Source organism: Vicugna pacos, chromosome 1 (genome assembly GCF_048564905.1).
Source record: "Vicugna pacos chromosome 1, VicPac4, whole genome shotgun sequence".
NCBI classification, from domain to species: Eukaryota; Metazoa; Chordata; class Mammalia; order Artiodactyla; family Camelidae; genus Vicugna; species Vicugna pacos.
Genome location: NC_132987.1, coordinates 52846256 through 52909299, shown reverse-complemented (window position 1 = coordinate 52909299; position 63044 = coordinate 52846256). Strand labels below are relative to the sequence as shown.

At 41.5% G+C, this 63044-nt stretch overlaps 3 protein-coding genes and 1 pseudogene across 6 annotated transcripts; all 4 read right to left on the bottom strand.

Moving 5' to 3' along the window:
* Positions 1-2934: 2934 nt before the first annotated feature.
* Positions 2935-9507, bottom strand: LOC102543103 (5-hydroxytryptamine receptor 3E). 4 transcript variants are annotated; one of them, XM_006201051.3, is made up of 9 exons: positions 9441-9507; positions 7502-7668; positions 6915-6959; positions 5060-5169; positions 4719-4888; positions 4240-4400; positions 3687-3891; positions 3296-3511; positions 2935-3164 (listed from the first exon to the last, which is right to left on the bottom strand). In XM_006201051.3, exons 1-9 carry the CDS (start codon positions 9505-9507, stop codon positions 2935-2937), a joined length of 1371 nt encoding a protein of 456 aa, XP_006201113.1. The 4 variants fall into 4 exon arrangements, with proteins under 4 accessions (XP_006201113.1, XP_006201114.1, XP_006201111.1 ...); XM_006201052.3 differs by lacking the exon at positions 6915-6959; XM_006201049.3 differs by lacking the exon at positions 9441-9507 and having other exon boundaries at positions 7502-7972.
* Positions 9508-26193: 16686 nt separating this feature from the next.
* Positions 26194-35526, bottom strand: LOC102531920 (5-hydroxytryptamine receptor 3C-like; annotated as a pseudogene).
* Positions 35527-42789: 7263 nt separating this feature from the next.
* Positions 42790-48348, bottom strand: HTR3C (5-hydroxytryptamine receptor 3C). The gene is made up of 9 exons (XM_006201053.3): positions 48282-48348; positions 46821-46987; positions 46261-46305; positions 45686-45795; positions 45245-45414; positions 44237-44397; positions 43556-43760; positions 43150-43365; positions 42790-43019 (listed from the first exon to the last, which is right to left on the bottom strand). Exons 1-9 carry the CDS (start codon positions 48346-48348, stop codon positions 42790-42792), a joined length of 1371 nt encoding a protein of 456 aa, XP_006201115.1.
* An 8821-nt stretch (positions 48349-57169) lies between these two features.
* Positions 57170-62436, bottom strand: HTR3D (5-hydroxytryptamine receptor 3D). The gene is given in 11 exon segments (XM_072962663.1): positions 57170-57399; positions 57530-57745; positions 57872-57918; positions 57920-58113; positions 59288-59370; positions 59373-59443; positions 59622-59774; positions 59776-59811; positions 60062-60148; positions 60626-60683; positions 62376-62436. Coding segments are annotated over 11 exon segments (1236 nt in total).
* Positions 62437-63044: the final 608 nt, after the last annotated feature.

The window sequence follows — 63044 nt, the reverse complement described above, 5'->3', positions numbered from 1 at the left end:
TAGAAAATATTACTATTGAGAACTGAATTCGTTGTCTGAAAGATTGGTTATGACACAAAGCCAAACTGTGTAAAGAAATGAAGGCATGAATGAAAAAGAGTTTGGAGGACAGATCCATGAGACTTAACTTGTGCATAGCAGAAATTCCAGAACAGAAAAAGAATAGGTGGGAGAGAATGTTACTTAAATTCTAGAAAAAAAAATCCTGCAAGCAGAAGAAAGATATGAATAATCATATTGAAAAAGGTCACTGAAACGTAGGCAGGATTAATGGAAACACACATTTAGATATATCCTTGTGAAATGTCTGAATTTCAGGGATAAATACAAATTCTTATGAGCATCCAGGTGGTCCTTTCAAGAGGGAAAGTATCAGAGTAGCCCTGGATTTCTCATCTAAGACATTGGAAGCTTGGTATAGACAACTGAGGAGGAGGAGAAGGACTGATTCTAGACGTCTGTTCCTAGCCAAGAAAGCTTATCCGCCAAAACAAAGACATTTCAGCCACACAAAGAGTCAGAGCATATACCAGATGCACTGCTTCAGGAAAATACTCGAGAAGTGTACTGATCAGGAGACAATTAAAACATAACAAAGCTTTCTAGATAGAAGAGGACAAAGAGTAGAAAAAACTGAGAGGAACTATGAATCTTACAACATATAGAGTTAAATCCATAGTATAAGTGGAAAATTAATAAAAGGCCAAGGTCCTTGAAAATAGAGTCATACCATAAGAAAAAAAATAATAGCCTGGTACTAAAAACTTGAAACTGTATTTGCAAAATCTAAAAGTTGAGATACAAGCAGAGGAAGAATAAGGATGTAAATTTAAAAATGTTTTATTTTTACTTTGCTGGAGTCAGGGGAGGAATGGGCAAATAAAACATCTTGGTGGGGGATCAGCATAATAATTTAGTTTTGATATGTTAATCAGATATATTGGTCTAAATATAACTGTTAGGAAGATGATCATGAACATAATTAAAAAGCATTACAGGATTTCAAATTTATAGGAGGAAAAAAAAAGATGAACAAAAGTTAGACCAAGCAAGCAGAAGTAAGGAAACAGAAAATAGAGAAAACAACACCAAGTAATATAAATGGTGAACATAAAATGTATGGAAGGAATAAAACTGAGTATTGTTTTTCTAAATGTAAAGAAAGCTGAATTCATTTATCAAAAGGAGCATATTGTGGGGAGGGTATAGCTCAAGTGGTATAGCTCATGCTTGGCATGCACGAGATCCTGGGTTCAATCCCCAGTACCTCTTCTAAGAATAAATAAAACAAACCTAATTACCTCCTCCACCAAAAACATTTTTTTAATTAAAAAAGAAATATAAATCAATTAACTATTAAAAAAGGACATATTGAATTAAATAAAATTCAGCTTTATGTTGTTTATGTAAAATACACCTAAAACAAAGTGGCAAGGAAAGATGGAAAATAAGTACCCTGAAAGATGCACAAGAAAATGAGGAGCTAGCTGGCTGGAAACAAAGATAGAAGGGAGACATGTTTTACTCTATACCGTATTGTACCTTTTAATATTTGTACCTTGTATGTGTGATACTTTTCCAGAATTAATCAAGAATTAATAAAATAAATACGCAAAAATATACCAAGCCAAAGCGAGTGGCAACATTATTATCATACAAATGGAAATCAAGTTCAAAACACACTGAACAGAATAGTGACATTATATAAGGATAATAACCATACACTTTTATGCATCATATAAGGTAGCAGTCAAATATATAAAAGAAAAACTGCAGCTACTCAGAGAACCTGATTAAAATACTTTCAGCTTTAACAGATCGAGTAGACAAAAATAAGCTATGGTACGGAGAATTTGAATAATCTAATCAATAAGCTCTATTTATTGATGTACATATAAATAGAGAATATATACTTTTTAATGTTCTGGAACAGTTACAGAATCAATCATGTAAACAGCCAGAGAGAAACTTTGTAAATTCAAAAAGTTTTTGATTTAAAGATACCATGCTTGGTGGAGGTGTGGGTATAGCTCAGTGGTAGAGTGCATGCTTAGCATGCACGAGGTCCTGGGTTCAATCCCCAGTATCTCCGTTAAGAACAAACAAACCAAAACAAACCAAACCAAAACAAAAAACCAAATAAAGACCATGCTCTCTGATGATAATCCAAGAAAATGGAAATCAAAAATGAAAAGATAACAAAGGGGACATAAAGACTGAAATTATGAACTGTCTAGGAAGTAATAAAGAGGAGACTACTTCATTCTAAAACCTGTAGGTTGCAGCTCAAACTGTGTCAGAGTAGAAGTTATAGGAAGCCTGAGAATATTTTGAGTATGCAACTTATAAAATAAGAAAAAGAATAAAATGAAATAAAATAAATTAGGAAAGTATTAAGATGAAATTAGTACAAGATAATGGAAAAGATAAATAAGAGGATATATTAGTAATAAATGTCTTAAAAATACTTAAGAGAATTAAAACTTCTCAGGCAGGACAGTTGTCACATTGGACTTGAAGGTGACATCAAAGCTTTATCACAAGCAGAAGGACGCACAGGTGATATTTTGAAACTATCAGTCTTGGATTGTTAAGTTTCTACCCCACAACATGACAAGAGAGCCAGAGATCTCTGCAAATGATTTATTGGGACAAGTTAGCAGACAAAGGAGGTAGGACTGCTTGCAGAAGAAAAAAGGGGGGCCTAGAACTGCACGGGAGGGCTAAGAGAAGCCAACAGAATGCAGGAACCAGAGGAAAATAACTCAAATTGGCTTGAGACTGATCAGCGGGGCTGGACTGAGATGCTTGGAATGTAGCAGGAAACTTGGTAATCTTTGAGGCCATGACAGTAGATATTCAAGGGTAAAGGCTGGCCCCTGGAGGCAAGAAGCAGCTTTGGGCTGGATGTGCAGAAGCAGACATACATCATGTTTAGGTGTTCCAGAGGACAATGACGGTGGTGATGGAGGTGGCCATGAAGAGCAGATAGAGGCGGAAGAGCAGGGTGTCCATCACGCAGCTGAATTGCACCCACAGGCTGACCAAGTGCTGCTTCTGGGCCTCGTCTTCCTGCTGGGCCCTCGTTGACCCAGGGCATCCATTTAACTCTGCCTCTTTCAGACCTGGCACCTTCCCCACCGACTCCACGGGCTCCTTCACACCTGCAGAGAGACAGAGACTCAACTGTAGGCTGTCAAGGTCAGCTGGACAGTTGTGGGGGACAGGAAATGAAGAGGGAGCAGAGAGGTGGAGATTCTGGAAGAGAGGTGTGGGCAGTGCTGAGTCCCCTCACCAGGCAGGTGGGCGGGGCTGAGGCCCAGGCTGGTGTTTCCCTTCTGGGGCGCAGCAGGGCAGCACTTCCTTGGGCTGGTGCAGCGCAGAAGCAGGGAATGGAGCCAGTGAGGCATGGGTGGGGGCTGGGTGGTGGCCAGGTGCAGCAGGTAGGTGATGAGGATGGTCTCCAGCAGGCTGACCACCATCAGCGACAGACACAGGGCAAAGTAGACACCTGGAGGGAAGGCAGGCCTGTATGAGGGCCAGAGACACCTCCCAGGACTTCTTTCCTCCCTCCAATTCCACCCTGGGAGGCACAAAGCCTCTTTTCCCGAGTATATCTTCCTTCCCTGAGCTAGTTCAGTCAGTCCTTCCCACTCTCCTCTTCTTAAAGGCTGGAGGGGCCATACTGATGAGGGGGGTGCCACTGATGGGGAGTAAGTCATTCATCATGAGCAGGAAGACGTTGTAGCCCAGCAGAAGGGTAATCTTGAATGGGGCACGGTTCTCGCTTTCTGCCGGCAGGAAGAAGCTGAGGGCATCGATGGCAACCAGAAAGCCACTGGGTACCAGAAGGTTGATGACGTAGAGTCTGGGCCTGCGCCTGATGGCCACCTGGTGGGGAGAAAAGAGAGGGAAGTGAATTCGGGATTTGGAGGCTGCCTGGGATAGTAGTTTTTGTTTCTGTCTCTGCTTTCCTCACTGGTCTGATATCACTCTGAATCTGGAGCTGTGCAGAATCAGCTTCATAATTTGGTGTAGAACCTGCCAAAGGAGAGTTAGATCAGAGCCATGAGTTATAGGAAGGAGTGTGTGGCTGGGCAGCAAGGAGAGAAGGTTCTGGCCTTTGGCAGACATGATAAGACTGAGAAACCCTGAAATTTGGGAGATACCATTTGGTGGCGATTGTAGGCAAGTCTAGAAGCAAGGAAGAAAGGTGAAAGCAAGGGCCTCTGAGCTCACATAGAAGATAATCTGATCATACAGATTGGTGCCCATGGACAGCTTTGCAGTGGCCTTGCTGATACTCAGGAGCTCCCATTCTCCATGGGTCTGAATGATGTTCCGGGACGTGTCTGCTATTTCCCACACTTCTTTCTCCATGCCCAGCAACATGCTCTCCACTGAAAGGGAAATACCAATCATTTTCCAAGGATACAGTCTCTTGTTGACTCAACTACACTCTCCTTTTCCATCCCTTCATTCAACAAATATTTTTGGGTGCCTACTATATGCTGAGAGCTTTGCTAGGAGCTGGGGGTAGAAATGCACAAGATAGACTTGGGTTCTGCCTTTATGGAAAATATTTAAGCATCCATAGAGCCTTAGTCTTTGCTGCCCTTGGCCATCATTTACTCATAGTTTCTTTACATTTTATTTTCTGTTGTTTTATTGGTTGCTCTCATTCACCCCCCCATCTCTGAGACTCCACTGCAACTCACCTGTATAGAGAAATGAGCTGAAGGTTAGGGTGCAGTTCTGCTGGTCAAAGGGGAAGTAGAAGATGTCCAGTTCACAGATGCTGGTCACCTTCATGGGTTTCTTGTACCTGATGCGACCTTCATTATTTATGTATGCCTTGAGGCCTTTTGGGGTCTTATCCACATCCATGCTGTAAGAGAGATGAAGTGGGAGGCAGGAGCAATGTTTTTTCATCTTATCTGTCTGTTCGTTTCTCAGCCACATAAGACCACTTATAAAGTGGCCCCAATGGTAGATTTTGAACTCTGCTGTTGCCAGGAGATGGCCCCCACCCCCAGCTCCCCCAGTCCTTAATACGTACAACTCAGTGATGAAAATGTCTGGGAGCCACAGGTTCTTGGTTGCCGTACTGATCTTTGTGATACCCTCACATTCCTCTGGGTTCCATCTGATAAATGGGTTGTCCCAGACCTAGAGCCCACGTGGAGGAGAGGTGAGAGTCTGATGTGAATGGAGGTTATTTTTTTCTGCCTTTTTATTTTTCTTAAAAAAGAGAAGTTATAAAATATTTCAAGTACATAGAAAAGTATATAAAATAATATAACATCTGTCTACTACCCAACTTCGTAGAGTTAGTATTCTGATAAATATACTTTGGTTTTTTTCAAGAAGTAAGAATTACACAGAGAATTGAAGCTCCTTGTGTCCATTTCTTCATAAACTTTGATCCCTCTGCTTTCCCACTTTTGTGGGAAATTACTGGTTATCAGGGAAATATTCTGCTTTCTTTGGGAGGAATCAGATTCAGAGAGGCTGAGCTAGAATTTCTTTAGTGTGAAATCAGGAGGATAGTAGTGGGTATCAAATGAAATAAGGCATGTAAAAAGATTTTGTGGACCGTAATGCTGTCCACAAAAGTAGGTTATGTGTTAGTCTCTATCATGTTTCAGCTGTCTTCCAGACCCCATTTACCACTCTCTACTGCAAGGACATCTTGAACAAGCCCTTGGTTTTTTTGAAGCCAAGAGACTTAGTGGTCTTCCTTTCCTTGGCAGGTGCCACACACTGTCCTTTCCAAGCTCTCCATTCCAAGGCTGGTAAAGTTTTCTGGAAACTACTTTCAAGGATTTTCCAAGTCTGTGGTTTCGGAGTCAGGGTGGAAGGTGGAGAGGACCTGTCCAGCCTCTGGTCACTTACAGTGTCAGCAGCTGCAGTTTGCAGAACCACAGGCAGAACAGAGGCACATTAAATAAAAATTTGTACTAGATCAGCACTTCTCAAACCTCACTTTGCATTCAAAACACCCGGGGATTGTGTTGAAATGCAGATTCTGATGTAGGGTGGCTAACCCATCCTGGTTTGCCTGAAACTTTCTTGGATTTAGCAAAGTTCCATGTCCTGAGAATTCCTCAGTCTTGGGCATGCTGGGATGGTTGGTCGTGCTAGGTGGGGTCCAAGATAGAGTGCTTTTCTAAGCTTCCAGGGGGTGCAATCAGCTGTCCATCTGGGAACCACACTTTGAGAGCAAGGTTAAATGGTCATTACTGTGCTTCCCCTCCTCTTCCTTCCTTCAGCCAGGCTTTTCAAGTTGGAAGCTTAATTCATTTGCTTTTATTCCCCTCCCCATTTTCTAATTAACGAACTTAAGATAGAAATTATCTTCCTTTGGCTACATTCCATAGATTTTTATATGCAGTGCTCTTCATTCTAATTTCAGCTTAATTGTTTTATTTTCTCTTTTGTCCAACATATTTAGAAGTTTAATTTAAAATTTCTAAGCAATGTGGATTTGGGGGCGGGTGGGGACTATCTTCTTTATTTAGTTTCTATTTTCTTGCACTGTAGTCAGAGGTTGTGGTTTAGGTACTTTTTGCTTTCTTGACTTTGTTGAGCTCTTCTTTGTGGCCAAAAGTATGGTCAGTTTGGGGGAATATTCCATTTGTTTCAGAAACGATTACACATGTTCACTGGTACAAAGTTTGATATGTTTATTAAATCAAGTTTTTAAAAAATCACTATATGTTTATTCTTCTTCTACTTGATTTTTGAAAGTGGTTTATTGATGCCTTTCACCATGATTGTGGATTTTAAAATTTTTCCCTCATGTGTTTCAAAGCTATGTAGTTAAGTACATAAAGGGTCATAATTGTTATATCTTTGTTTAAAATTCGCTCTGACTGTAAATGAAAGGAGAGAATAAATAGTGTTGGCCTTACCATTTCCAGCCACAGGAATGATGACAAGAGCTGTAACTGTTCATCCTGCCAAAAGAATTTCCTGTTTCCAGCATGTTGCTGGTAAGACGTCTGTCCATCCTGCCCACTCCCCAGTTTTGTTTGTCAGCCCTCGAGGTTTATAGAAGTAGTGCTGTGATCAAGACCAACATTATAGGTCAAGGACAAAATCTTGATCAAAACGGACGTGTTAGGCCACAGTCAGGAGAGTTTATGCAGGACTGAATTAGAGTAGTGCTTCTCAACCCTGGCTTTATCTTAGAATCACTTGAGGAACTTAAAAATACTGATGCGTGGATTCCAGTCAGTTAGAACCTCTAGAAGTGGAGCCTGGACACTGGTATACAGTGTAGAGAGTCACTGGGTGAGAAGAAAAGAAATTCTCTTCCTTACACTATTATACCTCATCCCGCTGAACTGGACAGAGCTTCTTTGAGATACCCATGGGGCAAATGCCATATAGCAATGATGGAGGAAGCTGTAGTATGGTAAGGGCTTTGGGGGTTGCCGTACTAGGGTCCAGGTAAAAATTAAGGATGCTGAGGAGGGCTATAGGGGTCAGTACTCACCACATCTAGGATGGCAGACATAGTGAAGGAGATGTTGACTAGGGTGGGGATGCTGAAGTTGGTGGCTGGACGGAAGGCCTTCCTGTCAAACACTGAATCCAGAACAGTGGTGTACACCCCTTGCTGGCCAAATCTTGAGCAGTTGATGGTGAAAGCACTGCCTCTTCCTGTAGAGGACACAGGATGTCTGAGAATTGGGAGAGAACTCCTGTGTTCCCTAAATGAGAGGGGTCCCAGGGCAGGAGCCTGGGGGTAGCCCATGATAGGAAGGATAACTAACATTTATTGAACACTGACAATGTGCCAGGTGTAGTCTAAGCCCTTTTAATGAATTATCTCATTTATGCCTCCCAAGCTCCTATCAGGTGGAAACAATTTTTATCCTCATCTAATAAATGAGTTAACTGAGGTGCAATAAGAGAAAGTAAATTCCCAAGATCGAGTAGATAATAAAAGGCAGAAACTGGACTTAGTCTGAGCCCATGTTTGTCTGATGCTGCTGTCCCACATACCACCAGTGATGAGGTGGAGAATAGGGAAGGAGGATTACTGAGATCCACATGCTGGGTGCTTCCCACCAAGACCAGTGAGGGTGGGTTGGGCCAGAAGGCAAATGATAGAAGCTAATGTGGTAAGCTGAGTTAGGGCTCCAGCTGCCTTTCCCAAGTTTCTCTCTCCATGCAAAGCATGCCCAAATCTATATGCAAACTGAGCCCTGGGGCAGTGATAGCCATCAGATAGGATTACATTCCTGAGGCCCCAAAGAGAACACAACTACTTTACTTTAGCTGCTTCAACCTTCCCTCTCCCTATTTTACCATTCAACCCCATATCAGCTTTCTAGTTTGAGCTTTTGAGGTGTTGCCTTCCCCTTTCTTCTGACTAATAAAGGTTCCAATTTTCTACTGGTGGAAATTCATTACAGGAGTAACAGCCTGGAAGGAGAGAGATGGCTGATGACCTCTGTGCCAAGGACATCAAGGCTTTTTCATGCACAAAGTCATAGTGCTCTCCAGGCAAATCCTTGAATCATTCTGTCAGCAATGAATGTTCACTTGTCAGTCACTGTCTTTGAGTGAACAGAGGAGCATTTATAGTGTTTTGTATAGCCTAGGCCAGTTGTACTGGCCTCTAAAGCCACCTCTGGTTCAGTCCTCTCTGCATTTAATCCTCCCAAGCCCCTCTGAGTTAGAAACTATATTTTAAATCCCACCCCCTCACCCCCTCTCCATATCCAGAAGTCACGTGATAGCCTAAGGCGATGAGGTGACATTTATTGACACCTGTCAAATGCCAGGTACTGTGTTGTCTCTGTCAGTGAATCCTCACAACCCTCCCAGGTAGGTCCTATTTTACAGGTGGGGAAACGAGCTCTGAGAAGTCAAGTTAAGTTGCCCAAGGTTACACAACTAGCAAAGTGAGGAACCAAGATTCAAACCCAAATCTGTCTGTCTTTAAATCCCATTCCCCCCCCACTATTCCATGTTAACTCCCTGGAAGAGAAGCACATTCCAGTTTTACTCTCACCTGCTGTTCTCTGGCATCTTATCTAACCTAGAGCCCTTGGAGCTAGTAGGTGAGTGGGAAAGTGATAGCTAAAAGTGGGCACTTTGCTGCAGTGGGGTGGGTTTCATAGCTGTAGAGATAAAGTTATACCTGTGTGTAGAAAGATGGATGGACATGGAGCCTAAATGGAAGAGAAGACAGTTGTAGATGGTTCATGAAAGAAAAAGTAAAAGTGTTCTCATGTGGCACGTCACTGGGAGGGGATATTCTATCTTTCAGAGAAGGAGAGTCGATTTGGGCATTATGGCAACATAGTTATGAAATAACTATGCCCATCTTAGATAAGCTCTAGGAGTTGGAAATTTGAAAGCAGTTCCTAGGTGTTCTGCAAGAGAGGGTCCTGGCTTCTTTCCATGTTGTTGCCCTTTCTTACCTGGAAGCAGAAGACTGAGAACAAGGAAAAAGGGGAATCTCTCCCTGTGGAGCCAGCTTCCTTCCATCGTCTTTGTCTAAATTCTCCTCTGAGCATGAACTAGGACTCAAGAATCTCCAGATTAAAAGAGCACAGGCCACACCTAGAATCTGACTTTGAATACTGACGACATTGGCTGACCACTGACATTTGTGACCTTCCTGAAAGGAGAGTTCTGGTTGTCTTGTTCTTGCCCACACTCGAGGCGCGGTTTGCTTGTAAGACTTTCTCAGATGTTTCACTGCAATGTGTTACGGTTGTGGATTAGTTGATGTTTATTATATTTGGATCTTGGTGTGATTTCTCAATCTGAAGATTCATCTCTTTAATTCTGGACCATTCTCAGTCATTACAAAATACTGTATTTCCTCTGTTCTTTCTCTTACTAGACATACGTGGGATCATTACCTTCTATGGTAACATGCCTCTTAACATCCTGTATTAGTTTCCTATTACTGTTGTAATAAATCACAGACTTACTGGCTTAAACCTCCCCAAATTTATTATTTTATGGTTCTATAGGCCAGAAGTCTGAGATGGGCTAAAGTCAATATTTTGACAGGGCTGCATTCCTTCTGGAGGCTCGAGAAGCAAATCCATTTCCTTGTCTTTTCCAGGTTTTTGAGGCTGCTGGTGTTCTCGGTGCATGGTTCCATTTCTCTGTCTTTTGAGCCAGCAGCATTGGACCATCTCATTTTAATGCTCTTCTCTCCCCTCTTTCACTTTTAAGAACCCTTGTGATTACACTGGCCTACCTAGATGATCCAGGCTAATCGCCTCATCTCAAGGTCAGCTGATAGCAACTTTAGTTCTATCTGCAGTCTTAATTCCCCCTTTTCCATTTAGACTAACGTATTCATAGGTTCTAGAGATTAGGATGTGGATCTCTTTGGGGGACCATTATTTTGCCTACCATACCTCTCCTATTTCCTACTGCTTTACCTATGTCTCTGGTGATTTCCTCAGATTTAGCTTCTAGGTAGCAAATTTTCTTGTCAATGGTGTTTAAACTACCATCTAATTTGTTTATTGAATTTTTAATTTCAGTGATGATAGCTTTCTTTCATTTGAGTCTTTCTTTCTACTGCTCTGTTCTTTCATCTTGGTTTTCAATCCTTCTTTAATCTTTCCTTATTTAGAACTGTTAAAAAAAAACCAAAACAGAGGCCAGTTTAAATATACCTGTAGACCAAACACTCATAGTCGTGTAACCAAAATTCAAAACTGTCCTAACTTCTCTGAAATATGACTTTGATCTTAAACAAAAGTTAATCTTTCTTCATGTCAGTGTGACATTACAGCTTCCTAGCTAATCAGCTATGAACACTGCAAGCTTATTCAGTGAAAAAGAATGTAAGTTTCTAGCAACCAATCACAATAGAAAATAATACCATTACTTATTCATGCCTTGTAAACTTAGTTGTAACTGCTGAGGGCTTAGCTTCCTAACCACTTTTGCTTGGAAGTCTCCTTATTCACAAAAGTTTGTTTCTTGCCCAATAAAATAGTCATGTCAAGTAAAGATCTCTAATTTTCTTTTAATGAAACACATTTATTTTACAATTTCAGGTTGTTTTATTACATCTGGTTCTTGATATGCTAACTGTTTTGCTAACTTTGTCTCATTGTGGTATGTTTCCTCATGTGATTTGTAATACTTGATTGTAAACTCATCTTCATTATGAGATTATTTCAGTGGGAGTTTCATGTGCCTTGGGTTGTAAAGTTTCCCTACAGAGAAAATTTTCATTTGCCTCTGTCATGGCCTTTGAGGTTTTGTCAGGTCTAGGCCATTTGCGTGTGTGTGTGTGTGTGTGTGTGTGTGTGAATTTTTAAGAATCCTGCATCATATGATTAATGTAAATTCAGACTCCACACCAATATGTGAAACAGGTTTGATGTTTCAATTCCTTGCATATGACTTTTTCTCCCCACCTCTGGCCCCAAGTCTTTGGCTGCATTTTAGATTCTGAGATTGGGGAAGTAGTGGATGGCATGTTGGAAAACCCAGAGCTGGTGTGTTAAGAATATGTAGATTATGACCAGCTGAATAAGGAGGCCCAAACCACTCACATTTCCTTTGCATCCAAGCTCCCACTTTAGAGAAATGAAAGCCCCTGGGGCCATTTTGATTGAAGTACTGGTTTCAATACACTCACACAAAGAAAGTAAGGTGACAAGGTTTACTACTTACAAATCCCAGAACAGGAGTGCGATGAGCTGGGGGAAGGGCAGTCCTCTTTCCCAGGTCACCAGAGCAGGAGATAAGAGCAAGGTAGCAAGCATCTATTACTTATAAGATGGTTGGAGCAGAAGTCACTAATTTTTCATAGGCTCAACTCTGAGTGATCATTTTAAGAGGTGCCTGAGTAAAAGCAAGGTGAGAATCCTAAGCTTGGGTCTTTATCTAAATGTCCAGACTGGATGTGAGGAGGGTTGTCATACTGTAAGATGCTTAGGCAGCAACTCAAAATGACCATTTTCTCATCACAGATGGCCAGCTCAGACACATATCAGTCTGTAGTCTGGTTGCTAATGATGTCTGCAGATGTATGAAAAAAAAATCTCTTTTTAGGGGAAAAAAAATGAGAATCTGTGTCTTTTGGTAACTTTGAGGTTATCAATTATAATCTTTTAGCCAATGTAGTTTTTTCCTATATATCTTTGATCAAATGGTCATCCAACCTTGTGTGGTTTAATATTAATACTTCCAGTGACACTTCTCTTTACTTCTTAGATTATCCTATTTTATCTTTGAACAAAATCTCTGATTTTTTGAAGGTTTTCTTAAATCCAAATTTGCATTCTTATAACTTATACCACTGGTATAATTTTTGCCTAGTAGAGAATAAAGAATTAGTTGATTCTATTTTCTGCATTGTGCCTTTCAACTATTTCGAGACAATTATGTGTAATGGAGAAATGTCTGAAAACATTAAACTTATGAAATTTTCAGTCCTCACTGTTCCTTCCCAATACAAATGTATGTATCTTCCTGTGGTCCCAAACGTCATTCCCTCTGTAACCCCTTCCGCTATTATAGACCTAGGGGAGGGCAAATGCTACTCCCAGAAGAACATGACTTGTGGAAAATCTCTGCTGCGGTAGAACAGGGACTAAACCCTGCTCCATCTGGCCTGATGGAATAAAGGAGAGAAGAGAAAAAGGGAGAGAAGCCCCCTCCCAATACACAGACACACGCACACTTTGGCTCTCTGTGCTGAAATCTCAGTGTGTGTGTGTGTGTGTGTGTGTGTGTGTGTATTGGGAGGGGGCTTGATAGGCTGAGAGAGAAGACAAAAGCAGAGGGGGCTGATGCCCCATGACTCATCTGGGATCCTGGAAAGGGACTGCCATTCCTTGTGGCCCCAAAATGACACATGAAAGCTGTTGGAATACAGAATGGTTAGGCAGAGAGAGCGCCTGGGTTTCTGCTTTTGCACCTCCTTCTGTCCCTAGGAGGGCACCAGAAATTTCTCTGTGCCCTGCATGGAAGGTGGGAGAAGAGCTCACAGAGGGGACATGGAGCCAGAAATGGACAAAGGCCAGATGGAGGCCCTGGGTGAGGCCCAGAGGGGTCTGCAGTGGCAGTGATTGCTATGATGGGTTCCCAGCTTCTAGGTAGGTAAGGCCATTTTCTGCCAGACCCAGGAATCTTAGCGTATCTTGTGGTCTTCAGGAAGAAAGGAATTCACCCAGTGGGTACCACAGGTGAAATCTGTGGTGAGTTCTTGGTGCAACTACCTAGCCTCAAGAGGCTTTTAAGAGTCAAGTTTGAGTTTTTTTGAAAACATACCATAAAGCAAACTTAAGAAGGCCTGAATGGCAAATTACCACTCTTTTTGCACCAATGTAAATAAATAGTGAAGCAAAATGTTATGAGACCAGTCTTATTTTGTGATCAAGAATAATTTTCCTTTGAGATTATTTTTGATCAAAAGGGAGGAGATTATAAAAAAAACTGCTTCAGTGAGAAACTATGCATTATTTGGAATAACTATTCCCAGTTATCTGATTCTAGCCCTGTTCATTGCCTTTAAATTATTCTGAAGCTCTTTTTAAATTACAGGTAACTGAGGAATATTATCAAAGACAAAAATCAAACAATTAAGAAGATTGATTTTATTCCGGCTACTGTAATAGGAAGATCATCCAGATCTGGGATCAGAGTACCTCGGCAAGGTGGTTTCGCCTTAGACTTTTTATAGGGAGAAGTAGACAAATAATAGGTGGAATGATTTATAGCCGGGATTGTTTTTTAATCAAGGGACGTCTTAGTCAGTTGAATAGGAAACGTTTACCTCCGTGTCTAGCTAGTTTCAGGGGATAAACAGTGCTAATCTCAGTTAATCATTCATGTGACAAAGAGCGGGTGGTTGGAGGCTCTGCGCCTGGCCTTGTCGACTGGGCTCAGGCAAAAGGGGAAAAGTTTGTGTTTGGCCTTGTTGCAGGTAAACAGAGGAGTTGTGAGAAAGAGTGGATAGTGAGTCTTCGCTAAGTCACGTGGGGAAGGCTGGTTCATTGCAGTCAGCCATTTCCTGGAACACAAAAAGGTGGTGGTGGAGGGTTTCCGAAAGCAAAAGATTTGCAGGGGGGGAAGCTTCTTAACCATTGTTGTTTTCTGGGAACACAGGGCCCAGGTAAAGTTCAACACTGTCACAATTCAAACTCTGTCTCATCCTATAGAGCTCTGGTGGACTTCTCTCTGTCCTGTGGAAAAATTGCCTTTATTTCCAATTCAGTATCTTTTCTACATGTAAATTTGTGCTTCTTATAATTTGAACCAGTTATAACATCTGCCTGGTTCTCATATTGTGTGAGTTCAATCAATTTTTTAAAAGATTTATTTTCTAAATTCTTATTGAGATTGATGTATTACATTGTGTAAGTTTCATGTGTACATGATATTTGTACTTCTGTATACTCTACAGTGTGCTCACCACCAAAAGTTTAGTTTCCATCCGTCACTGTAGAGTTGATCTGTTTTACCCATTTTGCCCTCTCCCTCAACTCTTTCCCTTCTGGTAACTACTACTCTACTCTCTGTGTCTACATGCTTATTTTTGTTTGGTTTGGTTTCTTCATTTATTTTGAGTTTTTGTTTATTAGTTTTTAATATTCCAGATATGAGTGAAATCATCCAGTATTTGTCTTTTTTTTTGTCTGAGTTATTTCACTAAGCATAATACCCTCAAGGTCTCTCCATATAGTCACAAATGGCAAGATTTCATCTTTTTTATGGCTGAGTAGTATTCCATTGTATATAAATACATTTTCTTTAGCCATTCATTTATTGATAGACACTTAGTTTGCTTCCATATGTTGGCTATTATAAAAAGTGCCATGATAAATATAGATGTGCATATATCTTTTCAAATTAGTATTTTCATAGTCCTTGAATAAATACCCCAAAGTGGGATAGTTGGATCATATTGTAGTTCTAGTCTTAATTTTTTGAGGAATATCCATACTTTCTTCCATAGTGACTGTACCAATTTACATTCCCACCAAGAGTGTATAAGGTTTTCCTCTTCTCTGCATCCTCTCCAACACTTTAATTTCTTGTCTTTTTTGATAATAGCCAATTTTGTAGGCATGAACTGATATCTCATTGTGGTTTTGATTTGTATTTCCCTAATAATTAGTGATGCTAAACATCTTTCCATGTGCCTATTAGCCATCTGTATGTCCTCTTCAAAAAAAACCTTTTAATTCCTCTGCCCAGTTTTTAACTGGGCTGTTTGTTTTTGTGTGTTGAGTTCTATGAGTTCTTTATATATTTTGGATATTAACCCCTTACTGGATATATGATATCCAAATATCTTCTCTCATTCAATAGGGTGTCTTTTTGTTTTATTGATGGCTTCCTTTGCTGTGCAGAATCTTTCTAGTTTGGTGTAGTTCAATTTGTTTATTTTTGCTTTTGTTTCCCTTGCCTGAGGAGACATCTAGAAAGACATTGCTAAGACATTGCTAAGAGCTTATTACCTAAGTTTTCTTCTTGGAGTTTTATGGTTTAAGGTCTTATATTCAAGTCTTTAATCTATTTTGGGTTAATTTTTGTGTGTAGTGTGAGATAGTGGTCTAGTTTCACTTTTTTGCATGTGACTGTCCAGTTTTCCCAGCACTAGTTATTAAAGAGATTAGCCTTTCTCCATTGTGTGTTTTTTGCTCCTTTGTTGCAAATTAATTGTTCACATTTGTGGGGGTTTATTTCTGGGCTCTCAATTCTGTTCCATTGATCTATGTATCTGTTCTTCTGTAAGTTCCATGCTGTTTTGATTACTATGGCTTTGCAGTATAGTTTGAAATCAGGAAATGTGAGACCTCTAGCTTTGTTCTTTTTTCTCAACGGTTGCTTTGGCTATTTGGGGTCTCTTGTGGTTCCATATAAATTTTAGAATTATTTGTCCTACTTCTGTGAAAAATGTCCTTCTGATTTTAGATTGCTTTAGGTAATATGAACATTTTGACAATGTTAATCCTTCCAATCCATGAGCATGGAATATCTCTCCATTTCTTTGTGTGTTCTTTAATTTCTTTCAGCAATGTCTTATAGTTTTCAGTGTACAGGTCTTTCACCTCTTTGGTTAAAATGATTCCTAGGTTATTTTATTCTTTTTGTTGCAGCTGTAAGTGGAATTGTTTTCTTCATTTTTCTTTCTACTAGCTCATTATTAGTGTATAGAAATACAGCAAGTTTTTGTATATTAGTTTTGTATCCTACAACTTCACTGTATTTGTTTTCAATTTCTAATAATTTTTGATGGAGTCTTCAGGGTTTTCTAATATATATATAATCATTTCATCTGCAAATAGTGACAGTTTTACTTTTTCCTTTCCAATTCTGATACCTTTAATTTCTTTTTCTTGCCTAATTGGTCTGGCTAAGACTTTCAATACTGTGTTGAGTAAGAGTGGCAAGAGTGGGCAACTCTTGTTCCTGATATTAGAAGGATAGCTTTCAATTTTTCACCATTAAGTATAATATCAGCTGTGGATTTGTCATATTTGGCTTTTATTATGTTGGGGTATATTCCTTCTATACCCACTTTATTGAGAGTTTTTATCATAAATGGGTGTTTAATCTTGTCACATGCTTTTTCTGTGTTTATTGAGATGATAATATGGTTTTTACTTTTCATTTTGTTAATGTAGTGTATCACGTTGACTAATTTGCAGATGTTGAACCATCCTTGCATCCCTGGAATAAATACCACTTGATCATGCTGTGTGATCCTTTTAATATATTGTATTTGGTTTACTAATATTTTGTTGAGGATTTTTGTGTCTACATTCATCAGCATTGGCCTATAATTTTCTTTTTTTTGTGTTTTCTTTGTCTGGTTTTGGTGTCAGTGATGTTGACCTTGTAAAAGAAGTTAGGAAGCATTCCTTCCTCTTAAAATTTTTTTTGGGGGGAAGAGTTTGGGAAGGCTAAGTATTAAATGTTTTAATGTTGGTAGAATTCACCTGTGGAGCTGTCTGGTCCGGGTCTTTTGCTTTTTGAGAGCTTTTTGATTACTGTTTCAATCTCTGTATCTGTAATCAGTCTATTCATATTTTTTATTTCTTCATGATTCACTCTTGGAAGTTTTTATGATTCTAAGAATTTGTCCATTTCTTCTAGGTTGTCCAATTTGTTGGCATATAGAAGTTCATAATATTCTTATAATCCTGTGTATTTCTGTAGTATCTGTTGTTATTTCCTTTCTTTCATTTCTGATTTTATTTATAGAGCCTTCTCTCTTTTTTTCTTAATGAGTCTAGCAAAAGGTTTGTCAATTTTGTTCGTCTTTTCAAAGAATCAGCTCTTTCACTGATATTTTCTATTGTCTTTTATATTTCTATTTCATTTATTTCTGCTCTGATCTTTATTATTTTCTTCATGCTACTAACTTTGGGATTCATTTGTTATTCTTTTTCATGTTCCTGTAAATGTAAGGTTAAATTGTATATTTGAGAGTTTTCTTGCTTCTTGAGGTAGACTTTTATTGCAATAAACATCCCTCTTAGTACTGCTTTTGCTGTATTTCATAGATTTTTGGTGTGTTGAATTTTCATTTTCATTTGTCTTCTGGTAATTTTTGATTCCTCCTTTGATTTCTTTGTTGACTCAGTAGTTATTCAGCAGCATGTTGTTCAATCTCCACAGATTCTAATGTTTCATTTAAGGCCATTATTTCCTTGTTGACTTTCTGTCTGGATGACTTATCCATTGATGTAAGAGGGGTGGTAAAAGTTCTTTACTGTTATTGTGTTGCTGTCAATTTCTTCCTTTAGGTGTTAATAATTGTTTTATGTATTTTGATGTTCCTATGTTAGGTGCATATATATTAATCGCTGTTATGCCTTCTTGATGAATTGTCCCCTTTATCATTATATATTGTCCATCATTGTCTCTTGTTACCTTTTTTGACTTGAAGTCTATTTTGTCTGATGTGAGTACAGCTACATTTATTTTCTTTTGGTTGCTATTTGCTTGGAGTATCATCTTCCATCCCTTCACTTTTAGCTTATGTTTGTCTTTAGAGCCGAGGTGAGTCTCCTGGAGGCAGTATATAGTTGGATCTTGTTTTTTAATCCATCCAGCCACTATGTGTCTTATGATTGGTGAATTCAATCCATTTTCATCTAGGGTGATTATTGATAAGTGAATACTTACTACTGCCATTTAAGCTTTTGTTTTCTGGTTGCTCTGTATCTCCATTGTTTCTTTTCCCTTGTATTTATCTCTGCCATTTTGGTTTGGTGGTTTTCTATGATATTTCTCTCAATTTCCTCTTTTTAAAAAGTGTGTCTTAACTCCATTTTTGTTTTGTGGTTACTTTGAGGTTTGTATAAAGTGTATCATAGATAAAATAGTTCTTTTCTGCTGATAGACTCTTATCTTCATTTGCCTATACAGCTTCCATCTTTTTACTCTTCCCCTTCTATTTTTTTCTCTCAAATTATCCCTTTTCATGTTATTAGTTTGTTATCAAATTGAAATAGCTGTAGTTATTTTTATGCTTTTATCCCCCTTTTAACCTTTATGCTCTAACAAAGTGTTTAAAAACCTATTCTGATAAAGAGTTACAGTTTTCTAATTCTGTCTATTTATCACCTTGCTCAAACTTTTATATTCTTTTGCTTTTTTTATTTATGGTAGAAGAGCTCCTTTCAACATCTTTTTTTTTGTAAGGAAGGTCTAGTGTTGATGAATTCCCTCAGCTTTTGTTTGTCTGGAAAAGACTTAGTTTCTTCTTCATATCTCTGACAACTTTGCTGGATAGAGTATTCTTAGGTGACAGTTTTATCTTTCAGCATTTTGAGAATGTCATTCTAAGGGGGAGGGTACAGCTCAAGTGGTAGAGTGTGTTCTTAGAATGCATGAGGTCCTGGGTTCAATCTCTAGTACCTCCATTTAAAAAATTAAATAAACCTAATTCCTCCCCCCTCCCCCTGACAAAAAGGAATGTCATTCTACTCCCTCCTGGCCTGTAGAGTTTTTTTCTGAGAAGTATGCTGATAGACTACTGGGGGTTCCTTTGTAGGTCACCATTCTTTTTTTCCCTGGCTGCCTTCCTTTGTCATTGACTTTTGACATTGATTTTAATATAATGTGTCTTGGAGAAGGTCTTTTTGCATTGAGGTAAGGAGGTGTTCTTTTAGTTTCATGAACTTGTGTATCCAGTTCCTTCCCTAAGTTTGGGAAGTTTTCAGTTATTATTTCTTTAAATAAACTCTGTTCCCTCTTCCCTGTCTTCTCTTTCTGGAATACTCATTTCCCTAATTTGCCCTTCCTAAAAGAGACAGGTAGCTCTTATAGAATGTTCTCATTTTTAAAGTATCTTATTTCTCTTTCCTCTTCCATTTGTTTCATTTCTAGATTTCTATCTTCGAGCTCAATAATTCTCTCTTCCATATGGTCTGCTCTATTGTCAAAGCTTTCTTATGCATTCTTTATCTTGTTTATTAAGTTCTTTAGCCCCATAATTTCTGTTTGGTTCTTTTTTGAGTTTCAGTCTCTTTGTTAAACTATTCCTTCTGATCATTACTTATATTTCTGAGCTTATTAAACTATCTTTCTGAGTTTACTTATACTTTGTTGAGTTTCCTCATGACAGTTATTTTGAATTCTATGTAAGTTATATAAGTATACTGTGACTGTAAGTTTGACTTCTGGAGAATTGTCATTGTCTTTTTGTGGTATGGTGTTGGCTATGATTCTTCGTAATGCTGGATAAACTTCCTCTGCCTGCACACTTGAAGTAGTGACAGGTTAGAGGCCCTTCTTTTGTTTTCCAGTAGGTGGCGCTGTAGCACACGGTTTTGGTTTCTCTTAACCTGGGCTGCCTCTGGTTTTACTTGTCACCACTTTCCACCCTCCACCATCTCTGTAAGAGATGTGGCCCTTTGCCTTTGTTTTAGCTTCATGTGCCTCTGGGGTCATTGCTGCTTTGCTTCTGCCATTCCACTGTCTTTGCCTCCTGGTGCACTGAGATGGTGGGTTCTTCCCTTGCCACTGGGATCCCCTGAGTCACCATATCCACTGCTGTAAGAGGGGAGAGGAGGGAGGGAGGTGGCTGGGTAGGGGGGCTGGTTCACGTAGGTGCCTCTGCCTTGCTGGTGCTTTAAGGTTCATGGGCTCTGCCTCTGTAAACGGAGGGGCAGGGGCAGGGGCAGGGGTCATGGGCACCTTAGTGGCTGGAGGGTTGGGGTCTCAGGCCCCACTACTGTTGTTGCCCATTTACCTGTGGTTGCTGGGGCTGCCAAAGTCCTGTGTCACTTCTCCTGCTGCTACCAGGCTCTCTGGAGCTGCGAACTCAACTGCCGCAGTGGGAGGGCCAGAACTGCAGGCACTGGCCCTGCTGTTCCCTCAGTTCTGCCTCCTCTGTGTGTTCCAGCCCACCTACCTTTAGATGTGCAGATGTTTGGAGTTCTCCGGTGTCCTGGTGTGTCAGGCAGAGGCACCTTTGTTGAATTGTGGATATTGTACTCTCTGTAGATTTAAGGGGAGAGACAAAGGGAGTTTTTGACTCCACCATGTTGCTGACGTTACCCAATCAATTCTTTAATATGTATTCCTTTTTATACTTGTATGAGAATCATGATTTTGCCTTTTTTCTGGATATTGTCTTTAAACAACCCCTAGAGCTTATTCAGATTTCACCAGTTAAACACATATCGATTTGTGTGTGTGAATAAGCCAGTTTCTGAGGGTTCCAGTGAGAGACAAGGAAATCATGAGAGCTTTGGAAAATCTTTTGGCTGTTGGTGGCCACAGTGAAGACTGACACCCTGACGTTAAGAGTTATCAAATAGAGTGAAGTAGGATAAGACTTTTGGTGGGCATCTTTCTGGCTTCAGAGTCTAATGCTTTGTTTTTCATGGTCAAGAATTACAATTTCTGCATTCCTTGGCCATGGCTTGGATATGCTAAAACAAGATTAAGAGTTAGACAAAATTATGTTCAGAGTGGTTCTACTACTTACTTGCTATGTGATCCTGGGGAAGGACCTTATTCTCTTTCTACCTGGGTATCCTTATCTGTAAACTGGGAATACTGCTAATATCTACCTCATAGAATTGTTGTGAGGATCAAATGACATAATGACTGTAATAGACTTGACATATAGAAAGTACAGTTGACCTTTGAACAACTCAGGAACTAACGGCAGCCGCCCTCTGTGCAGTTGAAAATCTGCTTGTAACTTAAGATTGGCTCTCCGTATCCATGGTTCCTCTGTGTCTGCAGTTCCAAATTGGCAGATTCAGCCAACCCCAGATTCAACTAACCTCGGTTTGTGTAGTACTGCAGAATTTACTATTGAACATAATCTGTATAACTGGACTTGCTTAGTTCAAACCCATGTTGTTCAAGGGTCAACTGTACTCAGTGAATGATGGCTATTATTACGAAAATAATTTTTCTATGTCCAGATCAAGGAAAGGCCTAAACTAACAACCTTTTATTGAAAACAGCAGAAGCCACTATGTCTGTTTTACTTTAGACCCATCAATACTCAAACATGCAGAATTTTTGTCCTCAACAAGGACCAATGGAATAATAGTTCATAAACTCATCAACTTCAACAGCAGGTCAATGATGAAAATCACAAGTACATGTTAGTTGATACTTGTTCTTTGTTTTCTTTGCAACTTTTATTTTTTTTAATGTAACTATGTCTTTTTAAAAACTAATTAATTTAATTGAAGTATAGTCAGTTTACAATGTCGTGTCAGTTTCTGATATGCAGCATAATAGTTCAGTCATACACATACATAGATATAATAGTTTTCTTATTCTTAACTATGTCTTTTAATAAAGGCAATTCACTGCATCTATGAATGTACTTTTATTTATAGATTTTATAAGGCTCTTCATATAAATAATTTTACAAATCACAAAAAAAAATCTAACAATGTGTCCAAATTCTAGTCAGGAAGTTATGGGCAATGTACGTATCTGTGCGTACTATGCTCTTTTGATGTACCCTAGGGTCACTCAGAGGGGTCTGGTAGGATTCCCACTAGTGGGTGGTGAGGGACTCGAATCCAATTCCTTTCTTCAGGTCTTCCCTTCAGGTCTTGCCTTACAAATCACTAAGGACCTGCTAATTTAGGATTGCTAAAATGAGGCATTTGTAAGCTAAAATTCACGTATTGCTCAAGTGCCCCCAGGATTCAAATTTGGCATTCTACTAAGATCCTATATTCTCTGGGAAAGATAAAAAGCTCCTGCCTGCAGACAGACATGGGGACTGTTGGAATTCTCTCAGTTCCCAGGGCTTTTCATCATCAATGTGTTAGTAGCATTGACCTGAGGTGGTTGAGTTGTTATTATTGCTTTTTAATAATGAAGCGCTAGTTTTGTTTCATCATTATCTATTCAGTGTCATGTGGATTGTTTGATTTCCCCCTTCATTGTGTTGCAATGCATATTTTCATCAAAAGTACCTTTGCTTAAAAAAAGTAGTTTTGCCTCGTGGTTCAGGAATGTATACCTTATTGTAAATCCACTTATAAAATGAATGTATACAAATTCCCCCCAAATCTGCTTGTGTAGTGATATTATATTGGTGATGAACTTTCAGAGAGTGTAAGCTAGGTAAATAACTTTAGTATAATATCAAGACAAGTGTAATAAAAATATTGCCTATTTTAGAGTTTATAGGGCATTGTTTTCTAATTTAAAAGACACATGTAATCTCATTTTCTTATATAGTATATGCTAAGCCAATCCATATGTAATTATAGCAATGTTTGCTGTAATTTTAATTTTCTTCCTTTTCAATTCTGTATTATCAGCAGTTCTTATTCGAGTGAGGCATTATGCATGGGTGAGTAAGACGAATTCTATGATCTAAACTCTTTACAAGATACTGCTCTAAATTCTTTGAGTGGATTATAAATGCTTAGCTTCACAATCCTTAAACATTACACATTAGCAACAAAATAACCAACATGGGACTCTTCTTCCAATTTCTCACTTTGCTCATCCAAAGGTCCTGGCTACCCTGATCTACCTCCATAAATGCGGAGCTGTCTCTCATGCTTCATCCTAATGTCTCCTGATGATATATTAGTGTGATATCCCAGGACACATCTCATCATTATCTCCTCATTCGTTTCTCAACTGGCACAAATGTCACTTTCTCAGAGAGGTCTTCCTGGAACATCCTGTTAATTTTTGTGTCATTCTCTGTCCTATTACCCTGGGTTTTTGGTCTTTTTTTTTTTGTTTGTTTTTTGTTTTGTTTTGTTTTAGAACAATTACTAGTATATGAAATAATTTTACTTAGTCTGTTACTTTAGAAAATCAGTCTCCTCTTGTCTTATTCATTGCCATATCCTCAGCACTTAAAAGAATGTTTAGTATATAAGTAAGCTCTTAGTAATGATTGGCTAAATAATGAATAAGTGCTTTTCTCATTCATTCATTCCATGTTGTTGTTCTGGGGACCGATGATTGGATGGTCCATTGAAGCAGAAGCCCTCATTTAAGCCTAATGGCATGTTGCACTGCCAGCTGACCAGTGGGGATTATCAGCTACCCCAGCCTTGTATTTAGTTCTTCAGTTGCAGAAAGTGAAGCAGGGCTGCTATTCTTCGTTGCATCCCCCAACCTCCTCCATCCTCTTGGGAAATAGTCCAAAGCTCTGGGAACTTGTCTTAGGTCTAATGTGTGAATCTCTGTCTCTTATCAAGGAGCCTGAGCTGGTCTGGCTGTGAGGGTTTTACATAATTAGAATTGGTGGAAGCTGTGTGTGAACTGAAGTTGTGGGTGTTGTCAACATCAAGGAAGCATGTAGAGCTGACAGGTGAGCAGGGAGCTGAGGTCCATGAGCCCCCAGTGAGTCATCCAAAGGTGGAGGAGGGCCAGGGGCAGACACACATGAAAGCTAAATATAGGGATCCAGGAGTCAGAGAGACGGAGAGATGGCAGTAGGGAGCAGCGGAATGAGAGAATAAGCAGGAAGTGGTGGGCAGAGAGAATTTTGTGGTGAGGTTATTTATTTTTTGTTGTCATTTAACACCTTTACTGAGATATAATTTATATGCCATAGAATTCACCCATTTGAAGCACACAAGTCCATGATTTTTTGTATATTTGCAGTTATGCAATCATCACCTCAGTCTAATTTTAGAACATTTTTTATTATCCCCAAAGAAATCCTGTACCCATTAGTATTTATTCCTCACTCACCTGCCCCTTTGCCCCACCAAGTCCTAGGCAACCACTAATCTATCTTCTGCCTCTGTAGATTAGCATATTCTGGACATTTCATGTAAATGGGATTATATAATATGTGGTCTTTTGTGATTGGTTTTTCTCTTAGCATTTTTTCAAGGTTCATTTATGTTGTAGCCTGTATCATGTGCTTCATTTCTTTTTATGGCCAAGTATTATGGCCAAGTAATATTCCACTGTATGGATATATAACATTTTTTATCCATTCTTCAGCTGATAGACACTTGGGTTACTTCCACTTTTTGGCTATTATAAATAGCATCACTATGAACATTTGAGTACACATTTTTGTGTGAACATATGTTTTCATTTCTCCTGGGTGTACATCTAGGAATGGAATGGCTAAGTCCTATAGTAATTCTGTATTCAATACTTTGAGGAGCTGCCAGACTGTGCCAAAGTGTCTGCACCATTTTGCATTCTACTGGGGGCTATTTCTGGCAGATGGTTTTATGAGTTTGTTCTGGACACTTGAGCTGCCTGAGTACCACGAGAATGAGCATGTTGGGATTCTGCTTGGATCCCACTATTCACTGCTGCACAAACCCCTGGATCCCATGAGGCCCATTTGCTGTGATTTTGCCTAAATGTCACCCCGGAGGTGTACTGTGACCAGTCACATCCCTCCATCTGTTCACACATTCTGCTCACTGCCTCCTCCGCATGAAGCTCTCCTAACCCCTAGCTCAGCTCTGGCTGCACATGATCACATGGGGAGCAGTCAGACATACCAAAGCCAGGGCACATGCCAAAGTTCTGATTTAATTGGTCTGGGGTGAAGCCTGGGCATTAGGATTTTTTTAAAGTCTCCTCAGATAATTCTGACATGCAGCCAGGATTGAGAACCATTGCTCCAGCTAGAAGAATCCTTTCTCCTCACCTCTATAGCAGTTTCTCTTTCATGGCACACAACAAAATTTTAAAAACATATACTACATTTAATTGAAATCATTTACCATATGTATTTTATTTCTTCGGCTGTGCCACAAGCTCTTTGAGGACAGGCCTTGTGCTCGATTCTGCAAGTCTCTAGTAGGGTTACCCAAGGACATTTGTTTATAACCTCACCTGGGCTCAATAAACGTTCATTAAAAGCATACCTGAAGCCTATCCCCCGCCAAAAAAAACAACTAAAAATAGCAAGAACTGCATGACCTTGGACAAGTTACATAACCTCAGAGTCTCCCGTGAAAGACTGGGTTACAATAGCCTCCAGCTGGCATTATTGTGGCATAATGCACAGGAGCCAGCCCAGCCACCCTCCTAAACTTGCAGCCCCCTCCCTATATTCCCGTTCTGCCTTCCCTGATTTGCTTTTTCTCCTTGGTGCTTAGCACATACTCTCTGTTTCACTTGCCATCTTCTTTACTGTCTCCACCCACCCTCAGTGTAAGCTCTTGTGGATAGAGAGTTTTGCCAGTTTGGTTCACTGCTGTACCCTCAGAATTCAGAATAGTGCCTAGCAAATGCTCAATAATATTTGTTAAAATAATAAATATTTTAGCCTATTTTTAACAGAGATTTCATCCCTACTCCAGTAACATGAGTTACTTTTTTAGTGAATATTTATAGCCTTAATTTTTAAGTTTTTTGGGGGTGGTAGTTTTTTTATTCTGTTTTAATGGAGGTACTGGGTTATTGGACCCAGGACCTCATCATGCTAAGCACAGACTCCACCACTGAGCTATACCTTCCCCCTATAGTCTTTATTATAAAGCCTTCCTTTTCCAGTAAAAATTATATTTCTAATGTAATCACATAAATATTCTGAATTCATTGTTTTCTGGAAATATAATGTCATTTCTGAGCGTCTGCAGCAGTGGTTCTGTTTAAGCCCAGGGAGGGCCAGAGAAAGGATTGTGGACTCATTTGGGACCATTGTACGCAGACTGGAGCAGAGGAACAGGGTCTGGGATGGTCAGCTGAAGCTGAGGAAACCTGAACACCGAGTGTTCTTGCACTGTTAGAACTCTACTGCTAGGTGTTATGGATGACGATGACCGTGGTGATGGAGGTGGCCAGGAAGAGCAGGTAGAGGCGGAAGAGCAGGGTGTCCATCAGGCGGCTGAACTGCATCCACCAGTCAGCTAGTTGGGCCCTTGTCAGTCCTGAGCCCCCATTCGGCTCTGCCTCTCTGGATCCCAGCTCCTTCCCGCCTAGCTCCCCCGGCTCCTTCTGTCCTGTGGAGAAGACAGACTCAGCCATGAAGTGGGAAGGAGGCAGGATTAGAGAAGTGAGGGACTGGGAAGTTGGGCCTAGTGCAGGGAGTGTGGCCAGTGCAGACTTCCCTTACCAGGCAGGTGGATGGGTGTGAGGCCAAGGCTCACATTCTCCTTCCAGAGAGCAATGGGGCAGCACTTCCTTGGGCTGGTGCAGCGCATAAGCAGGGAATGGAGCCAGCGAGGCATGGGTGGGGGCTGGGTGGTGGCCAGGTGCAGCAGGTAGGTGATGAAGATGGTCTCCAGCAGGCTGACCACCATCAGCGACAGATACAGGACAAAGTAGACACTTGGGTGGCAGGAAGGCGTACACTGAGTGAGTTAGGTCCAGAGGAACCACCAAGCCCCTCTTTCCTCTGTCTTACACAGAGAACCTTTTCTAAGGTGACCACTTTCTCCCTTTGCCTTAGCTGCCTCTGCTGATCTAGCCAGTTCACCTGCCTACCCTGCCTCCTTTTTTGCCTTTTTCCAACAGTGGGATGGGGACCATACTGAGGAGGGAGGTGCCACTGGCAGGGAGTAAGTTGCTCATCGTGGACAGGAAGATGTTGTAGCCCAGCAGAAGTGTCATCTTGAATGGGGCACAGTTCCCAGTTTCTGCTGGCAGGAAGAAGCTGAGGGTGTCGATGGCCATCAGAAAACTATTGGGCACCAGAAAGTTGATAGCGTAGAGGGTGGGCCTGTGCCTTATGGCCACCTTGTGGGGAGGAGAGAGCACTGAGCCAGGGGAGACTAGGAATAAAGGGAGACCAAAGGGATGATTCCGCCCCTTCCTTCCTTGACGTCCTCACCCAAGCAGGGCTTTTTCTGGGGCTGGATGAAGAGCAGCTTTCATATGACTAACAGGACTCCCCATACTTACCAAAGAAAACTTAGGCCAGAGCTGGTAGATTCAGAGAGGAGGGCTGCTTTGGGGGACTCGAGAGAGGAAGGCTGTGAAGGTAATGGTGCCTAGGGGCTTTCTGGTCTTAGGGCGAGAAGTGGGAGGCTCTGGGACTTAGAGGGGTCTAATGAGAGAGGTATGGGGGTGGACAGCCATGCCAGAATCTCTGGCCTTACACAGAACATGATCTGGTCAAAAAAACTGGAGCCCACAGACATCTTCGGGGTGGCCTTGTAGATACACAGGAGCTCCCACTCCCCTTGTGTGTGGCCAGTGTCACGCGAGGTGTCCGTTATCTCCCACACTTCCTTGTCCATGCCCAGCAACATGTTTTCCACTGCAGGGGAGACAAACACTCACTTGGCACACATCTGTTCAGCACCCACTCTGAGAGAGATGGCCCACTAACATGACTTCCTTGGCGCCCAATTGCCTCCTTTCAATTCTGGGCTTTCTCAGGAAGTCTTGTCCCCTCCTATGTTCAACTCCTTCCCACCCCACCATCCACACACCCTCATTTAGCAAATACTCCATGTCCCTTTTTTGTGCATTAAAAAAAAAGACTTCTGTGTGCTTTTTTGTTGTCCCACTGGTTGATCTCATTTTTCACCCCATGTGAGAACCCCCACTGCAACTCCCCTGTGTAGAGGAAAGAGCTGAAGGTGAGCATGTAGTTCTGTTGGTCAAAAGGAAAGTAGAAGATGTCCAGGCTGCAGATGCTGGTCACCCACATTGGTTTGTTATATGCAATGTGACCGTCAATCATCACATATGTAGAGAGGCCATCCGGGGTCTGATCCACATCCATGGTAAGTAACAGAAAGGAAGGGAGGCAGATGCTCTGGGTTTCACATCAGTTTAAATTTTGTCGTTAAGGCAGTACTTTCCCATTTTGCCACTCCACCATCTCTTCTGCCTACTACTTTCTCATTCCTAGGGGATAAGTTGATGAGCTGCAATTGTGCTCCTCCCTGAAATAAGTTTTCAGTGGCCCAGGTGCCTGGGTTTGCCCTGCATTGCTCTGGCCTGCTCCTTGCAGAAGGGTCTTCCCCCCAGCTCTACCCCGCCCTGATACCCATGATTCCACAATGAAGATGTCTGGGAGCCACATGTTCTCAGCTGTCACAGTGAGTTTGTTGATATCACCACATTCTTCTGGTGACCCAGCTGACAGATGGGTGACTCTAGATCTAGAGCACAGGGCCCAAAGGGATGGTTATAGGTGAAACCTGGAGCTAGTTTATGTCAACATCTCCTGCCCTTCCAGTCCCTTAAAAATGCATACATATGTATGTACTTTTTTTCTAAATGTATGTACTATGGGTGTATGATAAAACTTCAACCATTCCAGAAAGGTATAATATAAAAAGTAATTTTCTGCCTCCTCAGTTCACTCCAACTCAGTTCATACCCCCAACTCAGTCCCAATACTAACAGTTTCTTGTATATCATTCTAGGAAAAAAACAAATATTCCAGTATTCATTTTTATTTATACAGATAGAATCATACTGTGCACATTGTTATGCATTGTGCTTTGTTTGTTTATTAAACCACATTTCCTTTTAAACTCTGATTCCTCTTCCCTTTCTGGTGATAGTGTCCCTCTTCTCTGGCTAACAAAATCTTATTGGCCTTTCACTTCCTGCTCAAAGGAACTCTTAAGCTAGGTGCTAGATACATTTGGGACTTGAAGCTTATTTAGGGGCTTCCAACTGTATTGCCCTCCTTCCTGTTTTATCCATCTGTCTTTCAAAGTTAATTGGCCTTCCAGAAAGTAATTTGTCACCAGCACTAGCCCCATTCTGGTTGGATTTGGTATTCTCTTGGGCCCTGTCAATTTCAACAAAATGTGATTTTTGCAAACAGAGCCAGAAAATCAGACAAGGAGAAAGAGGGAAGAAGAAAGCTGAGCTTACATACCAACTTTAACCACAGAAATGACGTCCGCAGCTGAAGTTGTGCATACTGACAAAAAAGAATACCCATCCAGGATCATTACTGTCATGAAATTAGGTCCTAGTCTACCCCTTACCTTTGTTTCCTAAGTGGTCCCATGTGACAGTTCAGCTTTTCAATTACAAGTCCCAAAAGAAAGGTCAGAAAAATGCAGGTGGTATAGAGATTGGAGGGAAAAAACAGCAGGGGAGCCCACTGGGAATCTGTTTTTTAATAGGTTATTCCCATAAGAGCAAGACTCAAGGACAAATGGTCCCTACAGAAATGTCACTGCAGCATTCCGCTTCATGTCCCTCCACCCCAAAGGTGAACATCTAGCTTGTATAGAATCCATTCAGGGAACTCACTGCTCACCACCAGACAGGTGCAGTGTTGGGCTGACAGGGTTCTTGCTTCCTGTTAGCAGCCTATGGGAAGAATGTAGGAGTCCAAACTCACCGCTTCCAGGGTGGCAGACAGGGTGAGGGAGATGTTGACGTGAGTGGAGATGCTATAGTTGATGACTGGACAGAAGTCCTTCTGGTTAAATATAGCCTGGAAGACAGCAGGGTCTACCCCATGCTGGTCAAAGCTGCGCAATTGATGGCGAAAGTGTTTGCCTTTCCTGCAGAGAGCAGAGACCCTGTGAGATGGAATAGGGTTTTTGTGTTTTCTAAGTGAGAGGAATGCCAGGGCTGGGGCCTGAGAATCTCTCTTCAGAGAAACAAAATGTAGGCATGGGGTGAGCATTTGAGTCCCTCCTTCCTGGGCCAAGACTAACAAAGGCCACGTTCTTCCTGCCAAGGCTGGGGAGGATGGGCTGGGCTGGTAGGCAAATGGTGGAAGTCGATGTGGTGAGCTGAGTCAGGGCTCAGACCGTTCTTCCTGTGCTTTTGCTCCCAGATAGGCCTACCCACATCTGTATGCAAACAGCCTCTCTGGGGAGGCCTGTGCCTTTCATAGTCGTAACTCTAAAGTTTTGGTTTTGTCTGACCATGCTTTTTTCTCTCTAGCTCTATTATGATTCTACCTCACAGACACCAAACAAAATTCCCCTAAAATTTTGTTTCTCAATATTCCCTTCCCACTTTCATGTTTTCTCATTTCCTAAAGGAAAAGTTTGGAGAGAAGTAAACATGAGTGTGGTGTAATATGGGTGGGGACTTAAGGAATGTAATATTCAGTGTGAATTTCTTGACTACTTACAGTGTTCTGTGCTCTGTGACCTTCTTCAATCCAATGACTTCCTCCAAGATCTGTGGGAGGCATTTCCAGCATCTTCAGCTTGACAAGCCCTCACTGATCATCCACTATGTGGTTGATGGAGCTGGATGATGAAATGTAAAAGCCCTTCTGGCCACCTCGCCTGCATCCCAAGCCCAGATGCCTCTGTGGCTGTTCCTGTAGTCATAGCCCAGCAAGTTCTCTCCCATTCCCGTGTCTCTTTTACTGTTCCCCCATACCACTTAATGCACAAGGTACACCTCCAAACTAAGGAGAAACATATCTCCGCGGAAGCAAATGTCATCCTTTCCCCTGCACATCCCCTCCTCTACAAGATCTTCCCAAGTAAGGTGGGGAAGGAATTATGTTACTGTCAACAGGACCCAAGCTACCCTGTTCATAGTTACTAATCTTGGTAGAAAGGGAAAGTTGAACATCATAAAGGGATGGGAACAGAGAGGTGGTAAAATGGGAGAATAGACAAGTTGGTTGATACTTATGCAGGCAAATAAGAAGGGGCTGCGTGTATCGATCAGTGAGAGGGGTTTTTCATCTGTCCCCAAAAGAAGACAAAACGTAGATACTACATAGAAAGGAAGTGTTTAACCCAGCTATTTTAGGTGCTTTCTAGTTCTGGGGATGAGAGGGTTTTCAGATTTTTCCCAGAAAAGCATTCCTATCTTTCCCTGTTCTCTCCCCATCTTACCTTGAAGCATAGGGCTGACAATGAGGCAGACGAGGAATCTGCCCCCACCCCCCGATGGCAGACCAACCCTCTTCCATCCTCTTCTTCTGGACTCTTCTCTGGGGACTCACCTGGAGCCCCCAAACCCTGGAGCTTAAAGGAGTCTGGACCACACCTTGGTTCCTGGTTTTGAATACTGCTCATGACAGGTGACCACTCAAAAGGCTGTGGCCAGAGAGGTCACAGCAGAGTGTCCTGCTCTGACTCTGTCCAGGTGTGCTTTCTGGTCTCCAGGAGGAGAGGAAGTTGGGCCAAGTCTAGAAGAGAAGTATCTGTTTAGCAGCCTTGTCTAGATAAGTGGTTTTGAATCTGAGTTACAAGGACCTTTCAGAGAAAATGCGGGACTTGGGAGATGGGGCAGGTGAGGTCATTGATAAAGGGTCTCATCAGGTCCTTCTGGAACTAAATGTGCCTCAGAGAAAGGGAGTGGACCCCTGGGAAGGGGATGGGTATTCTCTCTTGTGGTGGGGACACTTGCTAATTTCGCAAGGCAAGACCATGTAATTATTTTGTTGCAGACCTAAAAATATATCCTTTACCCAGCTATGGACATTGGGGATTACTGTCAATACTGGTTAAGATGCTTGCTTGAGAAGTTAAGCTCCTTTTTTGTGACATAAACTTAACAGAATCCTGTCCCTGCAGCTAGCACCACCGTCCAGATCTGCATCATCCCTCATCTGTACTATGGGAATAGCTTCTTCACAAGGTTTCCTCTATCCAGTTTCCCCCAATTTAATCCTTTATTTTGCCATTTTCCCTAAAACAGGACTCTCCTGCTTATCCTTCTTTATCTAATGTCTCTAAGGACCTGCACCCTGGCACCATCAAGTAATGTGTGTGAGTAGCAAAATCATTTGATAAGCTTTTTTAAAATACCTGCACTCACACCGTCCCACTCCAGTGGAGGGCTGTGTGTTTATTTAAAAGCTCCCCAGATGGTTCTGATTCACACTCACTTTGTTGAAAACCTTTGAGCTGGGCTATATTGAGACACCACAATCACTTGATATTGATACACTTAAGGTACAGAACATTAACACCAGGATCTTTCATATCACCCTTTTATAGCTACAACCACCTCCTTCCCCATTCAGTCCACCACTTGGCAACCATTCATTTGTTCCCCATTTCTACACTTTTGTCATTTCAAGAATGTTATACAAATCAAGTCATACAGATATAACCTTTTGGGATTGGCTTTTTTCACTCAACAAAATTCTCTGCAGGTCCATCCAGATTGTTACACATGTCAGTACCCACCTCTTTTCATTGCTGAGTAGTATTCCATGGTGTCGATGTACCACCATTTGTTTATCTGTTTAACTGGTAAAGGACTTCTAAGTTTTAAGGGAAAATACTATGTCCTCTATTTTACCCACAGCACTTCAAACACCAAATATGTGGGGTTTCCCCCCTCACATCAAGCAATTCTGACATTAACTACCCAGGGTTAGTGCAGACCCCACAGGTAAAAGTCTCATCCCCACAAGACTGCTCCCTACTTCAGACACCAGTCACAAACCCAGGCTTCCCATACTTCTGAACAACTGACTATGAATTGGCAGTTCCCACAACCCCATCCTCAGGTTTGACAATTTGCTTTAGTGGCTCACAGAACTCATGAAAATACTTTTGTTTACTGGTTTATTATAAAGTGCATAATAAAGGATACAGATAAACAGCCAGATGAAAAGATATACAGGGCGAGGTCTGGAAGGGTCCTGAGTGCCAGAGCTTCTGTCCCTGTGGAGTTGGGATGCACCACCCTCCTAGCCCCAGCATGTAGCTGTGTTTGCCAATCCAGAAGCTCTCCAAACTCCATAGTGCGGGGATTTCCTACGGAGGCTTCATTACATAGGCATGATCGCTTACCAACTCAATCTCCAGCCCCTCTCCACTCTGCAGAGGCTGGGGATTGGAGCTGAAAGTCTCAAGTTTCTAATCATGGCTTGGTCTTTCTGGTGACCAGCACCCATCCTACAGCTGTCCACGAGTCCACCGAGAGTCACCTCATGAGAACAAAAAGTGCTCCTATCATCCGGGGAACCCCAAGGGGTTTAGGAGGTCTATGTCAGGAACCAGGATCAAAGACTAAATATTAGAACAAAAGATGTTCCGAACACCCCTGTCACTCAGGAAATTACCAGGGTTTTAGGAACTCTGTGTCAGGAACTGGGAGCAGAGACCAAATATATTTTTCTTCACAGAGTTGTTTTCAGTTTTTGTCTATTATGCATAGAGCTGCTAGAAACATCTGCGTTCCAGTTTTTGTGTGAACACAAGTCTTCTGAAATAAACACCCAGAAGTGCAGTTGCTGGGTTATATGGTATTTGCATGTACAGGTTTTTTTTAAGGAAACTGCAATACTCTTTTTCAGAGTGGCAGTACCATTCTACATTATCACTAGCAAGGTGTGAATGATCCAGTTTTTCTGTATTTTTAGAAGTTTCAAATTTCAAGCTAGGATTTCTTAACACCCTAAACTCATAAGCATAAATTCAGCAATGTTGAAAATTTAAAACTTTTGTTCATTAAAGGACACTAAACATGGTAAGTCAAGTAACAAACTGGGAAAATATGTTTGCAACACATGTAACTGATAAAATAATAATAGAAAGAATATAAAACATATCTATGAATAAAACAATAACAAAAACTCCAATCCATTAGGAAAATAGGCTGAAGACATGGACTGGCATTTTATAGAAGAGTATACACAATCAATAAACAATAAGAAGATACTCAACCTCATTTACAATTGTGGAAAGTAAATGAACTTAAAACCACAAGAAGATACAATTTCAATAGATACAAGACTCAATAGATGGCAAAAATTTAAAAGTTTGATACTAGGAGTGTTGGTGAAGTTGTAGACCCACAGAAACTCCTACACACTGTGAGTGGGAGTAAAAACACTTTGGAAAGCAATTTGCTATGATTTCCTAAAATAGAATATGTGCACATTGTAAGAACCGGCAGTTCTACTCCTGGGTATATACTCTAGCAGAGCACTGTTAAATACATAGCTACTAGTCACATGTGGCTATCAAAATTTAGATGAACTAAAGTGCTCAATAGCCACACGTGGCTGGTGGGTACAGTATTATTGCACATAGTTATATAATGGAATGCTATTATGCAGCAAAGTGTTGAATTAAGTTTACCTTACCTATCAACAAGGTTAAATCTCAAAAGCATAATATTGAATAATAAAAACAAGGTGCAAAATATATCCAGTATGATATGATATAACTTGTATGTATATTCTAGGATATATATATTTAAACAACAGATTGTTTAAAATATGTAATAGGCAGTAAAATGAAAACAAAAAGTAAGAGAATAATAAATATAAAATTTAGAACAGTTATTACCTCCTTGGAGGAATGGGAGTTTGGATATGCTTGGGAAGTCCCTTATGGAAGACTTCAAAGACATTAGTGGTGGTAGGAGGGGAATGCAAAAGGACTTTTACTTTTCACTTTACACTCATATGTAACATTTATGTTTTTTCCCCTATGCACACATTTATAAAGTTGTTTTATTGAGGTATAATTGGCATAAAATAAACAGTTTGAAGACTCCATTTTGTGGGGAAGGTATAGCTCAGTGGTAGAATGTGTGCTTAGCATGCATGAGCTCCTGGGTTCAATCCCCAGTACCTCCATTAAAACAAATAAATAAGTAAAAACCTAATTACCTCTCCTCCAAAAAAAATTTTAAGAAAGACTCCACTTTGACAAGTTCAGGATAATGAACATATCCATCATCCTCCAAATTTTCTTTGTTTCCCTTCGTAACCCCTCCCCCCTGCCCTTCCCCATCCCATCTGACCCCAGGAAACCACTGATGTGTTGCTATATGTTACTTTTATACTTCCTAGAATTATTGCATCCTTTCTTCTTTCCTTAAGTATCTATTTAAAGCAGTACATTTCCTTTGGAATGTTTATCTCCGTCAAGTTTTGTTATGCACTAGTTTCAATTCTAAGAAACTTTAAAAACTCAATTATTTATTGATTTTTGACCTATAAGTTATTTAGAAGCATACTTTTTAGTCTAATAGAAGAGGAAGAGGATTATTTTTTGATATTTGCTTCTAGTTTAATTGTGACTTACGAGGCAGCAGAAGAAAGTGATTAAGCGTATGAACTTTAAAGCTGGACTCCTTCAGTGCAAATCCCAGGTCCGCCATTTATAAGCTGTATGATCTTGGGTATGTTACTTAAGTTACTTAACCTGTTTGCCTCAGTTTCTTGATCTAGAAGATGGATGATGGTAATAACTCTTACCTCATCATGTTGTTACGAGGGTTAAATGAAGTGATAATTAGAAAATGCTTAGAACAATGCTGGTACATAATCAGCACCATGCAAGTGTTTGTTAATGATAATAATAATAATTTCAGAGAACACAGTCTGATTGCTACCAAATTTTGAGACTTACTTTATAGTCTATACATAGTTAATTTTTGTAAATATTCCAAGTGTAGAGTTCTATATATTCGTGTTAAATCTAATTTAATTGTATGGTTAAAGTCTATTATTTTTTCACTAATGTGTTATCACGGTCATGTTGAGATGTGTTGAATCTCCAACTACAATAATAGAACTGTCACTTTCTCTTTGTAATTATTTTCATCTTCACTTTATAGATTTTGAGGCCATTTTATGAGGTGCATTCAAGTTTATAATGTTTATATGGTCTAAGTGATTAAATATTTTATCATTATGTAGAGATTCTCTTTATTCTAAATAATTGTTATTGTCTTAATGACAATTTAGTCTGATATTGATAGAAGCATTCCAGCTTATGTTTAATTAGTATTTGCCTTACATATCTTTTCCTATAGGGTGGAATGAAAAGATGCTAATTAGTAACATGAAAACATATGAAAGTGTAAAATATACTGGGAAAAGTAAATATACAGTTAAATTTAGAATACTCTAATATATAATAGTCATGGGTAAATCACTGATTAGTATAAAGATTAAAAGGCAAAAGTATTACAAATAACTACAATAATTTGTTAGTGACTACACAATATGAAAAAGATATAAATGTGACATGAAAAACATAAAATGTGGAGGGAGAGAGTATCAAAATGTAGAGCTTTTTTAAACCCTATTTTTAAAAATTGAAGTCTGGTTGGTGTATAATATTATATAAGTTATAGGTATACAACATAGTTATTCACAGTTTTTAAAGTTATACTCCATTTATAGTTATATTCATTGTGGCTATATTTATTGTGTACAATATATTCTTGTAGTTTATTTTATACATAATAGTTTGTACCTCTTAATCCCCTACCTCTATGTTGCCCCTTCCCCCTCCCCTCTTTCCACTGGTAACCACTAGTTTGTTCTCTGTATCTGTAAGCCTGTTTTTTTTTGTTGTTGTTATATTCACTAATTTGTTTTATTTTTTAAATTCCACATATAAGTGATATCACACAGTATTTGTCTTTCCCTGTCTGACTTACTTCACTTAGCATAATACCCTCTTAAGTTCATCCATGTTGCTGCAAATGGCAAAATTTCATTCTTTTTATGGCTAAGTAGTATTCCATTGTGTGTGTGTGTGCGTGTGTGTGTGTGTGTGTGTATGTATAACATCTTATAACTCTAAGATGTTTTATGTAAACCTCACGGTAACCACAAAGCAAAACCTATAACAGATACACAAAAGATAAATAGAAAGGAATAAAAACATACCACTACATAAAATCATCAAATCACAAAAAAAAAGGGCAAGAGATGAAGAGAGGAACTACAAAACAACCAGAAATAATTAACAAAATGGCAATGGTAATTTCATACCTGTCTATAATTACTTTTAAATGTAAGTGGGATAAATCCTAGAGTCAAAAGACATAGATTGGTTGAATGAATGAAAAACAAGACCCAACTATATGCTGCCTATCAGACTTATGTAACCTTTAAGAACACATATAGACTGAAAGTGAAGGATGGAAAAAGGTACTTGATGCAAATGGAAACCAAAAGAAAACAGAGGTAGCTGTATCAAACAAAGTAGTCTTTAAGCCAAACACTGTAACAAGAGACTAAGAAGGTCATTATATAATAGTAATGGAGTTGATTCATCGAAATGATATAACAGTTGTAAATATTTGTGTATCCAACACTGGAGCACCTTAACATATAAAGCAAATATTAACAGACCTGAAAGAGACAGCACTACAACAATAGTGAGGACCTTTAATACCCCACTTTCAACAATGGATAGATCATCCAGACAGAAAATCAAAAAGGAAACAGATTAGTGATTACCTTTGGATAGAATGAATGGGAGAATGATTGGGAGGGGCCCCGAAGTGTGTTTTCCCAGGAGCTGTTCTATTTCTTCACCTGGAGGGTGGTTATACAGGTGTGATCAATTTTAAAAAATTATTGAGTGGTACATATGAGACTTGTCTTCTTTTTTGTATGTATATTATATTGCAATACAAAGGTTAATTTAAAAAATTGAATGAAGGAAGAAATACCTTTTTTTATTGCATAAGGTTTTGGCATGCCAGCTGTATGTTGCACTTAGTATGTTAAAAGATTGAGTTAATGATTCAAGATACTGCTTAAGAATTATTGAATACGGAAATAAGAAAGTACTTTGGGTGACTAAATGTCTCAGACTGGCTTAAATAATACATTAAAGATGGAATCCAAGTGTAAGGCTGAGGAGATTGTAAAGAAAGTAGTTCTTGAACTGAGAATAGGAATCTAAGCAAATCTTTCCTCAGAAAGTAAAAGGAAATAGGCAAGAAATGTGGTGGGTAACTTCTGTCAGAATTAGGAACTAGGCAAACAGAACCACCGCTCCTTTGGTGTCTAGTGAAGATAGTGTCAGAATACTGTGGAGCAGGCAGTAAGAGAGTAAGAGGGACCCTGACATGGAAAATTTGGCTTTGAGTAACTTGGCAGAATTATTGAATTTACCTTAAAGGAAAGAATCTTGAAGAATGATTAACTTCCTAGTAGCGTTTATCTTCTGTCTGCTAAGTTGTGCCTTTATAAATCCTTCTGCTTGCTAAGTAAGAAGCTCCAAACCTTTTTGGTGGTTCCTTGAGACAGATAGCCACACATGTTATAGACCATCCTCATGGTGTAATTATAAAATGCTACTTATTTTGTGTAGATTCCTACAATTCAGCTATGTATGTGGAATAATCAATGTCAGGGGTGTCACCTCTGAATTTATCAAGGATGATGATAGAAATTAATTGTACACTGGAAATTGACACAACATTGTAAACTGACTATAACTCAATAAAAAATGTTTTTAAAAGAAAAATTAATTGTAAAAAATATCAGATATGGGTGGGAGGCTTTCAGAAGAACTAGTAAAAAGATAAAGGAGAGCTAACAGTGCAAGATGTTGGTAAAAGAAAGGTGTAAGAGTAATAACAGAGGAAGGTGAGAGAAAATGGTGTTGAAAGAGCAAACGGCAAGCTTGGTTTTCAGAGGGAAAAGCAGAGAGATAAATATGAAATATGGTTCTGTCTGTAGAATTCTTGATTTCCAGAAGGTGGAAGGAATCAAAGACAGTGAGGAGACAAAAATGTACAGTAAGAATGGTCAGATAAATGGGTTGCCAAAAATAAGTAAGTAGGAGGAAATTTTTCTCAGAATTGTTTAAGACTAAGAAAAGAAACACTGGGCTGTGAGAAGGTTGTGAGGCTACTCCTAGATACGGAGGGAGAGAGTGGGAAGTTAGAAGTGGCGACCTGGGAAGTGAGAAACAGCCAGCATTTGAAGAGAGTATATCCCAGGCCAAAGAGTTCATCAGTTTCCATTGTACACTCTTAAAGAGGTTTGCAATAGAAAGTGGAGGAAAATGAAATAAAGTTATCATAGGGATATAAATACAAAGAATTTTTAATGGGAGAAGGACATGGTAAAATACCCCTAACATTCCTACTGACACGTGTGGGCTGGAACTAGCTTAAAATGCTCTGCTTCATTGTCAGGTCATGTTTTAAACCACAGGGCTCACCTCAAGCCTAACATATGGACAGGATGTTCTTTTGCAAAGGATATTTGTCAGTTATAATGGTCTTGGCACAGAAACCCTAAAGTCACATACATAAGAGGTAGAAAAAAATTGCAAGATGACATCTAGAGAAATACAAATGTGGAGGTGGGAAAGGAAAAAGAAATGATGCAAAGGTGATCTTAAGGAATTTGAAATTCCTGAAAGATGTGGTACACGCTCTTCATTTAAAATTGCAAGATGACATCTAGAGAAATACTAACGTGGAGGTGGGAAAGGAAAAAGAAATGATGCAAAGGTGATCTTAAGGAATTTGAAATTCCTGAAAGATGTGGTACACACTCTTCATTTAAAATTATTGACAAAAGTCAAGGACAAGTTTCTGAGTGAGAAATATGTTCCAAGTAATGGAAAGAAGGAATCATAAGAGAATCCACAAGCAGAAATGCCTTCACCAGCGTGTGAGGAATGTCTCTAAGAACTCAAAGAAAGTTGACATGTAAAAATAGGCTGCTAATTTCCCACACAAGTTAAGGAAAAATAAAATAAAATATACCAGAATGGGATAAACGGATTATAGCTAGAGCTAATAAATACTGATTCTTGGTTGGCTGACACTCATTCATATATTTAATCATTCAACAAGTCTATTTAGGCATGGTACCGTATACAGAGTTGTAAAAATGGATGAGACATTGTACCTAACCTTTACAAAAGCACGTTCTCTTAGGGAAGACAGAAATGTAAATAAATCCCTGAAATCTGTTCATCTAGTTGAAACATAGTTCAGATATTTGTCTTTGGTATTCTTTGACATCCCGTTTCAATTTCTCTGTCTCTCTTTTTTTTCCATTTTTTAAATTTGCATTCTTTTTTATTGAAGTATAGTCATTACAGTGTTGTACAATTTCTGGTGTACAGTATAATGTTTCAGTCATACATTCACATATATATTCATTTTCATATTTTCATTATAGGTTACACAAGATACTGAATATAGTTCTCTGTGCTATGCAATATAAATTTCTTATTTATCTAGTTTATATATAGTAGTTGGTATATGCAAATCTCGAACTCCCAATTTATCCCTTCTCACCTCCTTTACCCCTTTGTAACCATAAGTTTGTTCTCTATGTCTATGAGTCTGTTTCTGTTTTGTAATTAAGTTCATTTGTGTCATTTTTTTAGATTCCGCATATAAGTGATATCATATGGTATTTTCCTTTCTTTTTCTGGCTTAGTTCACTTAGAATGACAATCTCCCGGTCCATCCATATTGCTGTGAATGGCATTATTTTATTCTTTTTCATGGCTGAGTACTCTTCCATTGTATATATGTACCACAGCTTCTTTATCCAGTCATCTGTAGATGGACATTTAGGTTGCTTCCATGTCTTGGCTATTGTAAGTAGTGCTGCTGTGAACTTTGGAGTACAGGTATCTTTTCGAATTAGTTTTCGCCAGATATATGCTCACCAGTGGGATTGCTGGATCATACAGTAAGTCTATTTTTAGTTTTTTAAGGAACTTCCATATTGTCCTCCATTGTGGCTGCATCAGTTTACATTTCCACCAACAGTGCAGAAGGGTTCCCTTTTCTCCACACCTTCTCCAGCATTTATTATTTGTACACTTTTATGATGGCCATTCTGACTGGTGTGAGGTGATGCCTCATCAATCTCTCTCCCTTCTCAGGTCCTTGCTCCCAACTAGCTGTGAGAGTCCTCCCCAGGATGATCTGTGCTGGTGACAGTGGGGAGGACTATTAATATGGAACTTCTTTTTTTTTAAATAGGAGGATTTGATGGCAAAAATAATACATGCTCATTGAAAATATAGAGAAGGATATAAAAGAAAATAGCAATCATTCATAATCCCATTATCCAGGAGAAAATTTGCTCTTGTTTTTTTGGTGTCTAATCATCCATACTTTTTCCTCTGCATTTCTATGTAACACTCTATTTTTTTAAATTGAAGTACAGTCAGTTACAATGTGTCAATTTCTGTGTACAGCACCATGTCCTAGTCATGCATGTACATACATATATTCATTTTCATACTCTTTTTCATGAAAGGTTATTACAGATATTGAACATAGTTCCCTGTGCTACACAGCAGAAACATTTTTTAAAAGTCTATTTTTATGTATAGTGGATAACATTTGTAAACCTCAAACTCCTAAATTTATCCCTTCCCACTCCCTTTCCCCAGTAACCATAAAATTGTTTACTATGTCTGCGAGTCTGTTTCTGTTTTGTAGATGAGTTCATAGTGTCCTTTTTTTCTTTTCCTTTGTTTTTTTAGATTCCACATATGAGTGATATCATACGGTATTTTTCTTTCTTTTTCTGGATTAGTTCACTTAGAATGAGTATCTCTAGGTCCATCCATGTTGCTGCAAATGGAATTATTTTATTCTTTTTTATGGCTGAGTGCTATTTCATTGTATAAATATAGCACAACTTCTTTATCCAGTCATTTGTCAGTGGACATTTAGGTTGCTTCCATGTCTTGGCTATTTTATATAGTGCTACTATGAACATTGGGATGCATGTATCTTTTTGAATTAGAGTTCTCTTTGAATACATACCCAGAAGTGGGATTGCTGGATCATATGGTAAGTCTATTTTTAGTTTTTTGAGGAATCTCCATACTGTTTTCCATAATGGCTGCACTAAACTACATCCCCACCAGCTAGCACTCTACTTTTTCAAATAGAAATTATGTATATATACAGTTTTATAACTTGTTTTCTCCACTTTAAATATCATGGACCTCTTTCCATGGTTTTGACATAGATCTACATTCTCTCTTTAAATGGCTACAAAGCATTCCATTGTGTGGCTATATGTCTATTTAACTGGAATCCTTTAATTGAGGCCCTTAACCCCTCTTCCTGGCCCTCCCCCAAGCAGGAATATTCAGAAGGCCCTCTTTGATTTTGTGAAATCAGAAGAAACTGTCTGAATGAAAAATGACACCAAGTGAAATGGAAATGGTTGATGAAAGGAACATTTTTCAACTGTAAGTATTTTATAGTACTCTCATCTCTTGCAAATGAGACTTGACTTTTTCATTCTTTTAAAACTGTGAAAGTATCTGAGAGTCTTAAAATCAGATCAGATTACACATATTTAGAGTGAAGTATGAAAGCTTCTGCAAGAGGACTCCTCACACAGTGTTTGCGGAGCTATAAGAAATGTACTGAGGAGACTGTGCTTCCTGGAAAGTTGTTTATTGGGTCAGTAAATCAAGGAGAGACTCCACTGGCCCTGGCCTTCATTGGTAAGGGGGTCAGAAGTTAGGTGTGGCAAAGGAACACTGAAAGTGTGTGGGATTGGAGACTGTGGCATATGAGAAGTCAGGGGGTTGTCTAAGGCTGTTCTAAACCTGCTCGGTAGGGCTGTTGGTGGCTTAGGAATATAGAAGGGGACATGGTAGTCACTGGGGATAAGTGGCTAAGATTAGGAAAGGGGCCTGGGTCTGGCTGGCTCTAAGACCACAAGAAACTTCAAGTTGTGGTTTATAGGAGGAGGTGGATGTGGATGTCTGTCTAGGTGTTCCAGAGGATGATGACGGTAGTGATGGAGGTGGCCATGAAGAGCAGGTAGAGGCAGAAAAGCAGGGTGTCCATCACGCGGCTGAACTGCACCCACAGGCTGACCAAGTGCTGCTTCTGAGCCTTGTCTTCCTGCTGGGCCCTCGTTGACCCAGGGCACCCATTTAACTCTGCCTCTTTCGGACCTGGCACCTTCCCCACCAACTCCACGGGCTCCTTCACACCTACAGAGAGACAGACTCAGCTATGGGCTGTCAAGTTCAGCTGGGAAGTTGTGGGGGCCAGGGCAGGAGGCCGGAGCAGGGAAGTGGAGATGCTGGAAGAGAAGGCATGGGCAATGCTGAGTCCCCTCACCAGGCAGGTGGGCGGGGCTGAGGCCCAGGCTGGTGTTTCCCTTCTGGGGCGCAGCAGGGCAGCACTTCCTTGGGCTGGTGCAGCGCAGAAGCAGGGAATGGAGCCAGTGAGGCATGGGTGGGGGCTGGGTGGTGGCCAGGTGCAGCAGGTAGGTGATGAGGATGGTCTCCAGCAGGCTGACCACCATCAGCGACAGACACAGGGCAAAGTAGACACCTGAGGGCAAAGCAAATTTAAATAACCCAGGGCAGATTCCTCTGTACACTTTTTCTGAAGCTTCTTTCCCCAAATGCAAACTTTCTTCAGGACCCTTTCCCTCAGTGGAGAGGCAGTGGTTCTCCTGCTACCCTCCTCCCACCATGTCTCCTTCTGCCTTTGCTTCCCTGGAAAGTGGGAGGGGCCATACTGATGAGTGGGGTGCCACTGGCTGGGAGTAAGTCGTTCATCATGAGCAGGAAGACGTTGTAGCCCAGCAGGAGGGTTATCTTGAATGGGGCACGGTTCTCGCTTTCTGCTGGCAGGAAGAAGCTGAGGGTGTCGATGGCCATCAGAAAACTACTGGGCACCAGAAGGTTGATGACGTAGAGTCTGGGCCTGCGCCTGATGGCCACCTGGTGGGGAGGAGAGGTGTGGAGAATGTGGCAAATAGGCTCAAGAATGTGCCAGAGGGCTCAGCTGTGTATTTGATGATCCAACCCTTGCTGGTGTGCAGTTAGGTTGGCCATGGGAAGATCTCTTTGGGTAACAGATGCATTTAACTGTGCCCTCTACAGACGTGCCCCAGTTTTGTCAAAATTTTCCTTGTGTCCCACCTGCTGGGAACATGATTGTAGACTTTTAGGGGCAAATAAGGCCCTTTGGACCATTAGGCAACTGGCTACTCCATTCTTACGACAGCCCAGCTGTTCCTCCTCTCTGCTGGGCAGAGGCCCTGGGGATCCTTCTTCAGGGCAGTTGGGGTAGAGGGTAGAGTGAAGAGCAGATGCTTAACCCCCTGGAACTATCTTTACATCCCAAAGTGCCTTAGACCAAAAGGAGAATCACAGAGAAACTGGGCTCAGAAGTCAAACAGGGCCCCTGGACTTACATAGAACATGATCTGGTCATATAGACTTCTGCCCACCAACATCTTGGGGGTAGCCTTTTTGATGTCCAGGAGCTCCCACTCCCCCTGGGTCTGAATGATGTTACGAGACACGTCTGTTATCATCCACAGTTCCTGGGCCATGCCCAGGAGCATGCTGTCCACTGCAAGGGAGGCCGGGCAGCTCAGTGCAGAAGTGCCCTCCAGTCTCCTACCCACAAGATTTGATTCCTCTCCCACTGAGCTTCTTCCATCAATTCTCCTCTCTGTTTTTTTAAGGCAGGGCATCCAGGTTTTCTCAGAAGTGAGTCACAGGACCAGCAATTCATATACGTATGGGCTGCAGCCTTGGGGTGGTTTTGTTGTTGGAAACAAGGGGTGTCAAACTTGTTATGGGAAAATTAGATATGACTCAAACATGGGTCAAGAACCTTTGGAGTCATTCCTGTTTTTCTTCTCAGTTCCCCAATTCTATGATGTTGTTTTAGTGGAATGAATCTTAAACAACCCTATATTTTTATAATTACATACATGCCCATTATAATGATTAATTTATCCAAATCTAACACAGGACACCTGGTGACATTCAGTTACATTAATTCCTGGTGTAAGTGCATTAGCTATTAATGTTAAAAGATTTGAGGTAAAAGTTACAGAGCTGCTGCAGCTCAGGGTTAGGTGGGCCTCATTTGGTACAAAGGCCCTCTAAGATCTAAAGCAGTGGGTTTTGTTTATTTTTTAAAACTTTATCAAGGAGAATTAAAGCAGTAGTTCTTAACCCTGTCTGCACATTAACATCACCTGGGGAGACAGTGAAACTTCATAGTACCTGAGCCCCATCTGGAACAATTAAGTTGGAATCTCTGGGATAATGTATACTTGCTGGTATTTTTTAAAAAAGCTTTAGTGGACAGCCAGAGTCGAGAAACACTGATCTAAAACCTTCCTACATCACTGAAATATCTTCCCCTGAACCTTAAATGGCTACCAAAACCATGGTGTCTTGCTCACCTGTGTAGAGGAAGGACCTGAAGGTGAGCGTGCAATTCTGTTGGTCAAAAGGGAAGTAGAAGATGTCCAGGTTACAGATGCTGGTCACCTTCACGGGCCTGTCATACTGTATTTGACCTCCGCTGCTGACGTATGCGATGAGACCTGAAGGTGCCCCATCCACATCCATGCTGCTTATGAGAGGGAGGGAGAGGTGGGTGCAGTGAGTGCCTTGATCAGCTTTTGACTCCCTTCCCAGGTCTTCCCCTGCTGTGCTCACCTTTTGGGCTCTTTCTCTAATGTCACTCTATCTTTTCTCTTCTGCTCATAGTGTTTTGTGGGAGTCAACTAATTGAGACTGCACTCCTGTCCGAATCTGTTGGTGTCCTGGTGCCCTGCACTGACCCTCAGCTGTTCTAGGAGATGGGCTTGGTGCTGGCTTTCCCTGGCCCAGGTACGCACGATTCCGTGATGAAGATGTCTGGGAGCCACAGGTTCTCAGCTAACACGGTGACCTTATGGCTGCCAACACACTCTTCTGGGTTCCAGCTGATGAAAGGATTGTCCCATGTCTGCAGCCAGGGTGGTGGGAAGCAGAGGTGAGTGATGATGGAACTTGTCCAGTGAGCCCCTCCTGCCTTTCACTTTCTTCTTTAAACTTTGATCCCCTTACTCCTTTTGGTGTCCCTCATGACCACAGTCTATCTCCCCTACTTTATTAGTCAGGTGTCATTGGCAAAGTATGTCTTAATTCCTTTTTTTCTAGGCAGACTTTAACTGGAGCCAAAAGCCACTTGGATCAGGAACATACCACTACATTGGCCCACAACCACTTGGCCATTTTCTTGGGTCACCATTTCTGCCTTCCTAAACTGCCCAGGGAGATTTGTGTCTCCAGGGCTAGTACAGTTTTAGATGAAGTTATTTGGTCCCAGAAAGATTTATACATTGGATAGAGGTCTGGAAAACCTTCAAGTCTCACCTCAAATTTAAACTTATAATTGGAAGTGGGAAGGGGAGAGTTGAGACTGCCTTACCATAGTAATCCACAGGAATGATGTCAGAAGCTGGCGGTGTATGTCCTGGTAAAGAAATTCCTGTCCAGAATTATTATTGCAAAGACTTGACCCATGCCCACCACATTTTTTTTTTGGTAGGGGAAGTAATTAGGTTTATTTATTTATTCTTAGAGGAGGTAATGGGGATTGAACCCAGGACCTCATGCATGCTAAGCATGCCCTCTACCACTTGAGCTATACCCTCCTTCCACATATTATTATTATTGAACCATGCATAGTTCCAGATGCTGGACTGTCTTTTCTTTCCTTGTCTCCTCTTGTATCTAGGGACAATTCAGGTTTCAATTGACATATAGACAACTTCTTTCTGGAGCATTCCAGAAATGTCAGGACTCAAGGATAAATCCTTCCTAAAAAAGTCACTGCAGCATTCTTCTGTCTCCTCAACCCATAAGAAAACCCTCTAATTGATACAAACGCTATTCAGAATACCTATTGTTCACCACTGGACCAGCACAATGGGGCAGAGGATCTTTATTCCCCTTTAGAAGGGATAGAAAGTGGGAACCAGGTCTCACCACTTTCAGGATGGCAGACAGGGTGAAGGAGATGTTGACATGAGTCGGGAGGCTGAGGTTGGTGACTGGACGGAAAGCCTTTCTGTCAAACACTGCTTGGAAGGTGGCAGGATCCACCCCATGCTGGTCAAAGCCTGAGCAGTTGATGGTGAAAGTGTCTCCTGTTCCTGTAGAGAGCAGAGACCTCGTGAGAGAGGGCCTGTTGCCAGGGCTGGAGCCTCTCTGCAGAGAGAAAAAACAGAGGACACACTGAGTGAGGGCAGGTGAGCCCTCCTTCCTGGGCCAAGACTCCCCAAGGCCAAAGCCCTTCCTGCCAGGGCCAGAGAGGATGGGCTGGTCTGGGAGGCAAATGGTGGAAGCTGATGTGGTGAGCTGAGTCAGTACCCTTTTCTCATTCACATTGTTCATCCTCATGCAAAACCTGCTGAAATCTGTATGCAAACTTGTCCTTGGTGCGGTGCCAGCCCCTTCAAAGAGGCCTATGGTGTACCCATCAAAGTTTCTTGGGTCCACCCACCTAGTAGCACTGCTTAGCACTGCCCTGGAACTTGTGATCAAGGTCAATGAGAAATCTGCTTTAATGATTTCTCCTCCTCATTTTCTGGGACTTCTGTTTATCCAAGGCAAGAGCTGATTTATCAAGAAGATAGAGATACTGCAACTGCACTTACTAGGTAGACATAGGAAATGTAGTAGCTATTCTCAATGGATGCTATGTGTTTATTTTGCCATTCACAGATGTAGTGACCTCAGGTATCTCAGGGTTTATTTCAGCACTGGGATCATTAGGCGCTATCACTGAGCATGTACCATATGCCAATCACACAGTAAGCCCTGTGTAGCTGTTTTCCCCAGCCACGGTGAGGGAGCCATCTGGGTAGTATGTGGGCGGAATCTCTGCCCTGTTTCCATTTTTGTGTGATGTTTTCCTCTGCCTATTCCTCTGTGTCTCCATGTCTTCTCTTAATATTTAAGGTATGTACCCAGGCTGGGGACAAATATTCCCTCAGGGAGGCAAAGTATCTATCCACTCTCTCCTACCTCAGATTGATTCCCACCTTCCTTAATATTTTACTTCTTCCTTCAGGGTGTATTTCAAGTCATGTATCTGATCAGAAGATGAGTGGCTACTCTTTTCATAACACCATATCAAAGGAAAAAGAGACTGGGAGGGTGGGATGAGGGTATGGTGAAAAGGGCATTGGAGGTCAGTAAAAGGTAGAATTAGGCAGTAAAATGGGACAGCTTGGTAGATCCATATGCAGGCTGGGATGGAGGAGTGCTGTGTGTCCTGAGCAGTGGAATGTCTTTCTACCTGTCACAAAAAGGAAACCAAGCTGCTGACATTATGAAGGAAATCTTTAACATGTTAATTCTGAATGTCCTTCAAGTGCTAGAAGGAAGTTCCTAGACATCCTTCAGAACCACACTCTGGTCTTACTCGTTCTCTCCCCATCTTACCTTGAAGCAGAAGGCTGACAGTGAGGCAGAGGAGAAATCCCCCCCTAGAGGGCCACCCCCCTTCCATCGTCTTCTTCTGGACTCCTCTTGCAACTCACTCCCAAATCCTGGAGCTTAAAGGAGCTCAGACCACACCTTGGTTCCTGGTTTTGAACACTACTCATGACAGGTGACCACACTCTGGTGAGAGGCTGTGGCCAGAGAGATCACAGTAGTGTCCTGCTCTGACCCTGTCCAGGTGTGCTTTCTGGGCTCCTGGAGGGGAGGAAGTCAGGCCAAGACTAAGGGAGAAGCATCCTGTTTGGCAGCTCTGTGCTTAGATCACTAACAAAGTAACTTGCCTTAATGAGAGCATGTGGGCTGGGGAAATAAGAATTATTACTTCTCTAAGGCCAGGGAATCTGCAAATTTGGAAAAGTGACAATATTTAGTGATTTGGTTATGTACAAATTGCAAATATCAAATTATAAATCTTGATTCATAGCTTCATCATCTATTGTTTATATTTTTTCCAGTAGCCCCTAGCTGGATTTCCTCTTTCCAGTCTTTCTGCCTCCCTGATTCATTCTTCCCCAAACTAATGTTCTCCATACATTTTTTTACTCTATGCATTGATTACATGATAATAGAAGCCATTAAATTAATATAGCAGATCTGTTTTTAAAACCTTTGTGTGGTCAATAGTGTCATACATTATCATAAACTAGTAATCTCATCTAACATCAGGATTAGTAGCCTGAGTCAATATTATGTCTTATGTCACATCTCTATAAAAAACACAATTGGACCAAATGAATGAATTGGAGCATTGTTATATTAAGTATCTTAGTTACATTTCCAGAAAGACTTGGAAATTTTTTTTCTTGCATAAAGGGTGAAGAGTCAGACCTAGAATACAAAAGAAACTTTGTTCAGGATGGAAGATCGTGACAGCCCAAAGTAGAAACTGCTAAGGAAGGCAGGGATGACTTAGGGGCGCAGAGAGGGAAATTCCAGGACAGAGGGTTGCAATATCATCTGTCTGAAGTTTGAAATATCTGCAGTCCTTCAGCCTCACCAGCTCTGTAAGTCAGTTCTCTTCTTTGGAAACTTGGCCAAAGGATTGGGCCATCATGTCATGGAGGGCCAAAGTACTGCTGTGTCTGTCTCCTCATGGACACACCCACGGGGCACTGGACTCCTGGACTGGCTAAGAGTGAAGGACTTTCAAGGGATGCTTGAGTTCCAGTGGTAGACCAGGCTCCCAGGCCTTAGATCGAGGAAAGGAGAGTTAACTTTAAGCCTTGCTGAAAGTGGTTGATGTATATCTTGTTTTTATCAAAGTTGGCTGAAAAATGGGACCTAAGTCCTGATTGGACTCAGCAGGACATTTAGCTGCCAGGAGACAGAGGTGGTAGTGCTGAGGACACGGCTGGGTTTCCGAGCCCTTCATGTCTGGGGGGCAGTCTTGGATCTATTGGAGGATACCATCAGCTTGGGTGTGGGCGTTTCTAGACACCTTTGCATTCCCCTGGGGTTTTCTAAACGTTAGTTACAGTGAAGCCATGGGCATTCTAACCTGGAAAAGCATTTTCATCATCCTCTAGCTGCCTCTTGTTTTGGAGGATGGCCCCGTGCACCATGAGCCAGCCTTCCTGGGAGGGTAGAAAGCCGAGGTGAAGAATCTCTGGAAACTGCGGTACCACCAAAGCCCTCAGGCTTCACACTTGGTCACCTCCTTAGTGGTCTCACTCCTAGTCTGCGTTTTCTAAATCATCCTCCACTGTGCAGCTGGTGTCATTTGAAATGCAGATCTGACCATATCCTTCTTACGTATAAAATATTTCAATCACTCCTATTGTCTATAGCAGCTTTGTTAAGATTGCTGGGACTGAGAATTTCCAACAAGTTTCTCAGGTGCTGCTTTAGCTACTCGTCCTGGGATCACACTGAGAGAACTACTGGCCTGTAGGATGTAATCTCTCTCCTTAGCATGATGTAAAGGACTCCCTGGCTGAAGGGCCATCTAGCTCTCCATCATTTTTGTCTTGGATTTTATGTTATAAAAGAGTTGTTCTTATCTTTAATATGTATCAGAATTACCTATCTGCCTTACTCTCATCACTGTGGCCCTAAATCAGAATCTCAACCCCAGATCAGAATTGCAGGCATAGTACTCAGGAATTTGTTTTAAACTGGATCCACAGCTGATTCTCATGCAGGTGGATCTTGGGCTACACAGAAACACTGCCTATTAAATAGCACCCACTCAGTGTGTGATGTTACGCCTCCACATTCTTGCGACCTAAAACACACCTTCCTTCTGCTATTGTTCTCTTGTCCCACTAATAAATTCTTAAGGATTCAGTGCAACTCAAGCATTCAGCGAAGCCTTCCTCCTCAATCTCTCTCTCTCCTCTCTCTCTCACGCACACACACATACGCCTGAATACTGTTGTGACCCTTAAACTGGAAACATCTCTTTACATGTGTGTCTCACCTCCTGCTCAGTAACTTCATGGAGAGCAGGAATCATATCTCTTTTTTTGGCCCCCTCCAGTGTGTGGCATATAGGAATAAGTAGTCAATAAATGCTTTTAAAATTGAAAGGTAGTTGATTTACAATATTAGCTTCAGGTATACAACATAGTAATTCAGTGTTTCGATAGATTATACTCCATTTAAAATATAAAATATTGGCTGTATTCCCTGTGCTGTACAATATATGTCCTCATAGCTTATTTATTTTACACATAGTAGTTTGTACCTCTTAATCCCCTATCCTTGTGTTGCCCCTTCCTCCTTCCCTGTACCCACTGGTAACCATTAGTTTGTTCTCTGTATCTGAGTCTGTTTCTGTTTTGTTATATTCATTCATTTGTTTTATTTTCTAGATTCCACATGTAAGTGATAACATACAGTATTTGTCTTTCTCTGTCTGACTTATTTCACTAAATATCTTACCCTCTAGGTCTATCCATGTTGTTGCAAATGGCAGAATTTCGTTCTTTTTAGTGTCTGAGTATTATTCCACTATATATATTATATATAGTATTATAGTAGTATTCGTATACATACATATATATATCTCACATCTTTATTCATTTGTTGATGGATACTTAAGTTGCTTTTCATATCTTCCTTATTGTAAACAATGCTACTATGAACATTGGGGTGCATATATCATTTCAAATTTGTGTTTTCATTTTCTTCAGATATATACTCTTGCGTTGAATTGCTGGATCATATTGTAGTTCTATTCTTAATATTTTGAGAAATCTCCATACTGTCTTCCATAGTGGCTGCACCAATTTACATTCTTACCAGCGGTGTACTAGGGTTCCCTTTTTTCCACATCCTCACCAATACTTGTTATTTGTAGACTTTTTGATGACAGCCATTCAGACAGGTGTAAGGTGATGTTTCACAGTGGTTTTGATTTGCATTTCTCTGATGATCAGCGATAAGGGTTTAATGTGCAAAATATATAAACAGCTCATACAACTCAATATCAAAAAAACCAAACAACCTGATTAAAAATGAGTAGAAATCCTAAATAGACATTTTTCCAAAGAAGATATACAGATGGCCAATAGGCATGAAAAGATGCTCAGAAAATGTTAATGAAATACCTGGCCTGTCAGTTCATTATGATGGGGTGAGAGACGCAGGCACCTTTGGCAGAGGTAAGAAAGGTGACAGATCCTCATGGGAGTCCTGAGGCCAGATCAGAGAAGTTACCTGTTGTTCCCCTGGTGTGGCTGAGGTGTGGGCCTCCACCTTGGGTACAGTTTGGTAGAGCTGGGGGTTGGCAGAAACAAAACAGTCTGCAGCAAGTGGAATCCAGAGGGCTGGAGCCAGGGCCCAACCTTTTATTTCTGATTGCCGCCTCTAAGTTTGCAAGAAGGCTAGGCTCAGAATGGCCTAACCAGAGCTACCATTTATGAAGTATGTGCCGCATGCTCTATACTCTGTTATGTGCTTTACTTACAGTATTCATATCCTTACAACTGCTTTGAAAGGGCAGCACTATTACTCCCATTTTACAGATTAGAAAACTGAGGTGCAGAGAGGTTAAAAAAATCTTGGTCAGTGTCCACCCCAGGTGGAAATTTGTAGAATCCAGATTCAAACCCAGGCCAGTCTGGTTCCATTGTTCTTTCTTGCTCTTTTCATTACTCCATAGCTGGGAAGTCTTGTGAACTAGATTATTAGGCTCCTAGGTTTCCACAGGTGAAACCCTTGGACCTAGACCATGTTTGGATCTGAAGGCAAACAGGGGAATAGGAGCTGTAGTTTTGCAAGTCAGATGCCAACACTTTTCAACTTTGCTTATTCCAAGGGGGATCTCACTGCATGGCCCTCTGGTGGCCCCATTCATCTGGGACCCTGAGGGATCAGATTTGGGAATATAGCTATAATCTGGCAAGGGCAGAATTAGCTGGTGGAAGAGGGAGGGGAAGTGAGGGCCATTGTTTTGCAGCCCTGATGATTGGCAATCACATACAGAGGCTACTGGCCAGAGCTAAGAATCTAGGAGCCTGGAGGCAGCCAAAACGTCCAGACTGCAGGGTGGGTCACTGGCTGGAGTGCCTGGAGCAGAAGAGAGGGAGGGTCCTGGGACTCCCCAGAGGCCCTGGGAAAAGAGCCTAGGACAACCACTCACCTCTGGCTGCCGCTTTCACAGGCCTGGACTCTCTGGAAGTGTGACACCATACTTACCACTTCACTTTTCTCCACTTCATTTTCTCATCTGAAAAATGGAGGTTGTGCTAGAAAGTCTATAATTCTTTATGTCTAGTGCCTCCCCACTAGAAGTTGATTTTGCACTCTGGGGGTCAGTCTGCATGACAGAAAGATGCTGTCTAGTGTGTCACATTGGACTTTCTAGTTTCTGTAAACCTATAAATGTTTTTTAATGCATATTAAAAATGATTTAATCTGTGTTATTGGCTCCATTTCACAAATGAAGAAATGTAAACTTGTAAGGTTAAGCCACTTACACAAGTTTGCCCAGCTAGCAAGTAATGGAGTCAAATTAGAACCCACTGCTGTCAAATCCCAAAGTCTCTATGTTATACTATTTTTTCCCTGCTATATAGAAGAACCAGTGCTGGTGAATGACCAAATAGAGTTTATTGAAGGGACAATCATAAATTGTAGAGGAGGAAAATGATAGGCTTGAAATGAAGTCTGTGGCTTCACATCCTAGTATGGGTCTGCAGGAAGAGGAGAGAGAGGCACAGATGGTAATGAGATAATACATTTTAATGTTCGGTTGATATGGACCCCCCCCCAAATCATGTAGAAAACATGGAGAAATGCTGCTTATAATGGTTTAGAGAAAAGAAAGTGAACAAAAATGTGTGCAAGAACCACAGGGTAGCACTGCAGATGAATGGACAAAGTGAGGAGCTGTTGGCAGAAACAGACCATCAAATGCAAGATGGCCCAGGCAGGACCAGTTGCCTGTCAGCAGATTTTCCTAACGAGGTCATAAATTACCTTGCAAAGCCAAAGCCTTTCAGGGGTTTGCCACGTAACAAGGGGAAAGTCATTAGCACAAAGTGTGCTTGTCATATGATTCTGTTATAGATGGAACAGAAAGACAACAATCACATTTGTTAATTTTCTGGGAGCTCTCTGATTTCAGAGGTTCTCTATGATTCTCTACTGTGTGTTAAGATCACGGGTTCAGATTTTGCTTTTGGAAAAAATAAAATCACCATAATTATATCATGCCTTCTCTTACTAAAAGGAGATAGAGCATCTTAATCCATAGGTCAAAAAAGATAAAGTGCATGTCTTCTATTCAAATAAAACATAAAACTATGTAATGAAAAAAGTTTGAGGGGACAGATTTAGCTCAGTGGTAGAGCGCATGCTTAGCATGCACGAGATCCTGGGTTCAATCCCTGGTACCTCTATTGAAAAAATATGAAGAAAATAAATGAGAAATATGTACCATGAAGATGGGCAGAAGCAACAAAATGATGCAAATGGATCTTACAACAGTTTTGGAACTTGTCAAAATCTGGGTAAATGAGCTACTCTGCAAAGTCAAGGGTGAGATTCCAGGTGAGGTGACTTCTTCAGGATAGGGCACAGGAGTAGAACATCTGAAGTATCTGGCAACAGATATCAGCAGCAAAAAAGCTAAATCCACAGAGAATACAGAGGATCAGATTTGGGGAAGTACATACCCCAGAAAGCAGTGGAGGAAGTGCAGCGGGTGAACTTGGGTGTTATGATATGATGAAGGTGGGAGGGAAGGGGTGAGGAATAGAAAAGACTGAGGGAGGCAGTAAAGGAAAATGGAAAAGAAAGTTTGTCTTAGGGACCCTGGTCAGGGACTTGCTCTTCCTGTTGTAATTCCTACAATGTTAGTAGATGAAGACTTGAACTGGAATTGGTGTTTCTACATGGCGCTCTTGGAGAACCTGTCTTGTTCTCCTCCTCAGTCCGGAGGGCCGTGCAGCAGAGGCTGAGTCCCATGTCCAGAGCCAGCTGCCTTGGTTCAGACTGCAGCTTAGTCACCTGACTAGCTCTGGAAACTCAGTGGCTGTCACTGCACTTCTCCGTGCTTAATTTATTTCATCTCATTTATTTGAATATATAAATGTGGAAAGTAATACAAAACCACAGTTCTAAAACCTAAAGAGCTTTGAAAGCCAAATGACTTTTCACAAATTATTTGGTGGCACAACCTGACCTGAACGGATGCGAGACTACTCATAATTTCGTTTTTGCTGCCGAGTGTGAATATTCACAGATTTCACTGCAGACGTATGCATTGTGTTAGAGGGTGCTACTGTGTACCCTACTTGGGGTGATAGTCATATACAGTACATGTATGATTGCTACCTTTTTAAAATTGGAAAAGTTCCAAATTCCCAAACACATTTGGCTCCAAGGATTTGTGGATTTGTAGTTCTTACTTCATAGGGTTACTGTAAGGGTTGAATATGCTTATTCATATAAAGCACTTAGAGGAGTGCCTGACACACATTAATAACTTAATAAATGTTTGGTTACTTTCATTACTACTATATTATGTCCTTTCTCAAAGCCCACTTTGTAGAGAGCTGTGAGTTAAGGAACTGCCAAAATAATAACAGATATCCAAAATAATAATATAATAGATAGGCTAATTTACTTAGGTGAAGGTCATGGCTCCTGATTTAAGCCTAGACTGTGTAGACGCTAGACCTCAGACATGTCTGGCGGACTGGTGATGGTGAGGGGAGTGCTTGACAAGAGTTTAGAAACTGAAGAGCCAAAGACTGTGTAGACGCTAGACCTCAGACATGTCTGGCGGACTGGTGATGGTGAGGGGAGTGCTTGACAAGAGTTTAGAAACTGAAGAGCCAAAGACTTTCCCTTCCTGGGGGAAGGGAAGCAGAGGGGAAAAGAAAGGAGAATTAAGGGACACAAGTTTAGCTGGAGGACCAGGAGCCTGGGTGAAAGGAGTCGTGCAGAGTTAGCAGGGTATTTCCGCCTTAGTACTCCCAGATTCCCGTGGACTTCTGCCCGAGTCCAGCAGAAGGAGACTGCAAGGAAAGAGCAAGTAACAGCTGGGCCTGGTGACTCAGCATCCAGCTGAGAACATCTGTGCTGCAGGATACAGATGCAGTGGCCTGGGCTCTGAGGACACAGAAGCTCCTGCAGCAAATAGCTGGGTAGGACTTCAGGCCCCCACCACCAGCCACAGTGCTTCTAGTGGACATTGGCGGCCTTGCCACCCTTTGGGCGTCTACAATGACAAGAGGAAGTAAAGGAATTTGAGGAAGAGCAGCAGAGGGAAGGAACCAGGGAAATATAGTTTAGTAAACAATATTGTGACTCTCTTTTTACTCCTAGCCTGTTACGACCTGGGAAATTTAGGCTTCAGATAGAAAGTAGTAGAATACACTGAAGAAAGGAAAAGAAATGGTTGCTAAAAATAAAAGATTGTGTTCAATTTGTAATTAAGTTGCTCTCAAATCTATGGTTTTCTGAACCTGGGGTGTCCAACAAATCATGCCACAGCTCTTGTGGAAGTGGGACCTCCACTTCCCCCAAGAGACAAAGACTTTCAAAATGATAAGGCAAGTGCAAGGAAGGGGGATTTTCCAGTTTATATGGGGGCATTTGTGTCACTCCCAAGTAAAGCAGATGCAATTTTCAAATGTGCTTCCCTTGGCCTGATGTTCTTTTCTTTGCATGATTAAGGGCAGATCAACTCTAACTGCAACACAGACAGTTAGCAGTAATTTGGGATTATGTTAACACTCTAAGTGTATAATCATGAGTGAGTCATACATCAGGCTGTGACAAGAAGGCTTCACTCTTAAACAAGAGATGCCTGGTTCTGGCACATTATTAATTTCTGAAGCTTAAATCCAGGATAACTGGATTTAGGAGGTTAATCCCTATTTTAATTCCTGGTAATAGATTTTGGCCCCATCTCTCTTCTCTTTGCACTTTCACATGTTGTCTGATAGACTTTTTAAAAACAAGAAAATCCTTCTTACTTTGATAATGAGAAGTTTCTGCAAGAAGACTCTCAACCCCAAGATTTTTAGTGCTATCATATAATGCAGGGAGGAGTGAATGCTTTTTGCAAAGGGGTTTATTGGAGGAGATTCAATCAAGGAAGCATTCCAGGAACCTGAATCCTGAGGAGCCAGGCAGGCAGGACTCACAGGAGGGCTGAGGGAAGCTGATGGCATGCAGGTGCAAGGATCTGATTCAGGCGGGCATAGGAAACCATCCAGATCTGGTTTGAAACTGCACAAAAGGACTGGATTGAAAACAAGGTGATTGCTAAGGTTGTAAGGTGGGATTTGGAGAGGCATGAGAGCCTGGCTCTCTGGAGGTTTGTGGAGGCAAGAGGAGCTTTTGCCTGGATCTCACAAATGGACATCTGCCTAGGTGTTCCAGAGGACGATGACAGTGATGATGGAGGTGGCCATGAAGAGCAGGTAGAGACGGAAGAGCAGGGTGTCCATCACGCGGCTGAACTGCACCCACAGGCTGACCAAGTGCTGCTTCTGAGCCTCGTCTTCTTGCTGGGCCCTTGTTGACCCAGGGCACCCATTTAACTCTGCCTCTTTTGGACCTGGCACCTTCCCCACCAACTCCACGGGCTCCTTCACACCTACGGAGAGACAGACTCAGCTATGGGCTGTCAAGTTCAGCTGGGAAGTTGTGGGGGCCAGGGCAGGAGGCCGGAGCAGGGAAGTGGAGATGCTGGAAGAGGAGGCATGGGCAATGCTGAGTCCCCTCACCAGGCAGGTGGGCGGGGCTGAGGCCCAGGCTGGTGTTTCCCTTCTGGGGCGCAGCAGGGCAGCACTTCCTTGGGCTGGTGCAGCGCAGAAGCAGGGAATGGAGCCAGTGAGGCATGGGTGGGGGCTGGGTGGTGGCCAGGTGCAGCAGGTAGGTGATGAGGATGGTCTCCAGCAGGCTGACCACCATCAGCGACAGACACAGGGCAAAGTAGACACCTGGAGGGAAGGCAGGCCTGTTTGAGAGCCAGAGACACCTCCCAGGACTTTTTGTTTCTTCTTTCCCCAGAGGGCCCTTTTCACTTTGACCTGGTTTCACTTGTCCCTCCCCCATCACACCCCCACCTTGCTTTTATTTTCCTGATGGAGGGAGGTGACATACTGATGAGTGGGGTGCCACTGGCCGGGAGTAAGTCATTCATCATGAGCAGGAAGACGTTGTAGCCCAGCAGAAGTGTCATCTTGAATGGGGCACGGTTCCCACTTTCTGCCGGCAGGAAGAAGCTGAGGGCATCGATGGCCATCAGAAAACTACTGGGCACCAGAAGGTTGATGATGTAGAGTCTGGGCCTGCGCCTGATGGCCACCTGGTGGTGGGGGGACAAGAGAGGAGTAGGCTGGGAGGCTGCCGAGCCAGTTAAGAACAAGAGTTGAGAGCTGTCCCAGACCAAACTTTCTAGTCAGGAAACGTTACCCCAAGTCCCGTTCACTGTCCTGCTTCTCCAGCAAAGTCATCTTAATCAGCACACTGCCCTTCCAGGGTTTGAGTCCACCGTGCAGCTTACCACTGAAGTGTATCTCATTCTTTTTTTTTTTTAACATTTTTTATTGATTTACAATCATTTTACAATGTTGTGTCAAATTCCAGTGTTCAGCACAATTTTTCAGTCATTCATGGACATATACACACTCATTGTCACATTTTTTTCTCTGTGAGTTATCATAACTTTTTGTGTATATTTCCCTGTGCTATACATTGTAATCTTGTTTATCTATTCTACAATTTTGAAATCCCAGTCTATCCCTTCCCACCCTCCACCCCCCTGGCAACCACAAGTCTGTATTCTCTGTCTGTGAGTCTATATCTGTCCTGTATTTATGCTTTGTTTTTGTTTGTTTGTTTGTTTTTGTTTTTTAGATTCCACATATGAGCGATCTCATATGGTATTTTTCTTTCTCTTGTATCTCATTCTTAATTGGCCCAAAGTGGCAACTTTATCTGCTGAAATTTTTATTCCTACCAATATGCTCTTAGCAGGACTGAGGGACCAGATTCTTAGATACCATGTGCATTGTATTTCTGCTTGCTTTCCTCATCAAGGTCTAATCACTAGTGACTTTGTTGGTGGACATTTAATACCAGCGGGAGGGAAAGCAAGATAGAGCAGATGTTTTGGGGTTACCAGGATTTGGAATCATAATATCTCTAAGTCAATGCTTCATAACTTTTCCACCATCTCTTTAAAAAAAAACATAAAACTTACTGCCCTCCAAAAAGTTCTGGCAGCCCTGGATGGTGGGAGGCTCATGCTCATAAAAAGCACTGCCATGGGAGCTTTGTTTCTTCCTCAGGGAGGATTCATTTCATCAATATTTACTGAGCACCAGGTACCATTCTAGGTGCTGGAGTTTATCAGTGAAAAAAGGGAAAACAATCCCTACCCCTGCAGGGCTTACTTTCTAGTGGGAGCGCTTACTTTCTAGTGGAGGACATAGCTAGGTGTCTTAGGAGGAGATCCCACCCAGGGCCCCTGAGCTCACATGGAAGATGATTTTGTCATACTCATTGGTGCCCATAGTCGTCTTCTTCATTCTTTGATGGATACCCTGAAGTACCCACTCCCCCTTGCTCCAAATGATGTTCTGTGATGTTTTCAAAATCTCCTGCACATCCTTATCCATGCCCAGGACCATATTCTCCACTGCAAAGGAGACCCAGACAACTCAGCTTCACCCAAAACTCCCAACCCCTTTGCCCGGACTGTTGGAGTCCTTGCCACTTAGCTTCCACAGCCCTTTCAGTGGGATTCCCTCTCTGTTCCCAGCTTTATGTCTTCTTCTCTCAAGTCCCTTTCTCTACCTCTCAAAAGGCCACTATATTTGAGCTTCACTCACCTGTGTAGATGAAAGAGCTGAAGGTGAACGTGCAGTTCTGTTCATCAAAGGGGAAGTAGAAGATGTCCAGGTTGCAGATGCTGACCACCCGCATTGGCTTGTTGTATTTGATGCGACCATCACTGTTGACATAAGCCATGAGACCTGTAGGTGTCTTATCCACATCCATGCTGTATGTGAGAAGGATGGGGAGGTGGATGCTGTGGGTTCCCCATCAGACCTGACCTTCTTTCTCAGGTCGCCCCATTCCTGTGCTCCAGCCCCACTCGTCTGACCTCCCCCTTCCACCTATCGCCATGTTCTGGGGGTTTCAGATGCTGCTCCTTTCTAGTGGAGTCTTTGTGTGGCCCCTCCTCCTGGTTACATCATGCTCTTCCCTGGACATATGGTTTCCTTGCTCTTTTCAGCCCCGATACTCACAACTCCTCGATGAAGATATCTGGAAGCCACAAGTTCTCAGCTGCCATGCTGAGCTTCCTGATGCCCCCGCATTCCTTTGGGTTCCACCTGATGAATGGGTTGTACCAGATCTGGAGGAATCCATGGTGTGGGACAAAGCAGGCGGGGACTGGTTTTAGTCTTCCTCTGTCTCCTGCACTTTATACTCCTTTTTTCACTCATTTCTTTACTCTCCCATCCCCTCTCTGGTGACAGCTGTCACAAGGTCACTAACAAAGTTTTACTTGCTTCCACTTCTCCTTCAGTGCTCTCAAGGGAGACCTGGAGTTTGGCTTTGGATTCCCTGGGATGGAGCCACTCAAATATTGGCTTCCATGACCTTGGTTTATGCCACCAGCTACCTATGCCCCATCTCTGCTCTCCTAAAATGGCAGAATAATCAGGAAGTTTTGCATTTTCATTATTGGTCTGGCTCTGTTGGAACTTGTTTAATTTGCGGTATTCTCAGATTTATCCATTTGAATCTGCCAAATTGGACCCTGGAGTGGAAAAAGAGAAGTATCATAGCAAAGGGGAGACTGGGACTCTCATACCATATTCAGCCACAGGAATGATGTCATCAGTTGAAGCTGTGCATCCTGGAAAAACAATTTTCATCCAGGATCATTAACTTTATGAAGTCAGTTCCAATGCCACCACCCACCTCTTACTCATTTCCAAGGCTGTTCTGTGTGGCAGTTATGATTTTTAATCATAAGGCACTGAAAAATGTAAGTCATATAATCCAGGGTACATGGGAAGTGTAAATGAAAGCATCAGTATGAGGATCCATCGGGATTATGTTTCTTGTGGAGTATTCGAAAAAAAGGGACAGATTTTACCTGCAGCAATGCCATCGTAGCATTTCCTGTCATGCCTCCCTATCCCACAGACTGAGCTCTTAATTTTACAAAATCCAGTCAGGCGACCCGCTGCTCACCACTAGACTGTTACAGAGTTGAGTCAGGACTTACTACTTCCAGGATGGCATACAGGGTGAAGGAGATGTTGACATGAGTGGGAAGGCTGAAGTTGGTGACTGGAGGGAAGGCTTTTCTGTCAAACACTGCTTTGAAGGTGGCGGGATCCACCCCGTGCTGGTCAAAGCCTGAGCAGTTGATGGTGAAAGTGTCTCCTGTTCCTGTAGAGAGCAGAGACTGTGAGAAGGGTGCTGGGGCTGGGGCCTGGGGAGTGTTTCTGCACAGAGAGACAACAGGGGGCATGGGAGAAGCGTGTGGATTCCTTCTTCCTGGGCCAGGGAGCATGGGCTGGGCTGGCAGGCAAATGGTGGAAGTTGATGAGGTGAGCTGAGCCAGGGCTCCATCCTCAATTCTGTTGTTTCTCTCTCCATGCAAAACTTGTCCAAATGGGTATGCAAAATCAGCCCTGACCACCATTTTTTAGTGTCCTGCTACGTTCTCAACAATCTCATCACAAACATCTCCCCCTTCATTTCGTGTCCTTCCATTGCTTGTCTCTGTCCTTGAGCCACTGGGTTGAAAGTCAGTGACAAATTTTGTAATCACAGTTCTCCTCCTCACTATATGAAAAGGGCATAGATGGTCATGAATTAATGATGAGAGAAATAATCAGGTAGGTAGTGAGAAATATGTGAGACCTTAAGGAACTCAATTTTTCAATTGAATGAGTATATACCATGTCTCTGCTATGTGCTATGATTGTTCTTTTCTAAAACTCAGGAGTCATCACCACTGAGACCATCTTAAAAAGAGTTCCTCGATGCCCATCTCATTCCTAACCCTTTTCTTATCATACTTTGTGGAGCAGAAACTGAAAATGTATGTGATAATGTCTTCTGGTAGAGTCTGTTTTAATCTGCCTCTGATATTGTCATATCCCTCATTGCTTATTCTCAGTAATGAACAGAAAAATACTCTCAACTTGGAAACTGGACTGAAAAAGTTTCCCTCTTTCATGACAGATCTTCTCATCCGCCTCCTTCCCCTTAGCATCTTTTCTTGTTGCATTTTCTTTGCTTAAGAGAACTAAGAAAGAATTTTCTTCTTCTCAACATCAATTGATGCTCAGAAGCCATGGGGATAGATTTTATGCTTGGAAACAGAAAAACACAGGGAAAAAGAAGCGTGGTGGAAGAGGGTGGAGAAGTAGCTTGAGAGAAGAGTCAACCAACTGTTAGGATCCTAGAAAGAGCTACAAAACTGTCAGTTATGAGTTGAATGAACACCCAGTCACTGATAAAAATTAGCCTGGCTTCTCTGTTTCCCAGAGGTTATATGTTTGCTTTGCTCTTGCTCTTGTCCCATCTTACCTTGAAGCAGCAGGTAGAAAATGAGGCAGAGAAGGAATCCTTCCCCACGGAGCCAGCCTCTTTCCATCTTCCTCTCCTTGGCTCTTCTCTGGGAACTAGTGATGATGTTGACCTTAAAAGACCACAGGCCACACCTCAAGGTCTAGCTTTGAATAATTCAGGTGTCAGGTAGCATGAGCCATGTCTCTAACAAGCATCCCTGATGACAACAGAATATCACGGAGGACTACCCAACCTTAACTAGACCTGCATCTAGTATCCAAAAGTAATCTGACAAATCAGCTTGGAGAGGAGGAAGGAAAAACATTTGGTCGCTGGAGCAGTGCTAATGGGCCCCCTCATACTTTAGAGTCACTCTGGCACATGATGCACCATAGGAAAAGCACACAATGGCTGCTGTTGCCTTTGGGTGGCACATGTACTGCTGCCAGCTTTCAGAAAAACCGGGGATGGCCTTCTTTTTTATAATCAACTTGAGATTGAGGTTTTAAATATGACTTCCTTACTGGTAAGTCTTAACTTTTGATATTTTGAGTGTCAAAAGCAATTTGGACCCAGGTCTACTGGATGGAGGGAGTTGGGTAGAGGGGAGGTGGCAGAGTTTTTAGCAGAAGTTGGCTTGTGAGGTCATGAGTGATCAGCCTTTAAATTCATGTTGTTTTTGGCCCCTTGGTG

Bases quoted from the DNA above. Each gene is read 5' to 3' on its own strand.
- HTR3C (XM_006201053.3), bottom strand. From the start codon at position 48,348: ATGGAAGGGGGGTGGCCCTCTAGGGGGGGATTTCTCCTCTGCCTCACT. The intron at 46,306-46,820 runs GTGAGACCTGGT...TTTCTTTACCAG, and splicing joins TGTCTGCCATCCTGAAAGTG to GACATACACCGCCAGCTTCT. The intron at 43,761-44,236 runs GTAAGTCCAGGG...CCTCCCCACCAG, and splicing joins ATGACCAGATCATGTTCTAT to GTGGCCATCAGGCGCAGGCC.
- LOC102543103 (XM_006201049.3), bottom strand. From the start codon at position 7,783: ATGTTAGTTATCCTTCCTATCATGGGCTACCCCCAGGCTCCTGCCCTG. The intron at 4,889-5,059 runs GTACGTATTAAG...TCTCTCTTACAG, and splicing joins GACATTTTCATCACTGAGTT to CATGGATGTGGATAAGACCC. The intron at 4,401-4,718 runs GTGAGTTGCAGT...TTTCCCTTTCAG, and splicing joins CAGCTCATTTCTCTATACAG to TGGAGAGCATGTTGCTGGGC.